The 72089-nt window shown below is 36.4% G+C and overlaps 1 long non-coding RNA gene and 1 pseudogene across 1 annotated transcript; both read left to right on the forward strand.

Moving 5' to 3' along the window:
• Nucleotides 1–18302: 18302 nt before the first annotated feature.
• Nucleotides 18303–20723, forward strand: LOC111876946 (uncharacterized). The gene is made up of 3 exons (XR_008229467.1): nt 18303–18571; nt 18653–20136; nt 20325–20723. It is a non-coding gene; the product is annotated as an uncharacterized LOC111876946 (long non-coding RNA).
• Nucleotides 20724–64889: 44166 nt separating this feature from the next.
• The window catches only part of LOC111876947 (putative disease resistance protein At4g19050), a 19547-nt pseudogene continuing 12347 nt past the window's right edge, over nt 64890–72089 (forward strand).

Raw genomic sequence — 72089 nt, forward strand, 5'->3', positions numbered from 1 at the left:
AGAAAGATTCAGTGATGAAGTTCTTCCCCTGCAGAGCCCGACTCCTAGCTAAAACCCCTTTGTAAGTAAGTTATGCTTACCTTATTTTAATATAGCTTATATTTAAAATTAGTATTGTTATTATGAACTTATAATAAATATTTGAGCTATTATTATAACGTTTATAAGTGTCGTTATAATTTTTTTTTAACTACTCGCGGTACGGGGAATCTGGTTTAAAGGACCGCATAGGGTTGTTGGATTTCAGAAGTGCTATATGCCAAAATGGTCCTGCCCTCCGGTGTTTTATGTCTGGCCCCTTTCTGTACATAGTGGTTGGAAAATATTGTTTAACGCTTATATAATAATCATAATACTAAGACTAATAGTTGGTCACGGTAAATATTAGACTAAAATTTAGCGATAATAATGCTAGGTTTCGTCGAAGGAAAATAGAATCGTTAGAAGCAAGCGCTGCCCGATTTCGGAATCATCACTTTAACAAGTGAGTGCATAGTTACTTTCAGCTTACACATAGATATGAAGTATTTTATATAAATTACGTGCTATGTGTGCATATTATATGAATACTTGCTATCTATGTCGGATGAACATTGTTATACATGTTTTCAATGATTTAAACTGTATATGTATTTTATATCTACGAAAATGATGGGGTAAAACATGGGTAGATGTAATAGGTGATGTGTGATAAAATGATGAGAGGCCTCGATGTTGGTGTTGTTGATTCTGTCATCTAGCGGAGTATGGATGACGACCACGGACTCTTCTAGACAGTCCATTGGAACACTAGCAGACTCGTAACCTGTAGGTGTTTGTGAACGATGTGTTCACCGGTGTACTCCATCCTCCACATGGTTGCCTTTAGGACATTTATTGCTGAGGAATCCCCTTAGCAGTAGTGTCTGTCTTGATAATGATCCTTAGGCTAGGTCCCTTATGATAGGTGTTTAGGGACGTAAAGTGAGGATAACGAGAACGGGTAATCGGGTTATTGTTGATTGATGAAATTAATAAACTTATTTATTGTAGGTTGAAAACCCTATGTGCTCACCAGGCTCCCAAGCCTGACCCACTCAGTTTTATGTATTACAGGCAGTGGCGCTTGAGCATAGATATGATGTTTGGACGAGGGATTACGGATATAGGCCTGTAGATATGAAATAATGTAGTAAGGCTTATATTGTACTGTTTATGCTTTTGATCTGTACGAACATGACATCCCAAGTCTTTTAATGAAATACATTTCTATGGAAATGCTTTTGATAAGTCTTTATCATATTTTGTTTTGGGACAAATTCCACAACACTTTTATTTAAAATGTTACTCTGATTTTTAAACAAAGCATAAACAAAATCGGTCTTTTCTGGCCGTGATTTTGGGGATGTCACAAGAACCCATCAAGCTTGTGGATAATTGTTCAACAACCCTTTTTAAGAATAAAGTTTATATTGCTCAAAGGACAATCTTACAAGAGAGGGAGATAATTTTCAAAAGGACTAGTGTAAGCCACATTGATATTGATAAGACTCGAGAGTCGACAAACGAAGAGCCTAAAGTTGGGCCGAGAATTCAATTTTAGGTTCTTCCTTATCGATCTGATAGAGGATGTCATATACATTGTTATATAAGAGTCTATATTACTAAGGTATATGAGTCATTGGTAGATAGCAATCATAGTGTACCAACTATCGGAAGCTATAATAGACCCTAAAAGATTCAACATGGAAGGAGGAAATGGAGACGAGATTCAGTCTATGTATGTGAAAACTTGGTAGATCAAGCACTTGAACTTAACCATTAGGTCTAAGTGGATCTTCTAGAAGTGACAAGCATGGATAGTCACAAACGCATTAATCAAACCAAGATAGGTTGTGAAGGATGTGTCAGCTTGAGAAGTTAGTTATGGACCAAAACAAGCATCTCGCAATTGGAACCTTTGTTTCAATGATAAAAGTTCAAGGAGTTTGAATTTCGAGAAATAAAGATGAGCCATATATATGTCAAAGCTAGTGGGGGTAATTAGAATCTTTGTTTCAATGAGATTGTTCAAGGAGTTTGAAATTCAAGAAATATAGATGAGCCGTATATATATATATATATATATATATATATATATATATATATATATATATGTCAGTGCTAGTGGGAGCATTGTAGTCACCTTTTACTGTACATAGATAATGTACGATTCATAGGAAACTATATAACTTAGCAAGTGTAAAAACTTGGCTTGGTATAGGAATTGTTTCGCTATGATATACATGGGAGATACAATACACGTACATAATAAGGATCTATGGAGATATATTAAAGTAATCGTTTGATTAATAAAATGTACATGGAATCTTGAGGAAACTCAACATAAAAAACTCAAAAAGGAGTTCATACTTATTAAAATATGGCATAACATTATGCAGTGCTAATGTCCTAGTTTTACTATTGAACTAGATGTTATGAGTCATGTCCTACATGCTTTTACTATAGGATCGATCATATATGCCATGATATGTACCACATCTGATGACTCGTATGCCTTGAGAATGACAAGTTGGATTAGATCAATTTGGCAAGAATCAATGAATCAAGATCATGAACATTCTTAAGTGTCCTAGGAGGACAGAGTAAATGATCTTGTTAGTATGCAAGAGATCATTATAAGAGTTACATTGATGCTAAGTTCCATGCTAATAAAAATGATTTTTTTCACAATCGGAATTTGTGCTTTTACTGAATGGTGATGTATTAGCTTGGAAGATTACCAAGTAATACACCATAGTGGATTTAACTAACATAGAGCATATTGCAATTGGTTAAACTGCAAAGAAAACAATGTGACTAAAAGATATTCATTGGTGACATCTTTGTTGAAATTCATTCATTGATGGTCCTTTTGAAGTTTCTTGTGACTATAAGGGTGAACTTACCTCGAGTATGGATCCCAAGTCACACAATCCCACAAGACACATACTTAGTAAGTACCAACACATTTAATAGTGAGTCAAATGTAAAGACATTATAGTCAATAAGTCATATCGAAAGATAATATTTTCGATCCATTCCATAAGCCAATGTAACTGACAAGTCTGACAGTCAGACAAATCAAGAGGCATTAGATTTGATAAAGAATTGTCTTAAGAACTCTTAGTTTGGTTTGATTTAAACCTGAGAACTTAAACTAGTATAAGTGTTAATTTGATTTGGCGATTATTAAGTGGAGATCTTAATATATGATGGAGATCAATCATTTCAATTAACTTATCACAATGTTCTACTTTTGCATGTTTGGAACCCACTTCCCGAGTATTAATTTACTCAAACGTCCACATTCTGTCATACTCATGGAAGTAAGTAGTGGTTCAAGACTATCATGAGCATTAGTGGATTTTCCATAGTGAATGGACATAGCATAGAGATTGCGTTAACACTCATGAGTACTTAATAGAGATTTATGTATTAGACCAACCCACACCTAGAGATTACTTCATGGATCCAGTCACGAGTAATTCTAAGATGATAATATCTTCTATTCTTCAAACCTAGATACATGTGAGGTTTTCACTATGATTTTGTTATGCATTGGTTTACTCCAACATTATCCATAACTGGTAGCTATAAAGGGTATGTCCACGTGTGATAGGATGAAGTAGACAAAAACTATGTATTCGAACTTTATTTGTTCCTTATTCCTTAATAAGATAAACGATATCTATAGGCCCCTTGATGATTTGGTGCTGGCATCTAAAGTTCTTGGCCGAGCCCTGACTAGAATTGATGTGTTCAATTTAGTAGTCAAATGCAATTTTCACAAATCTATATCGGGAAACATAATCTTGAATTTTGAGATTGACCATTTTCTATGCCTCGAGTTCATACATATATCATAGAACGAATGGATAGTTAATCACTTATCTAAGGGTTGAATCATGATTAGATGAAGAGTTCAGTAGTTGCATTGGATGGCTAACTCTCTGTTGATTATTGGATAAATATTAATCCTCGTATAGTTTATGACTTGTCTAAGTGGGAGACTATTTGAAATTGTGCCCAAGGTCATTAACTATTGGTAATATTTCAGATAATAGCAGGGTCCTTTTGGGTTTCCCTCAAGACCCAAATTGAGTAGAATAAATAAAGGAGAAATTGGTTTATTAATTATTATGGCTAATATTTAATTAGAAACTAATTTGAAATATATTTTGGGAATTAATTAACAGTTTAATTAATTAAAGGGATAAATATTCATCAATCGATAGTTGGTTAATCAGGAATGTTCCAGAACCCTTATGGGATTAGAGTTGGATGAAAATCACTTCACCCCACATGGGAAAATGAGTGAATTTCGTTGTTGGTCTCCTATCCCACATGGGAAGAAGTACAAAACATAGGAATGGATCCAAGGCTATAAATAGGGCCTTAGTGATTTCATTCATCCTTGCACCTTGGCTTGAAGTTTCGCCAACCCTTCTGTGACAACCCAAAATTTATTCCATCGTTATAACTCGTTTCCGTTAATAGAATATTTTATTTTATAAAAGTTCCGTTAATTTGGGGTCGACAAATCAATAAATGTTTTATTTTATTTTCATTTTATGTTATTATCGTCGTAATGAAATAAATAAAAACACGTAAATTACCTTTCCATTTAGTTGGAAAAATTTTATTTTTAATTACGACCATTTAACCGGGTAAAACTTTAAACCTCGTTTAACATAAGTATCGGGTAGTTGTATACCGGGTACAACACTCAAGCCCTATATAAGGGTGAGTGGACACTCTTTGGACCTTTTTTACCACACTAGACACTCTTTCTCTCTCTACTCTCTCTCCTCAAGGTCGTTTTTCTCCAAAAACCGCAAGTTTCCTCCTCCAAAAAGTAAGTTCCCTTACCCTAACTTGTTCTAAACATCATTGCTTGTTGTTAGGGCTTGAAAATCATTCAAGAAGGCCTAAGATAAGGAGTTTACGGCCTAAGAGTATCCTTAGGCCGTAAACCCCTAAAAAGGTGTCAAAATGCCCAAATTCTCCCTTTTAGGCTTAGAAACTAGTTTTAGATTTAACCTAGAAGTGTTTGAGTCATGAATCAACAAGTTTGAGGGCTTGAAAGAGGGTTTACGGCCCAAGAACATTCGTAGGCCGTAAACTCCCTCTAATCATGCAAATCAAGCCCAAAACTCTTCCAAATCACATTTGGAGTTTAGATATGACTTAGGGACTTACAATTTCGGACTTGGAACACCTAAACATTATCATTTGAAAGGTAAAAAAGAGTTTACGGCCCAAGCATATGCTTAGACCGTAAACTCCCTTAAAACATGCCAAATGAACCTTTAAACCCCTAAAAAGCCTTATACCCTCACTAGAACTTGTTAGGAATGAGCCAAGGACCTCAAAATCGAAGATTGGAGGGTGCCCAAGAGTTCACGGCCTAAGACATGGGGCTTACAACCGTAAACCCCCAAGGAGTGGTCCTAGGACCATAAACTCCAAGGGAGTACTCTTTTGGACACTTAAACACCCTTATAGCCTTGTATATTGCCTTGGAATCCCTTCTAGAACCACAAGAGTATTGAAATCACTCAATTACACTCCTCCCATGAGTTTACGGCCGTAAACTCATGGGGGAGGTGGTCTCCCAGCCGTAAACTCACCAAGGGTGGGTTTGTGAGGAGTAAACTCCATAGTGAGGCCTAAAACTCCTTCCTAGCAACCCATTAGCCTCTAGCACTCAACCATAGAGCTTTTATCCACATTAGGATGTCTATATGTGTTTAATTAGAGTTTAAATCACTAATTACTTGTAAACATATGTCTTCATATGTTACTAGGGTCATAAAGGGTGTATAAGTCTTTACTTGACACCAAACGCTCATCCGACACTTCCACCTGATCTACTCATTGCAGGTGAGTTCATACCCCTTAATGAAACTTTTCAAATGTTTTTACATGTTTTAGGGGGGGGGGATACTAGTATAATGCAACAAGTTTTATTATCAAATCATATGTGATTCATAACTTACCATCAAAAAGAGATTTTTCTATACTTTTAGCTACTTACCAATAAAACTGTTTTAAATAATTATCAAATGCGTTTTTAAGATTAAATTGTTGTTAAACTATTTTCAAACTGTGTTTAAACTACTTTTATTTTAAAATATATCTACACTAATATATTTATATAAGTAAGACTTGAAGGACTTAGGACCGATAGCCCGCCTTATTTCCTGTTCTTGTTTGATGTGGTCTTAGGGTATCTATTATCCGTCCGACTGTCGTTGATTTCTTAGTTATATATCATATATATTTGTGTTAGATATGAAAGTCTTCATCTTATTCAATACCTTTGTTAATCAAAGGCAAGAATTCACACACTCTAGTTAACTATAATAGGTATAGTTAAGTCTACTGCTCGTTACCTCTACTACTACTATACTCACTATAACTGCTATTATTACAAGTTAATGCACGTATAAGAGAACACTCTATGTACTATACTAAAAGTCTACTATACTATAACACGAGAGAATACACTAATCCAGAGTATAACACACTATCCCTCTATATGGCACTCTACCGCGCTTACACCATGTGACCAGGGCTTCCCGGAAGGAAAGCAACGCTACATGTATAGATCTATACATGACAGACGCTATTACATCCTGACTGTTAACTACAGTCCGAGCCGACCAGGCCCAGGGGTGGCACTACATCACTACACTACGTATGACCGGGAAGGTCATCGGGCTCTCTATTACCATACTGTTGGTTACATAAAGAGTTACACCCATATCCAAATTAACACACCAAGACGTCAAGTCTAAGATAATATCCCGAAGTAAATAATTATCTATTACTAATTGAAGTTTGCAACACTACTACAGTCAGCATGCATAACTTTTCTCATCTATGTTACTTAAATGAGATTTATTTCTTCATTTTTATAACTGAAGGTTTCAATAATAATACTTATACACACTCAAAGGATTTAACTTACAAATGTACATTTCTGGAAAATATAGGATTTTCTAGGGATTTCTACTACTCGTAAACGTAAGATTTCAGTTTTTATATTACATGTTTGTAAACACTTTTACACAAACAACGACACTAAATTCTTATGAACTCACCAGCTTTATGCTGATACTCGTTTTCAAAATAACTTGTATCCTCAGGTCAAAGATAGACAGGTACTGGTGTAGCTTTTGGAGAAGATGGAGCATATACAAGACCCATCTTTTATTTTTGTTATACTTTTGGTGTCTATTAAACTATACAGAACACGCTTGTAATTAAACTTACTATATAAATGCAATGGTTGTTGTTGCTTGTTTTTACTATAATGCAATTGTTATGATATTGTACATGACGTCCTCCACCCCAGAACGTATTCCGCTGTTCTCGGTTTTGGGGTGTGACACCTTCTTCCTCCCCCTCTTAGGGACGATTTCTAAGCCTCTTAGGGTTTGTGAAATCGACCCTTATCCTAGTTATTTTTATTCCACTCTTTGGTGTCATTGGGTGTGATACCATTAGAGAGGATTCTGGTTTGGGTCCTCTTATCCAAGCAACTTCATGGAGGATCAATTTCTCAAGCATGGAGATCAAGGGCCACGTCAGAGGTATGTTTTTCTTTTTTTTTGTTTTTGTTTTCTAGGGTACATGTAATTAACATGAAACCATATATCCATAGGTTGCATGTACACTTAGGTATTGTTGGATAAGGTGTCTAAGTCCATAACTTATTTGGTATATACTTGACCCGACCGGCATGGTCCATTTGGGTTGCATCTCATCCAAACTATTATGGATAATTTTATGAGAGTTATACACATATGTTTATTAATATATTATGAGTTATAATATATTAATATGAAGTTACGTTATTTAATTAGTTTTAGTCTTAAATTAATTATGGATTAATTTAGAGATTAAAAGGAATACTAATTAAATTATGGGCTATTTGTTTTATATAGTGTGGGCTAATACTCATTTGTTAATGGGCTAGGCTTATGTGGAAGTCCATGGATGATCCATGGAGCTTTTAACCCATGGATCCTTTGAATAGGAAAAGACATGGGTTATTAGGGTTTCACCCTAACCATGCATACTATATAAGCATGCTTATAGAGCATGAAAAGGTAGCCTAAGATAGCCTAAGAGAAAGCTAGTGTTCTAGTGTGTGTGTGCATGTGTGTGGCCGAAAATACAAGAGTGTGTATACTCTCTCAAAGTTTTCCAAGAGTTTGTGGTGTTTGTGATTCCATTTGAGGCATTCACACTATTGGTGCTTGGCCCTCAAACTCCTAAGAACCCAACACAACAAAAGGTATGTAATCTCTTCTAACTCTTTTATGTTGAAATGTTCCCCATGCCATGTTAGATAGGTTATAAACCTTGGAAAATTATTATTTTGCATGTATTTAGACAAACATAGATCCAAGGTTTATTAGGGTTGCATGCACACTTAGGAAGTGTTAGATTGCTCAAAACCCAACAGTGGTATCAGAGCCTAGGCTTGCTTGTTTGATACTTGATGCAAAATAGTGAAAAAAGTCGAAATCGTTGCTGTCTGCATGCTAGACTCGCCGAGTCCATTGGGGGGACTCGCCGAGTCCAAGGCAAACTTCAACCTACTCGACGAGTCCGTTCGTGCACTCGGCGAGTAGGATCGAAAGAATGCAGAATCTCGACTTTTGCTGCTGGAAATGGACTGGAAACATTACCCTAAATTGTTTTGGTGTTGTAAAACTTATTTTAGTTGGTGTAATGGTTGTTCTAATCCATTTACAATAGCATATATCAAAAATCCATGATTTTATGTGTTCATATAATTCTTGAATTTTTGATGATCATGTTCATGTTCTTATGAATTTAGAAAATGATAGGAATTATTTGCTGAATTGTTTAGAATTAATTCTTAATCATTTATGTGTTTTAATGGAGTCCATAATTTGTCCTCAAGTTATGGATTACCAAAGGTCACTTTCATTTAACACACACTAAAAACACATAAGTTACATGAAAATGAAGAGTCTTCATTTTTATGAACCTTTAATTCATAAGTTATGAAATGAAGAGTTTTGCAAAGTTACAAAACTTGTCCTCAAGTTTTGGAATTTGTAAAGTTTCACACACTTTAATAAACTTTAATTCCAAACCTTAGAGTTTTAATAGTTAAAATTCAACCCTTATACTATTTATAACATTAATGGTTAATTATTATATATATGTATAAGAATAAGTCGTTTTACCGTTAGTAGGCCTCATTCACGAAGCCGGTCTATAAGGTGGGTATAAGGTTGTTGCCTATAAAATGGCGACTTAATGGGTGTATACTCTCACCCACCGCTTGCTTGATCGGTGGAGGGTCGTTAGCCGAACGGGTAGAACAACGACTTTAAATCCTCATTAAAAGTATAATGAATATTATAAAATAACTAAACTCTTTTAATTCCCAATCTTAGTTATTTTAGGAAAATGTGAACATGGTGCTAATCCATGGAATTCACACTTTGTACCTTACCAAGTCGTTAGTGGAGCGTGTGTGGTTAACCGGCACACTAATTAGACTAGTAAGGATCACGAAGGGTAACTTAATGTTGTCATAGATCAATGGAGCGTGTGTGGTTAACCGGCACATTGATTAGGTGATAATATTAGGAGTACCAAGTGAGTTAGCATGGTTATTCACACCTTGTTTTGTGATCCTCGGCATCCCAGTCACAAAACTTGAAGGGCACAATCGAGATTGAAACATGCCATTGAAAAGTTCAATGAATCTCAAAAGAATCTAGGAATTTCAAATCCAATTAAACCTAATTAATCATTTCGTTTTCATGGTGGAAATTGGTGAATCGTCATTCGCCTACCTTTCAAATATATTATTACTTAGATTACGGCATCCCTCTTCTAAGTGTAATATATTGTGATTGGATCCTAGCCTTAATATTACATTTGGGTGTCTTATTAAGGATCCTAAATATCTAATCTAAACTTACTTTCTTCTTTCAGATGTCTTCCAACACTAATGCTTCAGGCTCTAACCCAACTGGTTCTTTCTCTCTCATGAATCTTTGTGGGAGGGTCATCTTTGATGGTTCCAACTTCATGGATTGGATTAGGAACATCAGGATGGTTACTCGTTACGAGGACAAGGAATATGTCCTCGATAAGGAGTTAAAAGAACTTGATGAGTCTACTACTACTCCTGAGGAGATCGCTGAATTCAGGACTCATGAGAGAGATGCTACTAAGGTGGCATGTATCATGATGGCCACGATGACAGCCGAGCTCCAAAAGTCATATGAAGATTTCTACCCTTTTGAGATGCACCAAGACTTGATGGAAAGGTACCATCAGAGTGCTCGTCAGGAGCGGTATGAAATAATCTCCTCCATAATAACTACCCGCATGAAGGACGGTGAATCCGTCACGGGCCACATGCAAAAGATGCAAAGGTATGTGGACCGTTTGCTGAAGCTGAATGAGGAGTTAGCAATTGACATCATTTTGCACTCCTTGCCTTCTTGTTATGATCATTTTCGAATGACATATCATATGAACAAGGAGGAAGTTACCCTCAGCAAGCTTCAAGGACTCTTGAAGACCGCTGAAACCGGTCTTAAGGGTAAAGCGGTTGTTACCTCTACTACTCCTACTCCAACTTCTACCCCTGTTTTAGCTATTGGGCAAGGCAAAGGGAAAAAGAGGAAGCACCCTTCGAAGGGTACCAAGGGAAAGTCTCTTGAAGGCTCCTCATCCAAGACTAAGAACGGTTCTGTCACTCCTTCTGCCATTCCAAAGGATGCTGAATGCTTTTATTGCCATGAAAAGGCACACTGGAAGCGAAACTGCCCTAAGTACTTGCAGGATCTAAAGGATGGGAAAGTGAAACCCACCTATGCAGGTATTTACACTATATTGTCTAATTACTCAACATATTCTAACTCTTGGGTGCTTGATACAGGATGTGGTATTCACATATGTTCTGATTTGCAGGGCCTAAGAAGAAGTGAGGATGTGGAGCACGGGAAGATAAACTTAATCATGGGGAATAGGAAGGCTTCACCTGTTTCCAAGATTGGAGTTTATACTTTGTTGCTTAATAATGGGTTAAAATTAGATTTGAATAAATGTGTATACTCGTCTGAAATGGCGAGGAATATTATTTCTTTTCATGCTTTGTACAAACAAGGTTTTACCTTTTCGTTTGATAATGAATGTGGTGGTATTAATGCTTTCTTTAATAATGTGTTTTATTTTAAAGCATTACCTTGTGATGGCGTGTATGAAACTGTGTCGATTGTAGACAACTTAGGAAATAATGTGTTGTATATTGATTCTTCTACTAGCCTAGATAAAGCATCATTGTGGCATTGTCGTCTTGGACATGTAAACAAGAAACGCATAGACCTACTCCAAAAGAGTGGAGTCTTGGAATCATTTGACCTCAAATCAGATGATAGTTGTGAATCTTGTCTACTTGGAAAAATGACAAAATCACCCTTCACTGGAACTTGTGAGAGGGGTGAAGGTTTGTTGGACCTAATACATACTGATGTATGTGGGCCATTCAAAACCGCCACAAGGGACGCTAATCGGTATTATGTGACTTTTATTGATGATTATAGTAGATATGGGTATGTCTACTTGATCAAACACAAGTCCGAAACCTTTGAAAGGTTTAAGGAATTCAAACAGGAAGTAGAAAATCAATTGGGCAGGAACATTAAGATGCTTCGATCCGATCGAGGTGGTGAGTATCTTAGTACCGAGTTCCTTGACTATCTTAAGGAGTGTGGGATTGTCTCACAATTGACTCCTCCCAGGACACCACAGCTGAATGGTGTAGCTGAGAGGCGTAATCGTACCTTGTTGGACATGGTTCGCTCTATGATGAGTCGAGTTTCGTTACCAATCTCTTTTTGGGGGTATGCCTTAGAGACTGCCGCCCATATCCTTAATCTAGTCCCTACAAAGAAGGTTACCAAAACACCTCATGATATGTGGACTGGGAAGGTTCCCAATTTGGACCACATCAAAATTTGGGGTTGCGAAGCCTTCGTGAGGCGTGAAACTCATGATAAGCTTGAACCCCGAAGTGAAAGGTGTATTTTCATCGGCTACCCACAGAAATCCTTCGGTTACCTTTTCTACAGACCCAGTGAGAATGTGGTTTTTGTAGCACAAAGAGGGATCTTTCGCGAGAAAGAATTTATAAGCCAAGGAGACAGTGGGAGGCACATTGATCTTGAAGAAATTCAAGAGTCAATTGGTGAAGGAACCTCAGACACTAGCAATCAACCTGAGGAAGAAACTCCTGTTGATCCAGCTGACGAGTCTGTACCTCCGAGACGTTCCACACGGGTTAGGAACACACCTTCGTTTTATTATGGTTTTCATATTACTACGGAAGGTGATACGTTTATTAGTGATAGTACACTAGTAAATTTGGATGAACCTAGCAGTGTTAAGGAAGCCATGGCAGGCCCGGAGTCTGCTAAATGGAAGGAGGCTATGGACAGCGAGATACAGTCCATGTATGACAATCAAGTTTGGAACTTGGTCGACAATGTACCAGGCCGTAAAACAGTCGGGTGCAAATGGATCTTCAAAAAGAAGACCGACATGGAAGGAAAAGTGCATACTTATAAGGCTCGACTGGTTGCGAAGGGTTTTACTCAAACTCAAGGTATTGATTATGATGAAACCTTCCCGCCGGTGGCCAAGATTAAGTCTATTAGGGTTATGTTAGCCATTGCAGCATTTCATGATTATGAAATATGGCAAATGGATGTCAAAACCGCTTTCCTTAATGGAAAGTTGGCTGAGGATGTGTACATGAATCAGCCAGAGGGTTTTGTCAATGCAGAGTACCCTAATAGAGTATGCAAGCTTAAGAAATCCATTTATGGATTAAAACAAGCATCTCGTAACTGGAATCTTTGTTTTGATGAGAAGGTAAAAGAGTTTGGCTTCTTGAGAAGCGAAGATGAGTCTTGCGTGTATGTCAGAGCTAGTGGGAGTATAGTTAGCTTCTTGGTACTGTATGTGGATGACATACTACTCATAGGAAATGACATCCCAACCTTGCAGGAGGTTAAGTCCTGGCTTGGGAAGTGCTTTGCTATGAAGGACCTAGGGGAGGCTACCTATATCCTAGGGATAAGGATATTAAGAGAAAGGAGTAGAAGACTAATTGGACTTAGTCAGAGTATCTACTTGGATAAGGTGTTGAAAAGGTTCAACATGGAGAATTCCAAGAAAGGAGATTTACCGATCCAAAGCAATACCAAACTGAGTAAGACTCAGAGTCCGAGTACAGAGGCTGAGATAGCTGAGATGAGCCAATTACCATATGCTTCCGCAGTTGGCTCGATCATGTATGCTATGACTTGTACCCGTCCTGATGTGGCATTTGCTTTGAGCATGATCAGCAGGTATCAGGGGAACCCTGGCAAGGCTCATTGGACCGCGGTAAAGAACATTCTCAAGTACCTGCGGAGGACTAAGGATTGGGTCCTTACCCTTGGTGGCAGTGATGACTTGAGAATATTAGGGTATAGTGATGCTGGTTTTCAGACTGATAGGGATAATTTCCGCTCTCAGTCGGGCTGGATCTTTACCTTAAATGGAGGGGCAATTTCTTGGAAGAGTTCCAAGCAGGAGACGGTGGCTGATTCGACTTGTGAATCAGAGTATATAGCAGCGAGTGAAGCAGCGAAGGAGGCGATATGGCTAAAGAACTTCATCGGAGACCTTGGAGTTGTACCAGCTATTAAGGAACCTATAGAGATTTTCTGTGACAACAATGCTGCGGTTATCTTAGCCAAGGAACCAAGAGATCATGGCAGATCCCGACACATTGACAGAAAATATCACTTCATAAGGCACAAGATTGAAGAAGGACTCCTTGTGACAAGGAGGATATCGTCAGATGAGAATCCTGCAGATCCCCTTACGAAGGGACTGACGAGGGTTAAGCATTTTCAGCATGCGAGACGCATCGGGCTGAGGGACGATATTAGTTTTACAGATTAGATAGTTTTCCTGAAACTTGTAAAATGTAATCGACGTTTGATGATGAATAAAATTTGTGATTTATTTATGAGTAAAGTGTTACTATCATTGTCAATTATTTACTATTGTTTCAGTTTTGCATGTTTTGACTTCCAGAATAATTAATTTGTTCAAACCTCCACAATCGATCATACGTCGGAAGTAGGTATGAATCAAGATTGTCATGAATTGGGTTTGTAGATGCCTTAAAGGTGCTTAGGCATGGCAATGGTTGCTGCAACATTCATGAGTACTCATAAGTTATGAGTATTGGTATAAACCCACGCTCACTTGTATCACTTCATGGAATTTATCTCGAGTGATCGTGAGACGATAACATCATATAAATCTTTAAACCTAGAGATATGAGTTGTTACCTATGAGTTGGTTGTGCATTGATTGCACGTAAACGCATCAGTAACTTGATGTTATAAAACGTGCCTTTGTGTACAATTCAATAAGTAGTAGAACAAGCATATCAGTCGAAGTTTATCTGTTCCTTCTAGAAATAGAAGCGATATCCGGGCCCCTCGATGATTTTGTGTTGACCCATATACCAGGCCTGGTCAGAACTAAACCGATGTGTTCAGTGAAGTTCTTCGTCAAACAAATCGGATAATCGAGAAACAACTGCTAGACAATAAGCAAGACATAGTTCCATGTGTTTGTCCGGCTGATATCATGAGAACAGAGGATTATGTGATCACTTATCTAAAATGGCGCTTCATAGTTCGACAGAGTCTTCATTGTTCGAGGGAGTTTTCGAGAGCTACGATTGTTGGTTGGTTCCTGAAGTTATAGGCAAATATAGTTATTAGACTTATCCAAGTGGGAGTCTGTTGGATAAGGTGTCTAAGTCCATAACTTATTTGGTATATACTTGACCCGACCGGCATGGTCCATTTGGGTTGCATCTCATCCAAACTATTATGGATAATTTTATGAGAGTTATACACATATGTTTATTAATATATTATGAGTTATAATATATTAATATGAAGTTACGTTATTTAATTAGTTTTAGTCTTAAATTAATTATGGATTAATTTAGAGATTAAAAGGAATACTAATTAAATTATGGGCTATTTGTTTTATATAGTGTGGGCTAATACTCATTTGTTAATGGGCTAGGCTTATGTGGAAGTCCATGGATGATCCATGGAGCTTTTAACCCATGGATCCTTTGAATAGGAAAAGACATGGGTTATTAGGGTTTCACCCTAACCATGCATACTATATAAGCATGCTTATAGAGCATGAAAAGGTAGCCTAAGATAGCCTAAGAGAAAGCTAGTGTTCTAGTGTGTGTGTGCATGTGTGTGGCCGAAAATACAAGAGTGTGTATACTCTCTCAAAGTTTTCCAAGAGTTTGTGGTGTTTGTGATTCCATTTGAGGCATTCACACTATTGGTGCTTGGCCCTCAAACTCCTAAGAACCCAACACAACAAAAGGTATGTAATCTCTTCTAACTCTTTTATGTTGAAATGTTCCCCATGCCATGTTAGATAGGTTATAAACCTTGGAAAATTATTATTTTGCATGTATTTAGACAAACATAGATCCAAGGTTTATTAGGGTTGCATGCACACTTAGGAAGTGTTAGATTGCTCAAAACCCAACAGGTATATCATAGTTTTGATTTTTCCGCTACCTATTTTAGAGTGTATTTGATGTATAGAAAACCCAACAGTACGTTAGGCGTACCTTTTGAGTACATTGTGCATACTCGTGTGGAGTCCTGTTTCTGGATGGTGAGTACGTCATGCATACGAGCTGAGTACGCTGGGCATACCCAGCCAGGAGTTTGACTTCTTGACTTGTTGACTTTAACTTCCATTGACCGTTGACTTTTTGAACAAGTTTGACCTTTGGTCAAAGTTGAGGATTTTGGGCTATTAATTAAGATTTCATCTGGTTCTGGTGTTAGTGGATTCACGGGTGCAAGCAGTGTATAAAAGAGATCGTATCGTAGTGTTTCAGAGTTCTTCGATTAAGGTAAGTCTTCTCACTTTGCTCATGGGTCAAAGGCATGAATGTCTACCCACAAAATTATATATATATATATATATATATATATATATATATATATATATATATATATATATATATATATATATATATATATGATGCTTGTTGTCCTTGTGACTCTTGTATGCTTGCATGTGTGGTAGTATATACGCCCTGACCAGATAGGTCTTAATGTTGTTACTGTGATATATGATATTGTGTGTGTTGAGACTTCGAGTAGTCTCTAGGGTTGTTGATAACTCACAAGGCGTGTTGTTTGCCCATTGAGACTTCGAGTAGTCTCCAGGGTTGTGGATAATCCATAATTGTTTATTTGTGTTGTACTGTTTGTGGTATTTTGGGGAACTCACTAAGTTTTATGCTTACGATTTGTGGTTTAAATGTTTCAAGTTTTCTTATATTAAAGGAGGGCCCCGCTCAATTGCATCGCATCAATGGGAGATTTGTGTACATGATAACATTTGACGATACTTTGATAAATGTTTTAAGATTAAATGGTCTTATCTAATATTTTTGTAGTTGTGATTTGAATAAACACGTAAATTTTTAATTGGAAATTTGGAGCGTTACACCTCCCTTATGCCGGTGGACTTATGCATAGTTCGACTAATAATGTTTTAATTAAACATGCGAGGGCACAGGTTTTAATTTGTGTTATACGTACAGTAGTCATATATATATATATATATATATATATATATATATATATATATATATATATATATATATATATATAAAATAGTTTTATAACTATTAAATTTATGTCTTATTAATTATTCAAATTTAATTCTCTATTAAATAATATTAAACATTTAGATTTAATTTTAATTTAAATAATAGTTAAAAATCTTGAATATTTAAATTTTAAATCCAATTATACTATATATTAAATTTCTCCGTCGTTAGCTACAATAAATTTGCTAAGGATAGGGCAAAAATGGTCCTTCCTTTATTTATACACGTCTACTTTTGTCTTTCTTTTTCCGTCTTTGTTTTTTGGACAGTTTCTGCCATTTGATCGATTTTTGTTGCTACGTGTTTGCTGCATGTTGTCTTCACCGTTTTCTCACCCAATCACTTTTGGATTGCTGGCGTTTTTGCCGATATGATGGTTCCACCGGTAATTCTTCATTACCGACTGCTTTTATCTATCTTCCACCCGAACTTCTATCTTTCACTCGAATCCATCTTCTACACCTCGCATGTTTCCCACCGCCACCACAATTCTCGATTTTACGTCTCCTTTAGATTTGAGAAGGACCTACATCAATAGCTTTTCATCTTCTTCCGTACTCTCTGCTCATCGTCATCTGCTCCTTCCATTGTCGTCTACTCTTTTCGATTCCTTTCGTTAAAATCTTTTACCCTCATAGCGTCAACTATTTTTAAGTTTCTACTCACCCTCGCTGAGAAGAAGGCGTCGAACCACCATGAAAATTCAAGTTGGAAATTAGGGCTTTTTTTGTTTTTTTTTGTTTTCCATTCTTCAGTATACGGATGCTCACCCATCCTCCATCTAAGTCTTTTGTTGACAGAGGAAGACATACAAGTAATCACCTGCTTCCAAGCTTTACAAGCCAGAAAGTTACACCACTTTCCCACAACGCTATGTTATCAAATCTAAATGGTGGGGCGTTGCACATAACAATGAACCGGTTTTTGCTTATATTGGAGCCGAAGGACCCATAGATGGTGACATCAACATCCCCGGATTTCTTCCTGAAAACGCCCCACGTTTCAGGGATCTTATTGTGTGTATAAAGGTATGTATTTAGGATTTATTACCTAAAAGCGAGAAATTACAACGTATCATACTTTTTGTTTCTTTTCTTTCTATTACAGCATCAGTTTAATGGAAAATCGATTCCAGTGTGGTCAATGGCAGAATCGGTAAAAAAACAAGAATTTGTATTGGTATTTCAATTCAGCTCAAGCATTGGCAGATTATGCAGAAGTACATGAACATGTCAACAAAAACTTACATTCACATAATTCTCCTGTCATCGTTATTGGAGGCCCTTATGGTGGAAGTAAGTCATCTAACCTAGAACAAAATCAATTCTTTTTACGTTTATTAGACCCTTAAACTCAATTATTTATCTAATTAACGATTTATTAAACTGAAATTTTAGTGCTTGGAAAAGATTCAATCCGGCTTCTTATTTTCACATGTGGTGATATTCTTTACTTTCAGCTTCTTTCTTCTCACTGGTGTTGGCATTTTCTCAACTCTAACTTTCATTCCTTAAATGCAAGTCTAAAGGTTTTTGGAAATTGATTTGGGTTTTTATTATTATTGGAATCTTAGAATTAATAGTTTTATACTTCCACCGACGTATTGAATGTTGTATTTATGTTACAAGTGTGTGTTGGTTATAACAAAATTGAATGATTTGATTTGAGTAGGTTAAAGAGAAAGTAGGAAGAATATCCCCACAGATGTGTGAATATTTTTTGAAGCCTTTCTAAATAAACATGGAAGAGGTATGAAAATTATCCATACATACATACATATTTGATTTGGTTTTATAATAAATCCGTAACAATTTGTTTTTATTATTCCAGGAGGACTGCTGCTTCACAATGAGCGGTTGAGTACCAGATGTTTAACCAACACCTCTCCACAGATGTTTAACCAACACCTCTCCAGATGTTCAACATCATACGACTTTTGTATCTTACTACCAAGATGTCACTGTTATTTTGGATAACATATATCTTTAGGTATTTCCTGTGATCTTCTATTGATTTTCCTTTTGTTTTTACTGTCTACTTGATTATGAAGTTATAAGCACATATTTGTGCATTATTCCTTCAACAAAAAATTTAGAAAACAATCAATTAACTTTTCTTTATCCACTTTGATGTGTTCAGTTCAGCCCTAACACATTGCAGTCAAGGTTCCACAAATTAGAGAGTGTCAGATTATGGTTTCAGACCATGTGAAGGATTTCAAAGCGTTGTCGCTTTCAAACTTCCGATTTCATCTATTTCTTTTCTAGCTTTCAAAAAATCTGAAGTGGTTTCAAACTTCTTATTGAAATACTTCTTGGACATGTATTTGTTGTCCACTCATTCAAAAAAATCTATGTGTTATGTTTTAACTTCACAGTTGCTGCTACTTTTATATGCTACAATATGATAAATAAATAAATAAAACCACAAATATCTAAAACTATGTCTTTTTGTAACATGTTGGTGATTTTTTTAGGAACATCTTAACCAAAACAATCAATTATTTGATTATTCAGAAGGATTTTTTTGTCATTTTTTTATAAAGTATGTACAATTGATATAAGTGGATTAAGTTTTAACCTTAAAAAATGCACATACATCCATATTACTTTTATGTATAACATTTTGTTTTTTTTCTGAACCTCATAATCATCAATCTGTCAGGATTGAATCTTATTTTCGGTAATGCCCACATATATCATGAGAAGAAAAAGAATGACACTAAAGGGGTAACATCCATTTTTTTTTTGACTTATATACCCTTTTGTTCAATAGCTATAACAGAGCCAAACAAGAGTATATTTTGTAATCTTATTTATACATTATTAAATGAGTTCTAATATAGACGCTGATACATGACATTTTCTTCGAACTTTTGTTTATTTTATACATACATGTTTGAAAAAACATTCCTCTACTCTTATGCAATGTTGTGCTATTTTCTTTTCCGGGTAAAAGTGGCTATAGTATCAAATTGAGTTTCGGAATCATGGTCAGACAGCAAATACAAGTTCAGACCAAAATAACCCTATAAATAGATGATGTGGTATCACTAATAACTCAATTTCTATTTCAATATTTCTAAAAGTCTTACCATTTACAGTAGCGAAAATCGCTTGGATAACATTGCTACAATTAGATAAGAGTTTTGAAAGTACACTGCTATAATGCCGAGTGTCTCATAACAACTCCTTATGTAGTCCCTTATAGGTACGTTTTTACTTTTTACAATATTAATGATAATGTAACTTATTGTTATTTTATTTTCAGTTGTTTATGTGTTTTTTTTTTCAGATTATCCTCAACCAACAAAGGTAAAATATGAAATCCTCCATATTTTCTATTAATGTTGATAAAAAAAACTTGTAAGATATGTATAAGGCATATACTATCCTAACATTTTAAAACAAGAATTAAATTCTTTGGCTTTCTCATTTGAAATTTATGCTCTTTTTTATTTATCGTTGACTATGATCAACCATTTGTCTCTTCATGTATTTAGGATCCAACACAAGTCGACCTGTTTGGCACAATACACCATTCCCTACTTTTGGCACAAAGACCTATCTCTCCTTTATTGTTGTAAGATTAAACAATTATCACAGGTTAAGATTAATCATATTTTTATATTATTCTAACTTTCACCACTTTTTTTAATTACATCTATCTATTTTTTATCATGATACTTTACTTTTTGCAGCATGAGGTTTATGACAAAACCCCATTTGCTACTTCAAGTTATGGGAAATCGTAGAGATGACAAATTAGGTAAACTGGTCATTTCAGGATCACTGATTGTATTATTGCTTTTGTAACTTAGGATTAGACTTTTAATTCTTATACAATTTATCCAAATTCAATTTTTTGTAACTATATTTGTTACCCATAATAACAATATATACTTACATTTCAATACCAATATCAGCAATGGTCATCAAATCGCCAACGATATATTGAGGATCCTGTCAGTGTTCTTTGACATTAGTGGCAAATTTAACCCTCGCGAAGCGGGGTTTCCTATCTAGTTACAATAATATTTAAAACTAAGAGACTTATCAATTTAAATTTATTTTAAATATTCAAATTTAACCAATATTAAATAATATTTGAAATTTCAAACTTAATTTAAATATTTACATTTAACTTATTTTTAAATTAATTTTTTAAATTCGGTATTAAATTAGCAAAATTAAGATGGGGCGCATCGCGTCTTACAAATATTTTTTTTTTTGTTTTTTTATTCAACAATGCATGTTACTTAAAAACTAATGCATCTAATACCATTATTAGGAATTAAGGTATTTTATACACACTAGCTTACCCAAGGGAAAACAATTAAAACCCTATGTTTACATGCAACATAAGGAGATAGGATTTTACTATAATAGCAATCCACTTTAAATAAGAAAATACTAACCTATGTAACTTCTTGGGCTTGTGGATTGAGATCTTGTGCACCTACAATTACAAAAGATGAAAATGATCCAAAGCAGGAATACCTCTAATGGAATCACATGCAAAACGCGAACTAGCATGAGGACCTTTAGGAGAGAGGTTCAAAAATCTCAATAACCCAATGAGGGTTATTTCATAGATGGGGGGGGGGGGGGGGGGGGGGGGGGGGGGGATGAACGGATTTGGAGAGGTGAAAAGGATGACTAGGGTCTGACCTATAGCTGTCTATTTATAGTCTCCATATTAATTCAAATTTTCAAAGATAATCCATATCTTTATCTGAATTAGTCCATATATTTTTATCAATCATTGAAATCGATTCACTATTTGTTCTATGAGGTTTTGGAATACTCTAATTAATTATCAATGAGTTAATTAATATTCAAACTATTTAATTAATTCCAAAATAATTTCTATTTAATTTATTAATTTATATTAAATTAACAATTTATTTCCTTTTAATTACTTTTTACTTAATTGGATTATGATGGCAACCAAAATGACCCTATAATTTTCAAAAATATACTACCGGTTATTTAATGATTATGGACCCTTAATCCAACAATCATCTAATCATCCGATTAGTATTTACATCTAATTAAAAAGTTTTTCAATGGTAAACTTTTTTTATGACTTTTTTATTAATTCAACTAATTTGTCCTTGTTTATTTCAAATGTTCTATAAAATCCCTTTGTTTTACTAATATTTTTTAAAACGTCGTATTTTAATGTAAAATAGTTTAATAAATAATATTTTTTAAAACGTCGTATTTTAATGTAAAATAGTTTAATAAATATTCTCGCTAGACATTTAATATTTACTAAATATTATCTTTTAACATTAATATTTAAATAATTCAATACAATACAATACATTGTTTTAATAAATACTCACAGTAAATATAAAAGGGTTAAGTTCAAAACTTCAACCTATTAAATTATATTGATCATTTAACATAGCGAATGGTTAATCATAATTAGCAAAAACATCATGTCCTCAAATAATGTCTTAACGTGGTGGATCCAGAAAGAAAAATTAGGGGTTGCATAAATTCTTTTGGGGTTGCACAACTAGAAAAAAAATTTGTTTCCGACGGAAGTTTCCGTCACAAAATTGTCACTAAACCGGTGAATTTACATTAAACTTATAATTATCGGACTTTGTGATAGATTGCTAACGGATTTCCAATGGATTTTTGACGGATTTTCGAAAAAAAAAGAAATTTACATTTGACGGGAAAATTGGAGGGATGGCCTGGGCTACATAGTAGTTGTAACAACGTAAATTTTCAAACCAAAATTTTCAATTTAAAAACACATTTATCTCAATAATTAAATCACAACATGTCACAATGTCAAAATCATCAAATCTCATATCAAAAAACTGTATATATCAAAACTCCAGGATTCTCTCAATCATAACTCAATCTCTGATGTGTGTACAATCAAGTCGGTGCCTTCCCGTGATCCTGAGAAGTACCTGAAACACATAACACTTAACACAGTAAGCATGAAGCTTAGTGAGTTCCCCAAAATACCACACACATTTCATTAGCCACTATAGGCTATAATTTAATTAGAGCATCCGGTCAATGTGTCTCAGTGGGACCCTCCGGCCCCAACTCAATAAGCTCGTAATAATAATACGCAGCATAAATCACAAAAACAAAATGCAAAATATTAAGATACATAGGGAAGCACAATAAACATCTCAGTCACACAAAGATACTACTCACGGTAAGTATAGTGAGAAGACTCGCCTCGTAAGCTAGCAAGTAAAAGTCTCGTACTCGGAAATCTCGAACTAGCCTCTGCCTAACACAAAGGATAATTATCCCTAATTAATACTCTACTCATACACAAATACATCGAATGTTGTTCTCTCTTTCTCTCTAACTCTTGGAATGGGTAAAAGACCATTTTCCCCCTCCAAGGTGTCCATTACTCATGTTGACCAAACCCTAAAGTCAACCTAAGTCAAACTCGAGTCAACAGTCTAGGTTTGACCTAACTCACCGAGTACACTCATCTGACTCATCGAGTCTAGTCGTTCCTCAGAAGTCTCGTGAAGGTCCAGCTCTTCGAGTAAACCCCTAACTCATCAAGCTATAGCATGGCCAGCTTATCGGGACAAACCCTAACTAACTCATCGACTCGGCTCATCGAATCGGCTCATCGACTCGGCGAGTCCATTCAGACCCATGTCGAAATCACATGATTTCAAGGCAGAAAACCCTCTCATACTCTAGATCTAAGCTCTCAAGGCTCGTTTATCACGTAAAGCCATGAGCTTTACGTTCATGCATGGCACTTAGGGCTTGAAATGCCGTTAACATGCTCTATTAAGGGTTTTTCACTCTATTATGGATGAATAAAGCAGGTACTTTGGACTCTACGGACCTCACAAGGTCCTGATCTGATGTCCAATTCTCTATATGTGCTTAATACACTCAAAGTCCCAATATTAGATGGAAAAGAAACCCTAAACTCCAATAATATGAGATCTAACCAAACTAATGAGAAATGTATAAACTTTATACCTTTTACAGAAGCTCTTGAATGAATAACAACAGATCTAACAGCCTCCTCTTGCTCCTTGCTTGAAATATGTGACATCCCTATTTCTACGGCCAGAAAAGACCAATTTTGTTTATGCTTTGTTTAAAAATCAGAGTAACATTTTAAAAAAAAGTGTTGCGGAATTTGTTCCCAAAATAAAATATGATAAAGATTTATCAAAGCATTTCCATAGAAATGTATTTCATTAAAAAACCTCGGGATGTCATGTTTGATATAGATCAAAAGCATAAACAGTACAATATAAGCCTTACTACATTTATTCATATCTACAGGCCTATATCCATAATCCCTCATCCAAAACATCACATCTATGCTCGAACGCCACTACCTGTAATACATGAAAATGAGTGGGTCAGGTTTGGGAGCCTGGTGAGCACATAGGGTTTTCAACCCACAATAAATAAGTTATTTAATTTCATCAACCAACAATAACCCGATAACCTGTTCCTGTTATCCTCACTTTACGTCCCTAAACACCTATCATAAGGGACCTGGCCTAAGGATCATCATCGGGATGGACGTCAATGCTAAGGGGAGTCCTCAGTAATAAATGTCCTTAAGGCAACCATGAGGGGATGGAGTACACCGATGAACACATCGTTCACAAACACCTATAGGTTGCGACTCTGCTAGTGTTCCACTGGACTGTCAAGAAGAGTTTGTGGTCGTCATCCATACTCCGCTAGATGACAGAATCAACAACAACAACATTGAGGCCTCTCATCATTTTATCACACATCGTCTATTACATCTACCCATGTTTTACGCCAATATTTTTATAGATATAAAACACATATACAGTTTAAATCATTTAAAACATGTATAAAAATCGTTCATCCAACATAAATAGCAAGTATAAAGATAATATGCACGGATAGCACATAATTTATATAAAATACTGATGGGTTTTAGCCATAAGAACTTTCCTATGTGCGCATGCAAAACCCTAATGCTCGGATCTAGGCTTTCTAATAAACATGCTTTGAATCCAAGACTTCTAATTGCTAATTAGGTTAAACAAGAACATTGAAACAGATCTAGAACCATACCTTTGAGTTCCTTGTTGATCTTGAGGTCTTGGAGCTTCTAGAGTCACAAATGTCACTCCTCTAATGGCTTACAAACACCAAAGCAAGAAGGATGATTTGGGAGAGAGGAGAGGGGAGGAATTTCGACCAGAGGTTCCTTACTTTTAGGTCAAGTGTCGAATTCCATCAGCCATGGGGTCTATTTATACTTGTAGACTCCTTAAGGATTACAGATAAGTCCCTATCAGATAATCTTCTCTTAAGGCTATCCAAATCCATTCCATAGATAAGTATATGGACGATTTTAGCTTTCCTAAAGCTCTTAGAATCCGTCCAAAGTATATCCAAATGGATTTATAGTTTAAAGCTTAACTATCAAACAATTGACAGTTTATACCCCTTTATTTAATTAATCTCTTTAAGTCACCAAATTAATTCTAATTAATTCTATGACTTATATTAATCAAATAACAAATATATTATTCATTATATTATTCCCATAATATATTAATAATATTTATTCTCTCTTAATAAATCATCCTATCAAGTTGCTATAGTGAAGGCAACCCAAAAGGACCATGCACAACCGGATATAGTTACAGCCTTAGACACTATTCCAACAGTCTCCCACTTGGATAAGTCTAGTAACTATACAAGTACAATTCGGTATGCAATCGTAGCTCTCAAAGACGCTGTCAACTCTGATCTAATCAATCTTGTCCTTTAGATAAGGGAACGTACAGTCCTCTGTTAGATATCATGCTGACAATCCTATGGAATGGTTAGTCAAGCATTTAGGTTTCTCGATCTCTGATTTATTTGACATAGAACTTAATCGAACACATCAATTCAGTTCTGACCGGGCCCGGCACATAAGTCAAATCAAATCATCGAGCGGCCGAGATATCGCTTTTACCTTCTTAGATAAAAGTTACAGATAAACTTCGACTTATATGCATTTACTTATTCATTTACCAACTATACACAACAATACGTTTTATAACATCAAGTTACTGATGCGTTTTTCGTATTATCAATGTACAATCAATTAACAAATAATAAACCATATATCTAGGTTTTAAGACTATATGATATTATCGTCTTGCGATCACCTTTTATATCTTATTCCATAAGGTGATTCCAGCAAGCGCGGGTTTATTCCAATGCTCAAAACTAGTTCATAAGCACTCATGGACGTTGCAGCAATCCTTTGCTATGTCTAACATCATTTAGACATTCTACACACCAATTCACGACAATCTTCTTTCATATCTACTTCCAACATATGAACGATTGTGGACCATTTGAATAATTCGATTATTCCTAATAACCTCAATTATTCTGGAAGTCAAAACATGCAAAGTGAAACAATAGCTAAACAATTAACATAAGATAGTAACATTACTCATAAATAAAACTCCTTTATTTAATCATCAAATGTCAATTACATTTATCTATTACACGTTTCTAATACTATCTAATCTATGCTAATATCATCCTTCAGCCCAATACTCCTAGCATGCTGCAAGTGCTTAACCCTACTCAGTCCCTTCGTAAGCGGATCTGCTGGGTTATCTTCTGATGATATCCTCTTAACTATGAGTTGTCCTTCTTCTACACGATGTCTAATGAAGTGATACTTTCTGTCGATATGTCTTGATCTACCATGATCCCTCGGTTCCTTGGTTAAGGCAACCGCACCTTCGTTATCACAGAAAATCTCCATTGGCTCCTTTATGGCAGGTACGACTCCAAGATCACCGATGAAGTTCTTTAGCCATATTGCCTCCTTCGACGCTTCGCTCGCTGCAATGTACTCTGATTCGCACGTTGAATCAGCTACTGTTTCCTGCTTGGAACTTTTCCATGTCACTGCTCCTCCATTTAGGGTAAAGACCCAGCCCGACTGCGAACGGTAGTTGTCCCTGTCGGTTTGAAAACTGGCGTCACTATACCCTCGCACCTTCAAGTCATCACTTCCTCCGAGGACTAAGAACCATTCCTTCGTCCTCCGAAGGTACTTAAGGATATTCTTCACCGCTATCCAATGGGCTTTGCCAGGATTCCCTTGATATCTGCTAACCATGCTCAAAGCAAAGGCTACATCAGGGCGAGTACAAGTCATAGCGTACATGATTGAGCCAACTGCGGAAGCGTATGGTACTCGGCTCATTTCTGCTATCTCAGCTTCGGTACTCGGACTTTGAGTCTTACTCAATTTGGCATTACTTTGTATCGGTAGTTCTCCCTTCTTTGAGTTTTCCATACTAAAACGTTTTAGTACCTTCTCTAAGTAAGTATTCTGACTAAGTCCAATTAGTCTCTTACTTCTTTCTCTTATTATCCTTATTCCCAAAATGTAAGAAGCCTCTCCGAGGTCCTTCATAGCGAAACACTTCCCGAGCCAGGACTTTACCTCCTGCAGAGTCGGGATGTCGTTTCCTATGAGTAATATGTCATCGACATATAGAACGAGGAAGCTTACTATACTCCCACTGGCTTTGACATATACACAAGATTCGTCTTCGCTTCGTACAAATCCAAACTCTTTGACTTTCTCATCGAAACAAAGATTCCATCTGCGAGATGCTTGCTTAAGTCCATAAATGGACTTCTCAAGCTTACACACTCTATCCGGATGCTTCGGATCCACAAACCCCTCTGGTTGAGCCATGTAAACATCCTCAGCCAACTTTCCGTTAAGGAAAGCAGTCTTGACATCCATTTGCCAAATCTCATAATCATGAAATGCGGCAATTGCTAACATCACTCTAATAGATTTAATCTTCGCAACTGGTGAGAAGGTCTCATCATAGTCAACTCCGGGAGTTTGAGTAAAGCCCTTCGCGACCAATCGCGCTTTATATGTGTGTACGTTCCCATCCACGTCGGTCTTCTTCTTGAAGATCCATTTGCACCCAACGGTCTTACGTCCGGGCACGTAATCAACCAAATTCCAAACTTGGTTATCATACATGGATTGGATCTCGCTATCCATTGCCTCTTTCCACTTTATAGACTCCGGGCCTGCCATGGCTTCCTTGTAGCTATTAGGTTCATCAAGATTTACTAGTGTACCATCACTAATATACGTGTCCCCTTCGGTAGTAATATGAAAGCCATAGAACTGGGGATGAACTCTAACTCTATCGGAACGTCTAAGAGGTAAGGATTCGTCAATTGGTTCAACCGGAGTTTCCTCCTCGGGTTGAGTGCCAGCGGTAGAGGTTCCTTCATCCATCGACTCTTGAATCTCTTCAAGTTCGATTTGCCTCCCACTGTCTCCTTGGCTTATGAGTTCTCGCTCTCGGAAAACTCCTCTCCTCGCAACGAAGACTACATTGTCCTTCGGTCTATAGAAGAGATATCCAAAGGATGTCTGTGGGTAGCCGATGAAAATACATCGCTCACTTCGAGGTTCAAGCTTGTCGTGAGTATCTCGTCTTACGAAAGCCTCGCAACCCCAAACCTTGATATGTGCCAACGAGGGAGCTTTCCCTGTCCACATCTCGTGAGGTGTTTTGGCAACCTTCTTAGTAGGGACTCGGTTAAGGATATGGGCAGCAGTCTCTAAGGCATACCCCCAAAAAGAGATTGGTAGTGAAGCACGACTCATCATAGAGCGAACCATATCCAATAAGGTTCGATTACGCCTTTCTGCCACACCATTCAACTGCGGTGTCCTAGGAGGCGTCAATTGCGAAACTATTCCACACTCCTTGAGATAATCGTGGAATTCAAGACTTAGGTACTCTCCTCCTCGATCGGATCGAAGCATCTTGATTTTCCTGCCCAATTGATTCTCCACTTCATTCTTGAACTCTTTGAACTTTTCAAAGGTGTCTGACTTTTGCTTTATTAAGTAGATATACCCATATCTACTATAGTCATCGGTAAAAGTCACATAGAAGCGGTTCCCTTCCTTCGTGGTTGATCTAAACGGTCCACATACATCGGTATGTATTAGGTCCAATAGACCCTCGCCCCTTTCACAAGTACTTGTGAAGGGCGACTTAGTCATCTTTCCAAGCAAACAAGACTCGCATGTGTCATCTTCCCTAAGGTCGAATGACTCCAACACTCCATCCTTTTGGAGTTGGGCTATGCGTTTCTTGTTGACATGTCCAAGACGACAATGCCACAAGGATGCTTTATCCATACTAGTGGAAGAATCAATATTCAAAACATCATTTCCAAAGTCATCAACAATCATAACAGTTTCATATATTCCATTACATGGTATAGCTTCAAAGTAAAAGACACCATTTAGATAAGCCAAAATAGAACCATTCTCATTATTAAAAGAAAATCTAAATCCTTGTCTAAATAAACCATGAAATGAAATGATGTTTCTTGCCATTTCTGGCGAATAGCAACAATTGTTCAAATCTAAAACTAAACTATTCCTAAGCACTAAGGAATACACTCCAATCTTGGTTACAGGCGACGATCTTCTGTTCCCCATGATTAGATTTATCCTTCCTTGCTCCACATCCCTACTTTTTCTTAGTCCCTGCACATTAGAACAAATGTGATAACCACAACCGGTATCAAGAACCCAAGAAATAGCATGATTAGAATCGTTAGATTTGATTGTATATATACCTGCGAAAGATGGCTTGATCTTTCCTTCTTTGATTGCTTGTAGGTAATCCGGGCAGCTTCTCTTCCAATGTCCTATCTTGTGGCAGTGGTGACACTCTGCCTCCTTCGGGTTAGAGCAGGGCTTGGCGGGATCAACTTTGGTCCCACTAGAAGAGGCACCATCTCGGGCTTTCACCTTGCGATAGTTCTTCGATGAAGCTTTCCTCTTCTTTCCCTTCCCTTGTCCAATAGCCAAGACAGGAGCAGCGGGTGGATTGGGAGTAGGTGCAACAGACTTGTCTTTAAAGTTGCTCTCAGCAACCCTCAAGAGACCTTGGAGCTTGCTTAGGGTGACCTCTTCTTTGTTCATGTGGTAGGTCATCCTAAATTGATTGTACATCGGAGGCAAAGAGTGAAGCACCATGTCGATCGCCAAATCCTCACCGAAGTCAACATTTAACTTGCGAAGGCGGTCGACATACCTTTGCATCTTTTGCAAGTGCACGGTAAGAGATTCTCCATGACCCATCTTCGCGGAAATCATGTTAGTGAAAATCTCGTACCTCTCTTGTCTCGTGTTTTGGTGGTACCTCTCCAATAAGTCTTGATGCATCTCGTACGGGTACATGTCCTCGTAGGACTTTTGGAATTCGGAGTTCATGGTGGCGATCATGATGCAATGTACCTTCGTTGCATCTCGCTCATGAGTTTCAAAGGCGGTGATTTCGGCTGGAGTAGCGATTTCGGTGTTGATTTTCTCGAGCTTCTCATCAAGGACATACTCTTTGTCCTCATAGTGAGCAATGGTGCGAATGTATCTTATCCATTCGCTAAAGTTCGTTCCATCAAAGGTGACCTTTTGGCAAAGGCTCATCAATGTGAAAGAACTAGCAGCAGCGTTGTTTGCGTTCGACATCTATAATTAGAAAAGGACAAAGATAGATTAGAATAAGAATCCCTAATTATCACCCAATAAGAAAATTAGGGCTAGGATCCAACAATAACATTTACATACTAGAAAAGGGATGCCGTAATCTAACATGCAAATAAATTGAAGGTAAGTGAATGACGATTCACTAATTCTCCATCACGAAACTTAAACTATTAGTCCTAAGTGTTTTTGAGAGAATTCCTAGGTTCGGATGAGATTCATTGAAACTATTCAATGGCATGTTTAAATCTCGATATGCCCCTCTTGTTTGTGACTGGGATGCCGAGGATCACAAAGCGGGTGTGAATTACCATGCAAATTCACATGGTGCCTTCATTGTAACAATCACCTATTCGACGTGCCGGTAAACCACACACGCTCCATCGAACTATGATAAACAACGAATCACCCTTTGCCACCTTCGCTTAGAACCAATTAGTGTGCCGGTAAACCACACACGCTCCACTAACATCTTAGCAAGGTGCAAAGTGTAATTTCATGGGATTGCATCAATTCACTTTTCCTAAAGTAACTAGGATTGGGAAATTTTTAAAATATGTGTAGTTACTTTATATTTCTTATTATACTTTTAATGAGAGGATGAGGTTGCCCTATCCTACCCGTTCGGCTAACGACCCTCCACCAATCAAGCGAGCGGTAGGTGTGAGTGTACACCCATTAAGCGCCATTTTATAGGCCGCAACCTTATACCCACCTTATAGATCGGCTTCGTGAATGAGGCCTACTAACGGTAAGACTAGCATTTAGTTATACATATATATATTATTCTAGTAATATCATATTAGTATAGGGTTATATTTTAAAACTTTTAAAATCTAGGGTTTGAAATTTAAGTTGTCTAAATTAAAACTTTTAATCACAAAAGTAAATTTCAAAACATGAGGGTAGGTTTTAAACATTTAAAACATGGAGGATCAAATAACAAATAATTCCAATTAACAATTAATATCGTAATTATCTATATTTGATTTATTCAAGATTTCTTTTTAAGATAATTACCAAAATAATCAAAATAATTAATTAATTATCATATAAGGAAATTAAATATTTAATTAGTTGATAATTACCTTTAATTAGATCAAGATAATAGTTATATTTATCAGAAAAACGAATTAATGTTGATCTAATTAGTTTATGGTAAGTTAAGATAAGATAAACACAAAGAAATCCCGAATCTGGCCATTCCTGACGCCTGGACTCGCCGAGTGCACAAATGGACTCGCCGAGTCAGGCCTACTCGCCGAGTCCACTTTGAGACTCGCCGAGTCCATGACACAGAAACCAAAAATTCGAATTTTGCAGGTTTGTTTCAGTTAATCAAGCAACAATTTACAGAAAACCAAGCTAGGCTCTGATACCACTGATGGGTTTTAGCCATAAGAACTTTCCTATGTGCGCATGCAAAACCCTAATGCTCGGATCTAGGCTTTCTAATAAACATGCTTTGAATCCAAGACTTCTAATTGCTAATTAGGTTAAACAAGAACATTGAAACAGATCTAGAACCATACCTTTGAGTTCCTTGTTGATCTTGAGGTCTTGGAGCTTCTAGAGTCACAAATGTCACTCCTCTAATGGCTTACAAACACCAAAGCAAGAAGGATGATTTGGGAGAGAGGAGAGGGGAGGAATTTCGACCAGAGGTTCCTTACTTTTAGGTCAAGTGTCGAATTCCATCAACCATGGGGTCTATTTATACTTGTAGACTCCTTAAGGATTACAGATAAGTCCCTATCAGATAATCTTCTCTTAAGGCTATCCAAATCCATTCCATAGATAAGTATATGGACGATTTTAGCTTTCCTAAAGCTCTTAGAATCCGTCCAAAGTATATCCAAATGGATTTATAGTTTAAAGCTTAACTATCAAACAATTGACAGTTTATACCCCTTTATTTAATTAATCTCTTTAAGTCACCAAATTAATTCTAATTAATTCTATGACTTATATTAATCAAATAACAAATATATTATTCATTATATTATTCCCATAATATATTAATAATATTTATTCTCTCTTAATAAATCATCCTATCAAGTTGCTATAGTGAAGGCAACCCAAAAGGACCATGCACAACCGGATATAGTTACAGCCTTAGACACTATTCCAACAAATACATCATATCTTTGTGTAAGATGAAAGTGACTATGCAGTCGACTAAAAAGGTGGTGATTCCGAACTCAGACAGCGCTTCGCTTCTTAAAAATAATTTCCTTCAACGAAACCTAGTATTATTACCACTAGATTTTAGTCTAATATTTTATGTGACTAATTATTAGTCTTATTATTATTATTATTATTATTATTATTATTATTATTATTATTATTATTATTATATAAACGTTTAAACAATATTTTCCAACCACTATGTACAGACAGAGGCCAAACATAAAACACCGGAGGGCATGAACATTTTGGAATATAGCACTTCTGAAATTCAACAACCCTATGCGGCCCTTTAAACCAGATTCCTCATACCGCGAGTAGTTAAAAAGATATTATAACGACACTTATATAACTCATAATAATAACTAAAATAATTATTATAAGGTCGTAACAACGTTACTATAATTAATTAAAAGCTATATTAAAAATAACATAAGCGTAGATCACTTACAGCGGTTTATCTTGAAAATCGGGCTTCGCTTGTAGCAGCATTCCCGAGCCGAAAAGCTCTTCTTCTCGGAGCCGTCGAGCACTCTGGGGCTTTCTTCTAGCACTAGGGGAGTTCCCTAGGGCTTAGGGGGGTTTTGGGAGGTTTAGAGAGAGAGTAGAGAGAAGATAGAATGGGAAAGGTGTGAAGAAAATGAGGGCGGGAGGGGTTCTATTTATAAGGTGAAATATGATTGAACTTGGTGCCACATGCCACAATCTGGTGGCAAGACTTGGGGAGAAAGCAATGGCCAAGATTGTGCCACGTCACCCATTTTCGCACAACACACTTCCGAATTCTAAAATTCGTAACTTTCACATACGAGCTTCGTTTTTGACGTTATTTATATCCATGCTTAGGTAAAAATAAGATCTACAACTTTCATTTTGACTCCGTCGGCTAATTCTCGACCGATCTTAAATTTAACAGTATGAGGAGATTATACTATTAAAATATCCGCGTAAAATTCATAACTTCTACATACGGACTCCGTTTCTGTCTGTCTTTTTACTGTTGAGTTCCTGTTAATGAGATCTTCAATTCTTATTTAGTTCGCATAGGCTAAAAACCACTCGACCTAAAATCGAGTTTCGGGTTGTGCACTGTTAAGCCAAATCTTAGAAAATTCATAACTTCCTCATACGATGTCAGATTTGGGCGTTTTTTTTATGCACGCTCTCGGTTTAATGTATACTATTTGGTTTAGATTACTAAGGCCAAAAAGTCTTCTATCGTAAATTCACTATTTACGTCACACAGTGTCATGTCGGTTTTGTCGTGAAACTTCGATAGGTCATAACTTCTTCGTTATAACTCGGATTTCGGCGTTCTTTATATGTTCGGAATCCTTGTCACGACCAATACAACTTTCTTCATCAATATTGGGTTTATCTAACACTTTATTTTAACGCTAATTTTTATCCTTTATTTATTATATCATTATAAACAAGTAATAAGCACATAAATTCAGATAATTCACGTATTACGCAAATAATTCATCTTTATTACTTCTAAATAGCTTACAATGGTTGACCTGACTATTACATCACTATACTAATGATTAGCCCAGAAACACGGGGGTTACAATTCTCTCCCTCTTTGGATGATTTCGTCCCGGAATCATGCATCAGCAAACATATGTGGATAGCGACTCATCATGTCACTCTTTGTTTCCAAGGTGAGATTCGGCCCATTCGAATGTTTCCAACGGGCTAGTAGTAAATCGACCATCTAGCGTCGTAACTTCTTAGTCTTACGACAACAATTGCCTCGGGCTCTTCGATTAGCCTCTTATTCTCATCCAAGGTTGTAAAAATCATTCGAAGTCAGCTAATCGGTGGACTGTGGTCAAGGGATTAATCGGTTAGGCGGAGATTAATCAGGGGATTAATCGGGGACCATTAATTGCTAATTTGTTAGATTTTAAAACATTAAATATGACTAATATCATATAAAAGTTCATAAATACAACTAATATCATAACAAGATAGGTTAATATGATAAGTACAACACTAATCATACCTCAAATAGTTTCTATTGAGATATAACTTCTTCAAAGTGTTAAAATTTCATCGGGTTATACTGTTTCAGTCATTTTGTATGCAAATATTAATCGTTAGGCACTCTCTAATCGGTCAAGTAGCACCTGGGGATTAATCAGAGATTAATTGGGACCTAATCGGGATTTTTACAACACTGTTCTTATCCATCCTTAACTCTGAGATTGGAATTATGTCGTGAACTTCTCCAATTAACTTTTTCAGATAACACACATGGAAGGTGTTATGAATACCATATAGTTCTTCGGGTAATTCGAGCTTTTAAGCTTGGTTCCCAATTCTTTGAAGAAATTTGAACGGTGCAATAAACCTTGGACTCAACTTTCCTTGTTTCCTAAATCTTATAAGTCTCTTCCACGGTGAGACTTTAAGCAAAACTGAATCCCCAACTTCGAATGTTGTCACACCCCCAAACCAGAACGGCGGAAACGTTCGGGGACGGAGGACATCATATTCAGTATCATAACAGTTCATAGAAAGGAAAGTACACACCACCATATATATATTAAAGTTTCCAAAATGTTTACATAATTGTATCTGTTACATGTTCAAAAGTTAAATACATAAACATCTTTCAAAAGAAGTAATTAACGTCAGCACGTTAATCTCCAAAAGTTGATTTCCAAATCTGCTTAGCGGTTCCCTGAGAATACAAGTTATTTCAAAGAAAAAGTGTCAACATTTAAGTTGGTGAGTTCATGAGTAGTGTTTTGAGAAAATGTATGCCATTCGAAAGTTCGTGTATGTTTTCCAGAAAACGCAGTGTTTCAAATGTAAAGAGTTATGATTTGTTGTGTTGAAAATGAATGTATTAGATCCAGAAAAATCCCATATTTTCCCTAATGGTTGAGATATGAATTGTTGTGTTTTCCAAGAAAAACCCTTATTTTCTTATAAAAGTATGAAATGCATATGAATGTTCGTGTTATAAGTTGCAAGTAATTGTACCGAGAAAATCCCTTATTTTCCTATTAGTTGTTTGGTTTGTATACAGGAAAAACCCTTATTTTCCTGACATAACTGGCAGTCTCTAAGACCGAAAATCTCAAGCAACCGACGTGCTCGAAAGGTGTGGCATAGTTTTATATAATAAAGCTATACGAAGATCGCATTTGTTAGATGAAGAATAGTTTTGATAGCTACTCTTTCATAAAAGCATAATACCATAATAATTGTATATCCGATGAGTTTTATAACCATACTAAACATAATATGCATGTAGCGACGTTCTTCAGGCGTCGTAGCGTTATGACAATTGTCACCCCAAAAGACGGACTGTAGCTAACAGTCAGGGCGCAGGATCATGACTTCCCGTATAGATCTATACACATTTGACACGTTCTCCGAACGGGAGACTCTGGTTATAGACAGGACTTGTAGCGATACCTTTTATCAAAAAGGCAGTGCTTGAAGATGTATACGTCTCACGGATTCTCAACTAAGTCTGTATTAAAGTAGTAGTTTTGTATGCAAAGTTTATCCTTTTTCATAATGTTTGACAAAGCATAAATCATAAGTTCTTTGAATGCATAAAATGATTTAGTAAAGAATGTTACCCTTGATATGATGTATTTGTATGTAAACGTATAAATAAAACATATTTCTATTTATAAACATATTGTATCCCAAGAGGGTAAAGCTGTGTTGTGAGGTGTTTTGCATGATAATAACTTCATAAGATAGTTAAAACAACAGTATGAAAAGTATATCAAAAGATCGATGTTTCACACGATTTTAGTCGTGTGTTTACTTGTATTCCCCCCCCCCCCCCCTAAAAGAGTATAAAAAGCATTTAAAAACGTATTTAAAGGGTGTTTGCAGGGGTATGAACTCACTTGAAGGTTTGAAGAAAGCGAGCAGAAAACCGGGCAGAGTTTCGTCTCGGGAAACGGATTTTTCTCGGGATTCTCGGGAATCTCGGGAGTGTAAAACTTTCTCCCCACCTTGGATATGAAAACTGGGCCTTTAGGATGACTCTGAGGGTTGAAACGCAGAGCTTCGGCGCGAGAAAGGAAAGAAATTAGCAATTTTGGCCGGCACCCTCGCACCCCTTTTATAGGGCCTGGAAGCCTCGCGTACGCGGGGCGTACGCTCGTACGCAGGGCATACGAGACGTCACGGCTTACCGCATCCTCGAAAGAAACATCGGAGCGACGTGGACAGTTCGGAGCCCTTGATTTGAGTACGCGGGGCGTACGAGGGTACGCAGGGCGTACGAAGGATCGGACCGTTGACTCGTTCTTCAGATAATACCGGGGTTTATATTTAAATTTATATTTATTTTAAATAAACTTCTAAAATTCATATCTCCTTCCTACGAACTCCGTTTTCGACGTTCTTTATATCCACGCGAAGGTGAGACTACGATCTACAACTTTCGTTTAGACTCCGTTGGCAAATTATGAAATTATTTTTATTATTTATTTATTAAAATGACGTGATTAAGGAATTTCTTTAAAAATTCATAACTTCTTTATCTGACGTCGGTTTTTGCCAGACTTTTTACCGCTGAAATACCATTGACGAGACCTTCGATTCTCGTTTAGGTCATTCCGGCCAAAAGTCGCTCAATCTCCGATTCGAGTTTTTACGTAACTTCGTATTGCCGGTTTTTGTCGGAAAAACTTAGAATGGTCATAACTTCTTCGTTATAACTCGGATTTTAGTGTTCTTTATATGCTCGGAAACCTTAAGACGATATCTATTACATAGCGTACTCCAAACAGAGCCTTTGAATACTTCATTTTTCGATGATATTCTAATTACCTTTTCAAAGAGGTTACAAGACTCGAATTTCAAGGACCTGAAATGATGGGTTGTTACAAATGTCATCGGTCGTCTCTTCTTATTAGCATAGCTCTTCTGACGATCCTGAGTTGCTAACATCCTCTCCCTGATTACTTTCAACTTTTCAGTAGTCTCATGAACTATCTCGGGGCCCATAAACTGCTTTTCCCCAACCTCAAGCCAACAAGACGGTGTACGACACTTTTGTCCACACAAAGCTTGATAAGGTGCCATTTTGATGCTCGAGTGGAAGCTATTGTTGTAGTAGAATTCTACCAAAGGTAACTGCTCATCCTAGTTACCTTGGAACTCTAAGGTACATGCTCTCAGCATATCTGATGGGTTTTAGCCATAAGAACTTTCCTATGTGCGCATGCAAAACCCTAATGCTTGGATCTAGGCTTTCTAATTAAACATGCTTTGAATCCAAGACTTCTAACAACTAATTAGGTATAAGAACAATACAAAACCAGATCTAGAAGTTTACTTTTGAATCTCTTGTTTGATCTTGTTGTCTTGGAGCTCTAGAGTCAAATTTGTCACTCCTCTAATGGCTTACAAACACCAACTAGCAAGGAGGATGATTTGAGAGAGAGGTTAGGAGGAAATCGGCTAGGGGTACTCTACTTTAGATGAGATGCTGATTTCCCTTGCTCAAGGGATCTATTTATACTTGTAGACTCCTTAGGGTTTCACCTTTAAACCCTAGTTGGATAATCCTTCCTTAAAGCAATCCAAATCCTTACCTTAGATAAGCCTTGGACGATTTTGAGCTATCCCAAGCTCTAGAATCCGTCCAATCCTTATCCCTTAAGGATTTACAGTCTAAAGTGTAACTAACAAAGAATTGACAGTTTATACCTTCTTATTTAATTAATCTCTTTAAGTCACCAAATTAATAGTAATTAATTTATGACTTATATTAATCAAATAACAATATTATTATTCCTTATATTATTCTCATAATATATTAATAATATTTATTATCTCATAATAAATCATCTTATCAAGTTGCTATGGTGAAGGCAACCCAAAAGGACCATGCACAATCGGGTCAAATACTTGCCTAATATAGTTGCAGCCTTAGACACTATTCCAACAGTATCCCACTTGGATAAGTCTAGTAACTATATTCACAAGTACAATTCGATTTGCAATCGTAGCTCTCAAAGACGCTGTCAAACTCTGATCTAATCAATCTTGTCCTTTAGATAAGGGATCGTACAGTCCTCTGTTAGATATCATGCTGACAATTCTATGGAATGATTAGTCAAACATTTAGGTTTCTCGATCTCCGACTTATTTGACATAGAACTTAATCGAACACATCAATTCAGTTCTGACCGGGCCCGGCACATAAGTCAAATCAAATCATCGAGCGACCGAGATATCGCTTTTACCTCTTGGGATAAAAGTTACAGATAAACTTCGACTTATATGCATTTACTTATTTATTAATCAACTATACACAACAATGCATTTTATAACACCGAGTTACTGATGCGTTTTCGCATTATCAATGTACAATCAATTAACAAATAACAAACCATATATCTAGGTTTTAAGACTATATGATATTATCGTCTTGCGATCACCCTTTTTATATCATATTCCATAAGGTGATTCCAGCAAGCGCGGGTTTGTTCCAATGCTCAAAACCCGTTCATAAGCACTCATGAACGTCGCAACAATCTTTTGCTATGTCTAATACCATTTAGACAATCTACACACCGATTCATGACAATCTTCATTCATATCTACTTCCAACATATGAGTGATTGTGGACAATTTGAATAATTCGATTATTCTTAATAAACTCAATTATTCTGGAAGTCAAAACATGCAAAGTGAAACAATAGTTAAACAATTAACATAAGACAGTAACATTACTCATAAATAAAACTCCTTTATTTAATCATCAAATCGTAATTACATTTATCTATTACACATTTCTAATACTATCTAATCTATGCTAATATCATTCTTCAGCCCAATACTCCTAGCATGCTGCAAGTGCTTAACCCTGCTCAGTCCCTTCGTAAGCGGATCTGCTGGGTTATCTTCTGATGATATCCTCTTCACTACGAGTTGTCCTTCTTCTACACGATGTCGAATAAAGTGATATTTTCTGTCGATATGTCTAGATCTACCATGATCCCTCGGTTCCTTGGTAAAGGCAACCGCTCCTTCATTATCACAGAAAATCTCCATGGGCCCCTTTATGGCAGGTACAACTCCAAGATCACCGATGAAGTTCTTCAGCCATATTGCCTCCTTCGACGCTTCGCTTGCTGCGATGTACTCTGATTCGCACGTTGAATCAGCTACGGTTTCCTGCTTGAAACTTTTCCAAGTCACTGCTCCTCCATTCAGGGTAAAGACCCAGCCCGACTGCGAACGGTAGTTGTCCCTGTCGGTCTGAAAGCTGGCATCACTATACCCTCGCACCTTCAAGTCATCACTCCCTCCAAGGACTAAGAACCATTCCTTCGTCCTCCGAAGGTACTTAAGGATATTCTTCACCGCAATCCAATGGGCTCTGCCAGGATTCCCTTGATATCTGCTAACCATGCTCAAAGCAAAGGCTACATTAGGACGAGTACAAGTCATAGCGTACATGATTGAGCCAATTGCGGAAGCGTATGGTACTCGGCCCATTTCTGCTATTTCAGCTTCGGTACTCGGACTTTGAGTCTTACTCAATTTGGCATTACTTTGTATCAGTAATTCTCCCTTCTTTGAGTTTTCCATACTAAAACGTTTTAGTACCTTCTCTAAGTAAGTGTTCTGACTAATTCCTATTAGTCTCTTACTTCTCTTTCTTACTATCCTTATTCCCAAAATATAGGAAGCCTCTCAGAGGTCCTTCATAGCGAAGCACCTCCCGAGCTAGGACTTAACCTCCTGCAGAGTCGGGATGTCGTTTCCTATGAGTAATATGTCATCGACATATAGAACGAGGAAGCTTACTATACTCCCACTGGCTTTGACATACACACGATTCATCTTCGCTTCGTACAAATCCAAACTCTTTGACTTTCTCATCGAAGCAAAAATTCCATCTGCGAGATGCTTGCTTAAGTCCATAAATGGACTTCTCAAGCTTACACACTCTATTCGGATGCTTCGGATCCACAAACCCCTCTTGCTGAGCCATGTAAACATCCTCAACCAACTTCCCATTAAGGAAAGCGGTCTTGACATCCATTTGCCAAATCTCATAATCATGAAATGCGGAAATCGCTAGCATCACTCTAATAGATTTTATCTTCGCAACTGGTGAGAAGGTCTCATCATAGTCAACTCCGGGAGTTTGAGTAAAGCCCTTCGCGACCAATCGCGCTTTATATGTGTGTACGTTTCCATCCACGTCGGTCTTCTTCTTGAAGATCCATTTGCACCCAACGGTCTTACGTCCTGGCACATAATCAACCAAATTCCAAACTTGGTTATCATACATGGATTGGATCTCGCTATCCATTGCCTCTTTCCATTTTGCAGACTCCGGGCCTGCCATGGCTTCTTTATAGCTATTAGGTTCATCAAGATTTATTAGTGTACAATCACTAATATACGTGTCCCCCTCGGTAGTAATATGAAAACCATAAAACTGGGGTTGATCTCTAACTCTTTCGGAACGTCTAAGAGGTAAGGATTCGTCAATCGGTTCAACCGGAGTTTCCTCCTCGGATTGAGTGCCAGCGGTAGAGGTTCCTTCATCTATCGACTCTTGAATCTCTTCAAGCTCGATTTGCCTCCCACTGTCTCCTTGGCTTATGAGTTCTCGCTCTCGGAAAACCCCTCTCCTCGCAACAAAGACAACATTATCCTTCGGTCTATAGAAGAGATATCCAAAGGATTTCTGCGGGTAGCCGATGAAAATACATTGCTAACTATGAGGTTCGAGCTTGTTGTGAGTATCTCGTCTTACGAAAACCTCGCAACCCCAAACCTTGATATGTGCTAACGAGGGAGCTTTCCCTGTCCACATCTCGTGAGGTGTTTTGGCAACCTTCTTAGTAGGGACTCAGTTAAGGATATGGGCGGCGGTTTCTAAGGCATACCCCCAAAAAAGAGATAGGCAGTGAAGCACGACTCATCATAGAGCGAACCATATCCAATAAAGTTCGATTACGCCTTTCTGCCACACCATTCAATTGTGGTGTCCTAGGTGGCGTCAATTGTGAAACTATTCCACACTCCTTGAGAGAATCATGGAATTCAAGACTTAGGTACTCTCCTCCTCGATCGGATCGAAGCATCTTGATTTTCCTGCCCAATTGATTCTCCACTTCATTCTTGAACTCTTTGAACTTTTCAAAGGTTTCTAACTTTTTCTTGATTAAATAGATATACCCATATCTACTATAGTCATCGGTAAAAGTCACGTAGATGCGGTTCCCATCCTTCGTGGTTGATCTAAACAGTCCACATACATCGGTATGTATTAGGTCCAATAGACCCTCACCCCTTTCACACGTACTCGTGAAGGGTGACTTAGTCATCTTTCCAAGTAAACAAGCACGTGTCATCTTCCCTAAGGTCGAATGACTCCAACACTCCATCCTTTTGGAGTTGGGCTATGCGTTTCTTGTTAACATGTCCAAGATGACAATGCCACAAGGATGCTTTATCCACACTATTGGAAGAATCTATGTTTAAAACATCATTTCCTAAGTTATCAACAATCATAACAGTTTCATATATTCCATTACATGGTATAGCTTCAAAATAAAAGACACCATTTAGATAAGCTAATATAAAACCATTCTCATTATTAAAAGAAAATCTAAAACCTTGTCTAAACAAACCATGAAATGAAATGATGTTTCTAGCCATTTATGGCGAATAGCAACAATTGTTCAAATCTAAACTTAAACCATTCCTAAGTACTAAAGAATACACTCCAATCTTGGTCATAGGAGACGATCTTCTGTTCCCCATGATTAGATTTATTCTTCCAGCCTCCACATCCCTATTTCTTCTTAGTCCCTGCACATTAGAACAAATGTGGTAACCACAACCGGTATCAAGAACCCAAGAAATAGCATGAGATGATTCGTTAGATTTAATTGTGTATATGCCTGCGAAAGATGGCTTGATCTTTCCTTCCTTGATGGCTTGCAGGTACTCTGGGCAGCTTCTCTTCGAATGTCCTATCTTGTGGCAGTGGTGGCACTCTGCCTCCTTTGGGTTAGGGCAGGGCTTAGCAGGATCAAATTTGGTCCCACTAGAAGAGGCACCATCTCAGGCTTTAACCTTGCGATAGTTCTTAGACGAAGCCTTCCTCTTCTTTCCCTTTCCTTGTCCAATAGCCAAGACAGGAGCAGCGGGTGGATTGGGAGTTGGTGCAACAGACTTGTCCTTGAAGTTGCTCTCAGCGACCCTCAAGAGACCTTGGAGTTTTCTTAGGGTGACCTCCTCTTTGTTCATGTGGTAGGTCATCCTAAATTGATTATAGCTCGGAGGCAAAGAGTGAAGCACCATGTCGATCGCCAAGTCTTCCCCAAGGTCAACATTTAACTTGCGAAGGCGGTCGACATACCTTTGCATCTTTTGCAGGTGCACGGTAAGAGACTCTCCATGACCCATTTTAGCGGAAATCATGTTAGTGAAAATCTCATAACGCTCTTGTCTCGCGTTTTGGTGGTATCTCTCCAATAAGTCTTGATGCATCTCGTACGGGTACATGTCCTCATAGGACTTTTGGAATTCGGAGTTCATAGTGGCTATCAATATGCAATGTACCTTCGTTGCATCGCGCTCATGAGTTTCAAAAGCGGTCATTTCAGCTGGAGTAGCAATTTCAGGGTTAATTTTCTCGAGCTTCTCATCGAGGACATACTCCTTATCCTCATAGCGAGCAATGGTGCGAATGTATCTTATCCATTCGCTAAAGTTCGTCCCATCGAAAGTGACCTTTTGACAAAGGCTCATTAATGTGGAAGAACTAGCAGCAGCGTTGTTTGCGTTCGACATCTACAAATAGAAAGGACAAAGATAGATTAGAATATGAATCCCTAATTATCACCCAATAAGAAAAATTAGGGCTAGGATCCAACAACAATATTTACATATTAGAAAAGGGATGCCATAATCTAACATGCAAATAATATGAAGGTAAGTGAATGACGATTCACTAATTCTCCACCATAAAACATAACTTTAAGTCCTAAATGTATTGAGAATTCCTAGGTTCAGATGAGATTCATTGAAACTATTCAATGGCATGTTTAAATCTCGATATGCCCCTCTTGTTTGTGATTGGGATACCGAGGATCACAAAGCGGGTGTGAATTACCATGCAAATTCACATGGTGCCTTCTTTGTAACGATCACTTATTCGATGTGCCGGTAAACCACACACGCTCCATCGAACTATGATAAACAATGAATCACCCTTTGCCACCTTTGCTTAGAACCAATTAGTGTGCCGGTAAACCACACACGCTCCACTAACTTCTCAGCAAGGGTGCAAAGTGTAATTTCATGGGATTGCATCAATTCACTTTTCCTAAATTAACTAAGATTGGGAAATTTTAAAAAAAATGTGTAGTTACTTGTATTTCATATTATACTTTTAATGAGAGGATGAGGTTGCCCTATCCTATCTGTTCGGCTAACGACCCTCCACCGATCAAGTAAGCGGTGGGTGTGAGTGTACACCCATTAAGCGCCATTTTATAGGCCGCAACCTTATACCCACCTTATAGATCGGCTTCGTGAATGAGGCCTACTAACGGTAAGACTAGCATTTTAGTTATATATATATATATATATATATATATATATATATATATATATATATATATATATATATATATATATTAATCTTGTAATATTATATTAGTATAGGGTTGTATTTTAAACTTTTAAAATTTAGGGTTTGAAATTCAAATTGTCTAAATTAAAACTTTTAATCACAAAACATAAATTTCAAAACTTCAAGACAAGTTTTAAACATTTAAAACATGGAGGATCAAATAACAAATAATTTTAATTAACAATTAATTCCATAATTATCCATATTTGATTTATTCAAGATTTCTTGTAAGATAATTACCAATTTAATCAAAATAATTAATTAATTATCATATAAGGAAATTAAATATTTTATTAGTTGATAAATATCTTTAATTAGATCAATATTGTAGTCATATATATCAAAAAAAAACGGATTAGGGTTGATCTAATATGATTAAGGTAAGTTTCCATAAGATAATCATCAAAAAATCCCGAATCTGGCCTTTCCTGACGCTTGGACTCGCCGAGTGCACCAAGGGACTCGCCGAGTCAGGCCAACTCGCCGAGTCCATGACTCAGAAACACAAAAATCGAATTTTGCAAATAAGATTCAAACAAACAAGCAACAATTTAATAGAAACCAATCTAGTCTCTGATACCATTGATGGGTTTTAGCCATAAGAACTTTCCTATGTGCGCATGCAAAACCCTAATGCTTGGATCTAGGCTTTCTAATTAAACATGCTTTGAATCCAAGACTTCTAACAACTAATTAGGTATAAGAACAATACAAACCCTGATCTAGAAGTTTACCTTTGAATATCTTGTTTGATCTTGTTGTCTTGGAGCTCTAGAGTCACAATTGTTACTCCTCTAATGGCTTACAAACACCAACTAGCAAGGAGGATGATTTGAGAGAGAAGTTAGGAGGAAATCGGCCAGGGGTACTCTACTTTAGATGAGATGCTAATTTCCCTTGCTCAAGGGATCTATTTATACTTGTAGACTCCTTAGGGTTTCACCTTTAAACCCTAGTTGGATAATCCTTCCTTAAAGCAATCCAAATCCTTACCTTAGATAAGCCTTGGACGATTTTGAGCTATCCCAAGCTCTAGAATCCGTCCAATCCTTATCCCTTAAGGATTTACAGTCTAAAGTGTAACTAACAAAGAATTGACAGTTTATACCTTCTTATTTAATTAATCTCTTTAAGTCACCAAATTAATAGTAATTAATTTATGACTTATATTAATCAAATAACAATATTATTATTCCTTATATTATTCTCATAATATATTAATAATATTTATTATCTCATAATAAATCATCCTATCAAGTTGCTATGGTGAAGGCAACCCAAAAGGACCATGCACAATCGGGTCAAATACTTGCCTAATATAGTTGCAGCCTTAGACACTATTCCAACAATATATTCCAGTGTCTGTATCGTTCTTTCGCTCTGACCAACAGTCTGCGGATGGTAAGCTGTACTCAAACACAACTTCATACCCAATTCTTCTTGTAGACTTCTCCAAAACCGGGATGTGAAACGACTATCACGATCCGATACAATCGTTAGAGGAACACCGTGATGTCTTACCACTTCCTTCATGTAAGCATTTGCGAGCTTATCCATAGACCACCTTGCGTTGGCTGCTATGAAGTATGCACTTTTGGTGAAACGATCCACGACTACCCAAATCATGTCGTGACTGTTCTTCGTCCTGGGTAGTTTAGTCACAAAATCCATGGTGATGTCTTCCCATTTACCTATGGGTACATGTAAAGGTTCTAAACTCCCATACGGTTTTTGATGTTGTGTCTTAACTCTTGCATATGTTACACACTCGACCACATACTTTGCAACATTGAGCTTCTTCGTCGGCCACCAACAGTAGGGTTTTAGGTCCCTATACATTTTTGTGCTGCCGGGATGAATTGAGTACATGGTCTTGTGCGTTTCTTCCATCAGAAGATCTCTTATTCCTCCCGTCTTAGGTACCCAAATACGATATTGGAATACCTTCAGTCCTTGACTGTTTGTACCGAACACTAACGTTTTGCCCAAATGTTCTTCCTTTCGGTCATCCTTCCCTAAAGCTTATTCTTGAGCTTTCCTAATACTTTCCACAATCGTCGAGACAACTTCTATTCTCAACGCTCTTGGCCTTTTCCTTTCAAGGTTGACTTTCCGACTGAGAGCATCAGCAACAACATTTGCTTTACCGGGGTGGTAAAGTATCTCACAATCGTAGTCCTTGAGTAACTCTAGCCAACTTCGTTGTCTCATGTTTAATTCCTTCTGATTAAAGAGATACTGGAGACTCTTATGATCAGTGAAAAGCTTACACTTCGTGCCATAGAGGCAATTCCTCCATATCTTTAAGGCAAAAACTATCGTTGCCAGCTCCAGATCATGAGTGGGTAGTTCTTTTCATGCTCCTTCAATTGTCGAGATGCATATGCTATCACCTTCTCTCTTTGGGTCAGGATACAACCCAACCCAACTCCAGATGCGTCACTATAGACCGCAAAGTCTTCAACTCCATTGGGTACAGAAAGAATCAGTGCTTCACACAATTTCTTCTTTAGCTTCTTGAATTCTTCTTTGTGATTCTCAATCCATGTATAAGTAGCTCCTTTGTGGGTCAAAGCTGTCAATGAAGAAGCTATCGAAGAAAAGCCTTGGATAAACCTTCAGTAATATATACAGCTAATCCCAAAAAGCTTCGAATCTCCGTGGGACTTTTCGGTCGTTCCCACTTCATCACAGCTTCGATCTTTGCTGGGTCAACCATTATCCCTTCTTGGTTAACCACATGACCCAAGAATCGGACTTCTCGGATCCAAAAATCAAATTTGGAGAACTTATCATACAACTTTTCCTTCTTCAATACTTCTAACACTTCCCGTAAGTGTCTGCCATGCTCCTCTTGACTTTTCGAGTAAATTAGAATGTCATCTATGAACACTATCACAGATTTATCGAGGAATGGTTTACAAGACCAATTCATCAAATCCATGAATGCTGCTGGAGCATTGGTTAGTCCAAACGACATAACCAAGAACTCGTAGTGTCCATATCTTGTTCTGAATGCAGTTTTCTCAATATCCTGCTCTCTCACCTTTAGTTGATGATATCCCGACCTACGATCGATCTTTGAGAAATAGCTCGAACCTTGCAGCTGATCGAATAGGTCATTAATTCTTGGCAATGGGTACTTGTTCTTCACCGTTGCCTTGTTCAGGTCTCTGTAATCTATACACATTCGCATGCTTCCATCTTTCTTCTTCACGAATAGCACCAGAGCTCCCTAGGGTGATGAACTAGGTTGAATAAAACCGTTGTCCAACAACTCCTGAAGTTGCATCATAAGCTCCTTCATCTCCATCGATGTAATCGATACGGTGCTTTTGTTATTGGTGTCATCCCTGGTAACAAGTCTATTCGGAACGCTACTTTTCTATCACTAATCCGGGAAGATCTTCGGGAAAGACTTCCGGATAATCACACACCATTGGTATATTTTGCATCTCCTTCTTTTCCTTCTTAGCATTGATCACAAATGCCAAATACGATGTGCATCCCTTGGACAAGCATTTCCTGGCTTTCATCAGGGAGATGATTCCAGAATTCACTCTGCGTTTGTCCCCGTACACCATAAATGACTCTTTTCTCGGTGGGTTCACCCTTACTATCTTCTTCCTGCAAAGAATCTCAGCATCATTGGCGCTAAGCCAATCCATTCCCAGAACAACGTCAAAATTTTTCAACTCTATGGGCAACAACTCTTTGTGGAATTCGTTTCCGTTTAGGTCGATGACGATGTTCCTAATATGATCACTAACAGGTACGAATTTGCCACTGGCAACTTCCACAATTAGGGAATTATCAAGTCTTTCTACAGACAATGCTAGTTTCCCACCAAACTTATGTGACACAAAGGAGTAGTTTGCTCCAGAAGCAGACAATATATTGGCAAGAAAACCATGTACAAGAAAGGTACCTGAAGCGACATCTGCTACCTTCTTTGCAACCTTGAGCGTCATCTGGAAGGCTCTTGCCTTCGGCTTTGGTTGAATGTTGGGTCTTCCTTCCTCCTTCTTCTTCGGGCAGTCCCTCGAAATCTGCCCTTCCTCGTTGCACTCATAACAGACCTTCTTAGTGAACGTGCACTCGTTGGTATAGTTCTTGGGCTTTCCACACTTGAAACAGGTGACCCCTCCGTCACATTTTCCTTGGTGCTTGTTCTTGCATTTGTCACACCATTTTCCTTCGACTCCTCCTCCTCTCGAACCAAACTTCGAGAATTTACTCTTCTTGCTGGACCTCGAGGATCCATCAAATTTCCTTTTCTCACCAACCTCCGCTCTCTCCAGACCCTTCTCTCGAATCTGGGTCTCCACATTCTTAGCAGCCCAGATGGCGGCTTTCAGAGTAGTTACTTGCTTGACCATCGGACCAAAGTCCGCTGGTAATCCGTGGGCAAACTTGTTAACCTTGGAGAGTTCGGTTGGAACTAGGTACGGAACATGCTTCATTTTTCCTGTAAAACTTGCAACGTATTCAGCGTCGCTCATTCTTCCCTTCTTCAGATTCTGGAACTCATTGTTGATTTCCAAAAGATCCTGCTCCGAGAAGCATTGCATCTTCAGTTGCACCAGAAAATCCTCCCAGGACATCTTGCTTGCTTCACCCTTTGGGCATTGAATCAGCTAGTAGCTTCCACCAGCTTAGTACTCCAAATTTTAATAGATGAACCGTGAGAGCGGTCTTCTATCTGCTGCTACACTCGCAACTCTCAAACATTGTCTCCATCTCGGAGATCCGGTTCATGACTTCCACCGGTGTCGGGTTTCCAGATAGACACGGTGGTTTGGATACCATGAAATCCTTGTACTTGCATCCACATACGTCATTTCCTCCATCCTGGTTGTTTCGTCTAACTATCGGTGGGTTGGATTGACCAACAGTCCCACTGTAGTTCCCTCCTTCTGACTGCCCATCATTCAGCTCGGGCTGTTCGACCAGTATTGTAGCTTCTTATCGATTCTGTTGAAGCAAACGTCTGGTTTCCTCCATTTGACGATCCAACATCATTTGGATCATCGCTTGTACTTCGGCCATTGTGATTGGCTTAGGAGCATCTGCTACAACAGGTATTTGCTGAATCATTGAGGGTTGATTCCTATTCCCATTTGCATTTCCAACTCCACTGCGGGTTCTTGCCATTTTCATCTATACACCGAATAAGGTGAATTTAGATCTTTATTTAGGATAGACATTTAAATCATCCTTATCGCTCTGAAACGTTTACATGCTAGTTCTAATATCGTAGTTGTACGTTTAGAATCCTAAACACATAAGGTTTCCAGATCCGGTCGGCAACAGACCATAGATCCGAACAAATAATATCATATATGGCATAAATCATTTAGCACATAAAGCATATTAGGCATACTTTCCTAAATAAGCTAGTGCTCACATCTCACAATCATCGCATAGCATTCTAAGTTTAAGTCTAGAAATCCTACAAATTCCTAGTTCGCTTAAACTAATGCATTGATACCAACTGTGACATCCCTATTTCCACGGCCAGAAAAGAACAATTTTGTTTATGCTTTGTTTAAAAATCAAAGTCACATTTTAAATAAAAGTGCCGTGGAATCTGTTCCCAAAATAAAATATGATAAATATTTATCAAAGCATTTCCATAGAAATGTATTTCATTAAAAACCTCGGGATGTCATGTTCAATACAGATCAAAAGCATAAACAATACAATATAAGCCTTACTAAATTTATTCATATCTACATGCCTATATCCGTAATCCCTCATCCAAAACATCACATCTATGCTCGAACGCCACTACTTGTAATACATGAAACTGAGTGGGTCAGGCTTGGGAGCCTGGTGAGCACATAGGGTTTTCAACCCACAATAAATAAGTTATTTAATTTCATCAACCAACAATAACCCAATCACCTGTTCCCGTTAACCTCACTTTACGTCCCTAAACACTTATCATAAGGGACCTAGCCTAAGGATCATCATCGGGATGGACACTACTGCTAAGGGGATTCCTCGGCAATAAATGTCCTTAAGGAAACCATGAGGGGTTGGAGTACACCGGTGAACACATCGTTCACAAACACCTACAAGTTGCGAGCCTGCTAGTGTTCCACTGGACTGCCTAGAAGAGTCTGTGGTCATCATCCATACTCCGCTAGATGATAGAATTAACAACAACAACATCGATCCCTTTCATCTGTTTATCACACATCGTCTATTACATCTACCCATGTTTTACCCCAACATTTTTGTAGATATAAAATACATATATGCAGTTTAAATCATTTAAAACATATATAAAAATTGTTCATCCAGCATAGGTAGAAAGTATAAAGATAATATGCACGCATAACATGTAATTTATATAAAATACTTCATATCTATGTGTAAGATGAAAGTGACTATGTGTGACAATCTGAAATTTCCTTTCTGAACAAACCATATCAAGCCAATAAAGCTTAGAACGGTTTCAGCAAAATTCCAGACTTCGGGTATAAGTTTGGCAGTTTTTCAGGATTTACACTTAAGGAGATATCAGGAGAGTGGTTGCACTAGGCTTTTGTGCAACACTGTTATTCCAACACTCTGTTATATTAGAAATCATTTCAGGAATAAAAATATTTTCTGCCAAAAATATCTCAGGACTATAAATAGAATATTGAACCAAATGCATTCATTATTCACATTTCCAACTAGAGAAAAGCCATTTTCTCTCTCACGTATCTTCGGGTTTTTATCCCAAATTGTGAGTACACTTATCTAGTTGTCTTATAATGCGTATTATGTGCTTAATAACTTAGATTACATATCAAATCTGTGAGATTCGGGAGTTTACCGCCCAAGAACATTCTTGGAGAGTAAACTCCTATATGTGGCTTAAATGCTACCTAGTCTTTTCCCCATGTTAGGTAACGAACTTAGGCTTGTATATAAGTGTGTTTGGGACTAGAAAACAAACAAAACCCTAAGATTCGGGAGTTTACCGCCCAAGAACACTTGGGGAGTAAACTCCATTTTAAGGGCTAAAGGTGTCCCAAAGTCCCTCAAAGCCATGGAACTCGAACTAGAACCCACCATTGCATGTTTAGGACACCAAAACAATTAAGATTCAAGGGGTGAAATAGAGTTCACGGCCAAGGAGGTTCTTGGGCCGTGAACTCCATGTTTAAGTGCCATAATGCTTTAAAAATCCTCCTTAAGCCAAGATACTAATTTAGGCATGTACCTAAATGAGTTATTGACTAGCTAACACACTTAGAACACCAAGAGTTAGGTGTTCACGGCCCAAAAGGTTCTAGGGCCGTGAACACCATAAAATGGTGCCAAATGGTGCCATAAACTCTTCTTAAGCCTTGTACAATAGCCTAGTTTAGTTCCTACTTAATTTAGGGACTTGAAAACACCATAAACATCCTCCCAAGGGAGATTACGGCCGTAATCTCCAAGGGAATATGGTCCCAGGGCCGTAAACTCCTAAAGGGAGTTATATTATGCCCTAAACTCTTCCATAGACCAAACCATTAAGTAGAAATGCTTATTAGGGCCTTATAGAGCATCAAACTTCAAATAGACACATAGGTATGAGTTCACGGCCGTAAACTCATGAGTTTACGACCGTAAACTCATTTGGTAGTGTTATTAGGTCCGTGAACTTCATGATGGAGTTTTCCTTGAGCCCTACACACAATAGCTTCCCCTACAAACACTTAGACGCAATCCTAGAAACTAATAACACTTGATAAAGGTGTTTAGCATGTCCTAGGGTGTCTTGACTTGTTTATTAGTTATTTATAGACTAATTTGTTACATATATGTGAAATTATATGTTAACTAGGATCATAAGTGTGTTCAAGACTTCACTTGACACCTAGCAGTCCTACCTCTTCAGTTCATCTGTATCACCCACAACAGGTGAGTTCATACCCCTAATCAATGTTTTAAATGATTTTAAATGCTTTAATGGGGGGAATACAAGTAGAAAACAACATGTTATTAAATCATCTATATGTATTTTATAACTGTGTTTTCATTCAACAGATTTCACATACTATAAAATGTGATGCACGAAATGGTTTTCTATCTTTAAAATACTTTGTTATCAAATGTATTACTTTTGAAATGATTATCAAAATGACATCAAGTTACTTTTATATTTGTTCAAAACCCTTAAATGTCTTACACAACCATTTTACATTCTTGAACTAAACTATGCATATACACTTATAATCTTATATATGTATTATTGTTATAGTTTACATCTTTCATTTAGTTTCCCACACCCTTGAGTAGTAAGAGTGTATAAACCTACTTGAACAACCAATTACCTTTTAGTAAATTATCATAGGGATAATTTGAACATATCAAACATTATTCCTATTACAAGGAATCACACAAGAGTCAGTTCATTCATGAGTCCACACCAGTACATTACCTGATATTAGTACTAGTCAATAGAAAGGAAAAACTATCATTTTACTTACAAAACGTTTTGGTCTTGGTAGAAGACTATCATATCATTTTCCTATTTTACTTTATTTTGTGATATATTCACATAAACGATGAGTTAGACTAAGTACTTTTAGTACTAGTCAATAGAGAGGAAAAACTATCATTTTACTTACAAAACGTTTAGGTCTTGGTAGAAGCCTATCATATCATTTTCCTATTTTACTTTATTTTGTGATATATTCACATAAACGATGAGTTAGACTAAGTACTTTTAGTACTAGTCAATAGAAAGGAAAAACTATCATTTTACTTACAAAACGTTTAGGTCTTGGTAGAAGACTATCATATCATTTTCCTATTTTACTTTATTTTGTGATATATTCACATAATCGATGAGTTAGACTAAGTACTCTTAGTACTAGACGATAGAAAGGAAAAACCTATCATTTTACTTTGTCATAACAAAAACATTCGGGTCTTGGTAGAAGACCACATTTCATACTTATATCAACTATTCTCTTTAGAGATTTATATGACATTCTTAACAGCATTCCAAAACAGGACAATAACACCTAAATACTTATGAATTCACCAGCTTTAAAGCTGATACTCGCTTTCAAAATAACTTGTATTCTCAGGTCATCAGTTAGACAGGTGCGATGGCCTTGTTTTTGAGAAGATGGAGCACAGACAAGACTTGCCTTATTTTGATTATTCATTTTATTGTCATACATTATGAAAGAACACACATGTATTAAAACTTTACTTATAATGAAATGGATGATGTTGTTGCTTGTTTACTATTTTACACTGTTGTGAACTGTACATGACGTCCTCCACCCCGGAACGTTTCCATCGTTCTTGGTTTTGGGGTTTGACAAATTGGTATCAGAGCATTGTTTATAGTAAATTAAGTATATCAACCCATAAACGATATACTAACTATAAACACATTGGGATTAAAACACTCTGTCTAAGAGTTTATACTTTTAAATAATAAAACATTTAACAAAGTATACGTGCCTGCATTCATACTAAAATCCATGTCACAATGACAAGAACAAAACTATTGAGATTGTTGAATATCACAGGTAAGCTCGGGGATGTATGGTTAGTCTTGGGAGTGGCATAGCCTGATCAACTATGTTGTTCCAAGGAGTGATTAGCACATGCCCAAGACTAGTTGTGATATGGCAACAAGTCTAAAAACTTACCAACATTACCACAATGAGAACATTATAACAGAACCTAAGTCTAAAATACCATAAGGGTGTTTTGGTGTTACTATAAGTACTTTATACTTGAGAACTAAAATGGAATCTTCATTCCTAAGTTGATAATTTCTAAGTGGATACGCTAAAGTTATATGTAACTAGGATGTTATAGTCTTAGAATCGGTGAAATTTTTGCTTTACCCCTATTCCTTGTGAATTTGGAGTTGAGGTCACTTATTCGAAGGCCTATCCTGTGTTGATTACATATAACTGATATGCACTTTACAAATAGCGATAAAAATAATGAAGATTTCCTAAATAATTATCTAGATAGTTCGTCTAAATATTTATTTTCTTACCCCAAATTCTCGCGTAGATAACATGGTTGGATTCCATCCCCACGACAACCTGTTCCTTCCGAACGCGGTTATTGCTGGATGGTTTGGAGAAGAACCAGATAATGATCATCCAATCCATCTGAATGATCACCATGCTGAAGACCTTTCAGACGATGTCATCTCCAAACCCGAGGTTGAGAACCTACCCCAGGCAGCTCCCTTTCCAATTCCCAACCCTCGTCCGGCTTTTCATGGCCCGATGCCTGAGTGGGTGGAATGTTTGGAAACATGGAGCCAAGGACAAGATCAGCCCATGCCATTTAATGGTGACCGAAGCTTCTATGAGCCGAGAAATGGGGGCTCAGCAAACAAAATCATGCCAATTCTGATCCGAAGAGTTGCCCAAAACAAAATTTAGGGCAGGACAAATCTACAACGTATCGCAGAAGTTGATACAAATGGAGGAATGCATATGCTTCGCACCAGTCGCCTTGAACATGCTCGTGAGAGGTCTGAGAGAGACCATGAAACCCTGCTGCAAGCACTGGCTGAATCACGAGCCAAAGTCATGGAACTTCGAGTACGCCAGAGAGTGTACGAAAGACACCTACTTGATGTGGAACGCCAACTGGCTGAACTGAGAGTTTACTAGAGGGATGACCGTCGCTAGTAGTAGATACTTTACTTTATATTCCTTGATTGAAAGGAATCGTGTTCCTGTCTATGCCCGATGTGGCATTTTCTATGAAACTATCTTGTACTATAAGTACTTTAGTTAGGTCTTTATGCTATCGAGAACTATCATTTGTGGATATGATGTAAGACCTTTTTACAAGGTCATTTTCCCGAACCTGTACGTCATGAATATCAAAGATACTGACAGCCGGCTAATTTCTGTGTCATTCTTTATTCAAATACTCTTATCATACTTTTATTAGAGTATATTTGAAACATGCTCTAGTCAAGTCATTGGACTATAGCAATTTAACTCCGGAGACATCTCCGAGTCTCTTTTAATGGTTGGATTGCGTTGTTCGCCAACCAACGATACCTCGGCTAGAACGACAAACATCTTGAGACCATTGTATGAACTTACTTCCGATCTTTGCTAGGACTGCATCATAGGGATGTAGGTCAAACCTTAGTGAACATACTTCCATTCCGTAATAGGACTGCATCATAGGGATGTAGGTCGAACCTTAGAGAACATACTTCTATTCTTTACATAAGCGATCGAACTACGTCTAGGTTCAACCATTTTTGCTCAAAAATTCGTTTTCCTTCCGTGTAACAGAATCATGTCATCCAAGAAAGACGATCAGCCCATCAACCAAACACTAACTCTTCAGATTGATACATCTACCTTTCAAACTACAGTCTCGGCTGCCGTGTCAGCTTTTCTGATCCACATGAACGCTAACAACGCAAGTGTTAGCGGGTTTGTTAACGAAAATTCCAACCCAAGTAACAATCCAGTACCCCAGCAAGCAACAAACTACCATGATACCCTGAGTCCTAAGACCAAGAGTATCAAACGAAAGTATTGGACTAACTCTAAGGACAAGTCGCTTCGAAGGGCGAACAGGAAACAACCACCAGTAACAACCTTCACAGCTACGACATCAGTACCTCCTACCACCATCCCTTCGGGCGTCCCAATTGTCCCTAAACCAGCCAAACTTTATGCTGGAAGTCTCCCAAAATGCATTAAATGCAGTTTTCACCACCATGGACCTTGTAGGGAGAAGCAGTGCTCACATTGCAACAGGAAGGGACATACAGCCCGTTTCTGCAGGACGCCAACAGCTCAGGACGCTCAAGTGCCAAACACCAGTGGGAACCAGGTGTGCTACGGTTGTGGCAAAGTAGGTCACTACAAAAGGAACTACCTAGAGGCAGCAATTGCTGGCACATACGAAAGTCTACTTCCAACCGCCGCCGCAGGAGAGTCTACTCCGGACCCACGTTAATGTAATTTAGGTGTTTCTTTGTAACAGACTTATGAACCGTCCCCAAGACTAGTGCAACCAAAGTCTTATCTTTTGCGGGATCCCGTCCATTTAGGGATGCTCGTGCTGCGTATACTTGTCTTTTGTAGTACACCTTGTTCGCAGCATTAGTCTTGTAGTAAATCCTAAGTACAGTAACTCTATTAATGGTTGCACTGTTGTGTTTTGTATGTAACGCCTTATGTTCAAAATCTAATGTCTTTAGTTTCCATACGATTCTGACTTTATCATGTGACTCGAGTAAATTCGATCCTCGCAATACCAGCTTCATAAGTACATCTCTTTATCAGAAATCGTCTTTTAGCGAAGCCGTCATATCAGAACACCGAAGTACTCATACCAGGAGTACCTTATAGTTCTTTTCCTTTCCGAAGGAATCCCCATAGTATTACTCGTGCAGTACGTCAAGTTCAATTCCAGGATTCATACGATTGATCTATCACTGAAGAATGTATACATGAGAGTGATATATAATCAATGTTCTACCTGTTTAGAATTGATGATTCCACTTTAACTTCTTTTCCCTTGATGGGATGTGAGATTAAGGAAGAATCAATTATTCGACTACCTTTTCAATCTTAATTATATACGACTCGTATACACGAAATTGTGATCATTGAATCGCGTATGAATTCTAATGTGAACTTCAGGATGGAGACTATCCAGGAGTACGAGTAATTGCATTGGCATAGGAACAAACTTAGAACCTAGTATGACTCTTGTAACCAGATCGCCTTCAGTCTAAACACCTACGGAAGATACAAGAACAGTCCGGATAACACAACGAACTACTCAACAATAGAATTAGAAGACCAAGCTTCTCACCCTTGAGAGCTCCGGTCTTATTCTTACTAGAAGTCGACGGAGTGCATCATATTTACCTCGACGACCGGAGACTTCATTTAGATTTCCTTTAGAAATCATTATCTCTGCCTCGTTTAGAAGAGTTGATTGAGCAAACGCAGGGAAAGAGTTACTTTCAGAAATGGACCTGAGATCCGAATATCACCAGTTCGAGTGTTAGGGAAGGATGTCCTAAAGACTACCCTCCGAACTCGATACAGACACTTCGAGTCTGTAGTGATACCCCTCGGATAGGACCAATACGCCCATAGTATTCATGAGCTAAATGAGTGGAGTACGCCTTTCTTACTGGGATCAGTTCGTCATTTCTCCATGTAATGACTTACTTATCTACCCTCGTAGTAAGAAAGAACCCATAGAAACATTACCCTCGGAGATACTTTTCGCAAAGTTCTCTAATCAAGAGTTTTGGAATTTAGAGTCAAATTTCCTGAGACACACTAATAGTGTTGTGGAAATTCTTGAGTACTCTGTCAAATTATCCAAAACCGTTGGGAATTTGTCGGCACCGTAGTCACCGACGGAAAATTCGCCAAATTATAGGTCTTACAGACCTACTATCATAGTCCATTCGGAACTCCCCACAAATTTCAGAAACCCTTTCGACTTTGACCCAGCAAGGGATGGCCCTTGACTGGGAAGTAAGCGAGAGAAAGAACCTTTGGAATTCCAAGTGAGAGACCAAATTCTTTAGTAAACCTCACTCTGGGAACGGCTTAATACGCTTCGTAAAGCGTGAAAAGCTAAAATCCAATATAGTTGGGACCTCCGAGATTCTTACCAGAATCGGTCCTGCATTTCACAAACTAGACCTACTCCGCGAACTCAGTAACGTACATTTTCCCCTTCGCGTCTCGAACTTGAAACAATATCTTTCCGTTAGGACTTTCGTAATCCCTCTCGACGAGATCAAGATTTACGAGATCCTTGCCTTCGTACTAGAACCGTAGTGACCCTCGACCGAGTGGCCAAGCGGACGAAGCAACGTCGTCGCCCATTAGTGAAGGTTCGTTGAAATACCAACTGAGAACCCGATTTCACTTGGGAGCGTGAGAGCAAATCGATTAGGAAGTTTTCACCTAACGACTCGATCATTTATACCTACTTCCTTATCTAAATTCTAATTTCGGGATGAAATTCCCTTTAACAGGGGGATGATGTGACAACCCGAAATTTCCTTTCTGAACAAACCATATCAAGCCAATAGAGCTTAGAACGGTTTCAGTGAAATTCCAGACTTCGGGTATAAGTTTGGCAGTTTTTCAGGATTTACACTTAAGGAGATATCAGGAGAGTGGTTGCACTAGGGTTTTGTGCAACACTGTTATTCCAACACTCTGTTATATTAGAAATCATTTCAGGAATAAAAATATTTTCTGCCAAAAATATCTCAGGACTATAAATAGAATTCTGAACCAAATTCATTCATTATTCGCATTTCCAACTAGAGAAAAGCCATTTTCTCTCTCACGGATCTTCGGGTTTTTATCCCAAATTGTGAGTACACTTCTCTAGTTGTCTTATAATACTTATTATGTGCTTAATAAATTAGATTACATATCAAATCTGTGAGATTCGGGAGTTTACCGCCCAAAAACTGTTGGATTAGTGTCTAAGTCCATAACTATTTTGGTATGTACTTGACCCGATGGTGCATGGTCCTTTTGGGTTGCCTTCACCAAAGCAACTTGATAGGATGAATTATGGAGAGAAAGGATTAAATATGATTTATTAATATATTATGAGAATAATATATTAAAGGAGAAATCATATTGTTTAATTAATATTAGTCAAGAATTAATAAGAATTAAGTTTGTGGCTAAAAGACATTAATTAAACTTAAGGGACTAGAACTGTCAATTGTGTGATAGTTGAATATTGGGCTAATGGACACCATATTAAAGGGGTGGATGAATTCTATGGGGAAACCCATTAGAAATCGTCCAAAGGCCTTTAAGAAAGGGGTTCATGGGTTGCTTAGGGCCTAAGCATCCAAATTAGGGTTTCGTTGTTAGATAACCCTAATAGCCTCACTATTTAAGGAACCCTTAAGCCCCAAAAACGTGGTGAACTAATTGATTAGGGTTTCCACACGTTTTTGGGCAGCCTCCTTCTCTTCTCTTCTTCATCCTCTTGCTCTTGGTGTTTGTGAACCATTAGAGGAGTGACATTTGTGACTCTAAGCTTTCTAAAGTCATTACAAGGAGGATTTGAGATTGTTATTGCTACATAACAATCAAGGTATGATCTAAACCCTAATTCATATGTTATGTTGATTATCATGTACTAGATCTAGGGTTTATAGTCTTGGATGAATTGCATGTACAATAGAGAAAACTAGATCCAAGCATTAGGGTTTGTATGAGCACATAGGATGTTCTTATGGCTAAAACCCATCAAGAACGTTCTTGGAGAGTAAACTCCTATATGTGGCTTAAATGCTACCTAGTCTTTTCCCCATGTTAGGTAACGAACTTAGGCTTGTATATAAGTGTGTTTGAGACTAGAAAACAAACAAAACCCTAAGATTCGGGAGTTTACCGCCCAAGAACACTTGGGGAGTAAACTCCATTTTAAGGGCTAAAGGTGTCCCAAAGTCCCTCAAAGCCATGGAACTCGAACTAGAACCCACCATTGCATGTTTAGGACACCAAAACAATTAAGATTCAAGGGGTGAAAGAGAGTTCACGGCCAAGGAAGTTCTTGGGCCGTGAACTCCATGTTTAAGTGCCATAATGCTTTAAAAATCCTCCTTAAGCCAAGATACTAATTTGGGCATGTACCTAAATGAGTTATTGACTAGCTAACACACTTAGAACACCAAGAGTTAGGTGTTCACGGCCCAAAAGGTTCTAGGGCCGTGAACACCATAAAATGGTGCCATAAACTCTTCTTAAGCCTTGTACAATAACCTAGTTTAGTTCCTACTTAATGTAGGGACTTGAAAACACCATAAACATCCTCCCAAGGGAGATTACGGCCACAATCTCCAAGGGAATATGGTCCCAGGGCCGTAAACTCCTAAAGGGAGTTATATTATGCCCTAAACTCTTCCATAGACCAAGCCATTAAGTAGAAATGCTTATTAGGGCCTTATAGAGCATCAAACTTCAAATAGACACATAGGTATGAGTTCACGGCCGTAAACTCATGAGTTTACGACCGTAAACTCATGAGTTTACGACCGTAAACTCATTTGGTAGTGTTATTAGGGCCGTGAACTTCATGGTGGAGTTTTCTTTGAGCCCTACACACAATAGCTTCCCCTACAAACACTTAGATGCAATCCTAGAAACTAATAACACTTGATAAAGGTGTTTAGCATGTCCTAGGGTGTCTTGACTTGTTTATTAGTTGTTTATAGACTAATTTGTTACATATATGTGAAATTATATGTTAACTAGGATCGTAAGTGTGTTCAAGACTTCACTTGACACCTAGCAGTCCTACCTCTTCAGTTCATCCGTATCACCCACAACAGATGAGTTCATACCCCTAATCAATGTTTTAAATGATTTTAAATGCTTTAATGGGGGGAATACAAGTAGAAAACAGCATGTTATTAAATCATTTATATGTATTTTATAACTGTGTTTTCATTCAACAAATTTCACATACTACAAAATGTGATGCATGAAATGGTTTTCTATCTTTAAAATACTTTGTTATCAAATGTATTACTTTTGAAATGATTATCAAAATGACATCAAGTCACTTTTATATTTGTTCAAAGCCCTTAAATGTCTTACAAAACCATTTTACATTCTTGAACTAAACTATGCATATACACTTATAATCTTATATATGTATTGTTGTTATAGTTTACATCTTTCATTTAGTTTCCCACACCCTTGAGTAGTAAGAGTGTATAAACCTACTTGAACAACCAATTACCTTTTAGTAAATTATCATAGGGATAATTTGAAGATATCAAACATTATTCCTATTACAAGGAATCACACAAGAGTCAGTTCATTCATGAGTCCACACCAGTATATTACCTGATACATGAACACCCTTACATGAATACCATACATAAACATTGTTACATAGATATATTATCCTGTATTCACTTACCTGGATACTTGTATCTCAACTTGTGAGGATGATTTATTAGTATTTTCTGTATAAATTATCTCTCTTATCCCGGTTCAATGGGATATCTCGGCGGGACTAACCATTCTGAATCCCATCTGATTAACACCAGTGGTAGATGACCATCTACGGAGGTCTAAGGTTATCACTTATACTAGGAAGATTTATTCGTACCTTCTGTGTAAATTTTCCTGCCTATCCCTGTTCGACGGGATGTCTAGACGGGACTAACCATTCCGGAACTCAGCTGTTAGCAACACTGGGTGATGAACATCTACGGATGTCTAAGGTTGTTACTGATATTAGGATTCAGTTACAGAACTAACCATTCCTCCATCCTACTGTTGCAACAGGGGATGAGATGAAAGTCTTCGGATGATTACTAGGTTAGCGCTGATATGGGACTAACCCTCCCTCCACCGTGCTGCCGCTACAGAGGGTGAGGGGACAATCTTCGGATGTTCATAGGGTATACCTTTCGATTCGGCGATGTCGTGATAATCCTGGTCACCCAGGGATAACACTTACATGATTATGCTTTTTCATGTTTACTTTATTTTGTGATATATTCACATAAACGATGAGTTAGACTAAGTACTTTTAGTACTAGTCAATAGAAAGGAAAAACTATCATTTTACTTACAAAACGTTTAGGTCTTGGTAGAAGACTATCATATCATTTTCCTATTTTACTTTATTTTGTGATATATTCACATAAACGATGAGTTAGACTAAGTACTTTTAGTACTAGTCAATAGAAAGGAAAAACTATCATTTTACTTACAAAACGTTTAGGTCTTGGTAGAAGACTATCATATCATTTTCCTATTTTACTTTATTTTGTGATATATTCACATAAACGATGAGTTAGACTAAGTACTTTTAGTACTATTCAATAGAAAGGAAAAACTATCATTTTACTTACAAAACGTTTAGGTCTTGGTAGAAGACTATCATATCATTTTCCTATTTTACTTTATTTTGTGATATATATTCACATAATCGATGAGTTAGACTAAGTACTCTTAGTACTAGTCGATAGAAAGGAAAAACCTATCATTTTACTTTGTCATAACAAAAACATTCGGGTCTTAGTAGAAGACCACATTTCATACTTATATCAACTATTCTATTTAGAGATTTATATGACATTCTTAACAGCATTCCAAAATAGGACAATAACACCTAAATACTTATGAATTCACCAGCTTTAAAGCTGATACTCGCTTTCAAAATAACTTGTATTCTCAGGTCATCAGCTAGACAGGTGCGATGGCCATGTTTTTGAGAAGATGGAGCACAGACAAGACTCGCCTTATTTTGATTATTCATTTTATTGTCGTACATTATGAAAGAACACACATGTATTAAAACTTTACTTATAATGAAATGGATGATGTTGTTGCTTGTTTACTATTTTACACTATTGTGATACTGTACATGACGTCCTCCACCCCGGAACGTTTCCGCCGTTCTTGGTTTTGGGGTGTGACACTATGCACTCACCTGAAAAGTGGTGATTCTGAACTTAGACAACGATTTGCTTCTTAAAAATAATCTCCTTCGACGAAACCTAATATTATTACCACTAGATTCTAGTCTAATATTTACTGTGACTAAATATTATTATTATTATTATTATTATTATTATTATATAAGCGTTTGAACAATATTTTCCAACCACTATGTACAGACAGGGACCAGACATAAAAATCGGAGGACATGACCATTTTGGCATATAGCACTTCTGAAATCCAAGAACCCTGTGCCGCCCTTTAAACCAGATTCTTAGTACCGCGAGTAGTTAAAAAGATATTATAACAACACTTATATAACTCATAATAATAACTCAAATAATTATTATAAGGTTGTAACAACGTTACTATAATTAATTAAAAGCTATAATAAAAATAGCGTAAGCGTAGCTCACTTACAACGGGTTATCTCGAAAACCAGGCTTCGCTTGGAGCAGCGTTCCCGAGCCGGAAAGCTCTTCTTCTCGGAGTCGTCGAGCACTCCGAGGCTTTCTTCTAGCGCTAGGGGAGTTCCCTAGGGCTTGGGGGGGGGGGGGGGGGGGGGTTAGAGAGAGTAGAGAGAAGATATAATGGGAAAGGTGTGAAGAAAATGAGGGTCGGAGAGGTTCTATTTATAGGGTGAAATATGGTTGAACTTGGTGCCACATGTCATCATCTGGTGGCAAGACTTGGGGAGAAAGCAATGGCCAAGATTGTGCCACGTCACCCATTTTCGCACAGCACACTTCCGACTTCTAAAATCTGTAACTTTCACATACGAGCTCCGTTTTTGACATTCGTTATATCCATGCGTAGGTAAAAATAAGATCTACAACTTTCATTTTGACTCCGTCGGCTAATTCTCTGCTAATCTTAAATTTAACAGTACGAGAAGATTATATTGTTAAATGTACGTGTGAAATTCATAACTTCTACATACAGACTCCGTTTTCGTCTGTCTTTTTACCGTTGATTTCCTTTTAATGAGATCTTCAATTCTCATTTAGGTCGCGTAGGCTAAAAACCACTCGATCTAAAATTCGAGTTTCGGGTTGTGCACTGCTAAGCCAAATCTTAGAAAATCCATAACTTCCTCATACGAAGTCAGATTTAGGCGTTCTTTTTATGCACGCTCTCGGTTTAACGTATACTACAACTTTGGTTTAGATTACTACGGCCAAAAATTCCTCTATCGTAAATTCACTATTTACACCACACAGTGTCGTGCCGGTTTTGTCGTGAAACTTCGATACGTCATAACTTCTTCATTATAATTCGGATTTCGGCGTTCTTTATATTCCAGAATCCTTGTCACGACCAATACAACTTTCTTCATCGATATTGGGTTTATCTAACACTTTATTTTTTACGCTTATTTTTATCATTTATTTATTATAGTATTATAAACAAGTAATAAGCACATAAATTCACATAATTCATGTATTACTAAAATAATTTATCTTTATTACTTCAAAATAAGTTACAATGGTTAGCTTGACTATTACATCACTATATTAATGCTTAGCCCAGAAAGATGGGCGTTACAAAATCCTTTTTTTTCCAAAGATGCACCAAGATACTCAATATTATCTCAACACTCTCTCTATTAGCTCAAAGGGCGATTAGGGTTTCTCTCAGTGAATGTAAACAGTCGATGAGCCGCAAATGAGACTATAAGTGCCCTTAAATAGGCCCCAAACCCGGGGATTTAGGTTTTCACTTCATAGTGTCTACTTGGCGAGTCGACTCTCCGACTCGTCGAGTAGATCATTGATCCCATGTGGCACAACATGATTCTACTCGACGAGTTGTAGCACCAACTCGTACAGTTGCTCAATAGTCCTCAAAATTAAATAAATAAGCAGGATACCTGAAAGTCCGGATGTTACAGTAGCTCCGCCCATAATATCTTACAAATCAACCATATACAGTAAAAAGCTCACGATAAAACTTACATAGAAATATGTTCTTAATTTACCTATATTTGAAGTTATGCTTAAAAAATTCTTTGTGTTTTCCATATTTCATAAACTAAGTGTATATGGTACAAATGTTTGAAGCATATAGCACAACTAGTGTCTATCTTATTTACCTATATTTGAAGTTATCCTCACAAAATTCTTTGTTTTTTCCATATTTCATAAAATAAGTGTATTTGGTACAAATGTTTGAAGCATAGAGTACAACTAGTGTCTTTATTCCATTCACTTCTCCTTTTTAACCGGGAAGCAAAGAAGTTATTCCCCAACACTTGATATATACTCGTCACTAAAATTTTCTTGTTGACGCCTTGCTTGAGCACTATAAATACCCCCCCACAACAAATATCCAAATCACCAAAAATAAAAACCATCGAATTCACAGGTTATTCCCTCTCAAAAATCAAACTGTGTTTCTAATATTTCATATATTTTCTCATAAATCTATTGAACATTTCTTATAATCCATCAGTGGTAATCCCCAAACATTTATTTAGAGGATTTTGCCGCAAATTTGACATGAATTTGTAGCCCTTGTTTTATTTTTTGAGGTTTATCTAACAAATCCTTTAATTTATAGATTTGTACGTTGGATATTCACGTCAAAATGGAAGACCTAAATTCTCAGGTTTTTCTTACACTTTGGCTACTTTAACTATGTTTCGTCTATTTTATATGGTACTTTATTGTGCATAGTTACTTGCAATATATTATTTAAACATTTTTCATCAACAAAAAGAAAAAATAAAAAATAAAACAGAAAAGAATCCACTTAGATGCCTTATTTTTAATATCTCAACTTAATTAACTAAAAATCTATAATCAAGTCTACCTAATAAATAAGAATGATTTTATCACATGTAATCTTCTCCTTCATTTTGACATTTGTCATTTTCTAGATTGTTTTGAATTATTTAATATTCACTTGTCATTTTTATAGTTTTTTTTATTAAAATCTCACCTATTAAATGACACCTCATATTAATTAATTTTATAAATATATTAATTAATGTACCTAATAACTTTCTATTTTTTAATTTATCTTTCTATTAATATATTAATATTAATTAATGTATATGTATACTAATGTAGTTTAATGTAGATATTACATTCCAGTTGTAAATTCATATTAATTAATTTTATTAGTATAGATTAATTAGAACCAAATTACATAAATAGTCAATGTGGTTTACCAAAATGTTACAAAGTCAATCGTTATTTAGGTTTTTATTTTTTATGAACATCCTCTTTATGGTTATCAAAACTTCTTTTAATAAACTCGTGTAATACACGGGTTTCACACCTAGTATTCTATTGATTTATACGCAAAGTTAACATTAGATTTTGGGTTTCAAATATCCATGAAAATACTTTGATAATTAAAGATCATATACATAATACACTTTCCAAAATACTATGTAATTTTGGATATTGTGTGGGAGTATCATGAAATCCGATTTGGGATACGAAAGAAAAAACAAATCCAAATTTTACACAAAATTTAAGATCCTAACTCAAAATACATTGCTTTGTTTGTGTTATGTTAAGACAAATCTTGTAGATTGAATAAAAACTTATTTTCCAATGTTCACTATCTTTCTCTACGCCAACACCTTGATTTAATATAAAGACGATGATAGTTTTTAAAGGTGAAATGACGCCAATTTAGATAAGATGTATTCCTTAGGTTTTTTGGTAGGAAAATTCCAAATGTGCAATGCGCCTTGCAACCCAAGTAGGGGCTCTGCCCTTGAACCCCCACGTTCTCAAGTCCTAATTAGTTGTCTGAAAATGCATATATATCTCTTATCTCCAAATATAATCGAACCGAACTCAACTTGAGTTGAATAACATTCCAATTACAATAAATATATCGATGACACTAAAATCATCAACATTTAATACTTTCAAAATTATCTCAATAATACATATTATTGGTACCTAATTTTAATATAACTTTATTGAGGAAAAATAAGCAAACATGTATTCTTAAATTTTTTAAAATGATTATTGAAAAGTTTAATAATAAGTAGGTTTGTTTAAGTTTCTTATAAAAATGAAATATCAATTATAGGCCGTTATTTTTTCTTATGGTAATATTAGTTATATACGTTAATTATAATTAATTTTATATAAAATGTTTGTAAACAGATTGGAAAACAAATAATGTCGATTTAGGGCATATACAAATTTATAAGTTATGATAATATTTAATATTGTGTAAGTTACGATCATATTCCAAAATCCAACTTCTTGTTTTGTTGAACATAAGACAGAAGACTTTTATTTTCGTAATTTAGTAATTTATTTTTTGTTTTTGACTTCTTAGATATTATATTATTTTTTTTGTTAAGAGAAATTAGATAAAACTATTTTTCTTTATCTTAGATTGTTTTTAATTGCATAATCTAATTAAAAATATTTATTATTGTATTTATCCGATCGTATATTTTTATGATAAACCCAAACATGACAAATTATAATCAGTTTTTGATTTTTCAGTTAAGAAAAAATGTATGTCTATCCAACGTGATGTTTACTGTTCATTGAAATAGAAAGATAAAACTTTACAAGGAAAACATATTTTTTAAAAGAGAAAGTAACTATGGAAATGAGACTAAGGCTAATGTCATAAAAACCGTTAAGTTTTCAGGGTTTTGTCGGTTTTGCCTAAAGTTGAATTTTATATCCGTTTTTACCCTATCATTTTCCAAAAAATGTTCGATTTTACCCTTTTACTGGTGATAACAGGTTACCATTATATTAACTTCGTAAAAAAACCCTTAACTTTATAGTTTTTTTTTACGTTTTTACCCTTCAGTTTATAATTTTTTTTACACTTTTACCCTATATATTTTTTTTTCATATTATACGTATTCCAGCAGAAAAATCATATGAATATGTATATTATGAAAAAAAATATACTTAGGGTAAAAGTGTAAAAAAAATTATAAACTTAAGGGTAAAAACACAAAAAAACGGTAAACTTAAGGATTTTTTTTACGAATTTAATATAATGATAACCTGGAAAACCTGTTATCACCGGTAAAAGGGTAAATCGAAAATGTTAAGGTAAAAAGGGACATAAAATTCAACTTTAGGCAAGACCGATAAAACCTTGAAAACTTGATGGTTTTTATAACATTACCCTGAGACTAATCAAGAAATGATTTTGATAATAAATTTATTAAAAAAAAGTGTTTATATATATATATATATATATATATATATATATATATATATATATATATATATATTAAATAAAAATCAAAATTATATTAAAAAATAAGTTAAGTTATAGAAAAATATTTATTTTAGGTTTTGGTAATAGACAGTGCTGTAAAAATCCCGACTAGGTCCTAATTAATCTTCGATTAATCCCTAGGCGATACTCGACCGATTAGAGGGCGCCTAACGATTAATTCATTCATACACAATGAGTGAAGCAGTAGAACTTGATGAAATTTTAACACTTTGAAGAAGTTATATCTCAATAGAAACTATTTAAAGTATGATTACTCTTTTATTAATCATAATAACCTATTTTGTTATGATATTAGGGGTATTTATGAACTTTTATATAATATTAGTCATATTTAATTTTTTTTAATTTCAACAAATTAGCAATTAATGGTCCCCGATTAATCCTCCGATTAATCTCCGCCTAGCCGGTTAATCCCTTAACTATAGTCCACCGACTAGCTAGCGTCAAATGATTTTTACAACCTTGATAATAGGTAATAGGTTGTAATTTATTTTGTTTTAGATTGTTGTATTAATTATTTAATATTAAATTTACATTTCTTTCTTGTTATAAAAAAATGAAATATTATATATTTTAGACAAATTTGCAGGAATAGTCTATGTAGGATGTCAAAACTAAAATGTTTGGGCCAAAAATGTTTGGACTAGTATTAGTGATCCAAAAGTTTCATTTTCTTACGAGCTTGGTTTAATTTGGTTTCAATTTTTTTGTAAGACGTGTTTTTCTTTAATATTTAATTTTCCATTTTTTTTGTTACTACATTAGAAAAACAATTAAAAATAAAACAAAAATAAAATACCCTCCCCCTTTCCTCCCCCCCCCCCCCCCCCGCTTCTCTCTCTCTCTCTCTCTCTCTCTCTCTCTCTCTCTCTCTCTCTCTCCATTACAACCCTAACAAGATATTGAAGTCATTGTTATCAAAGTTTGAAATCGAGGAACCCTTGAAGAACATTCGTACAAAAAATTCATCAAGAAAGCGTCATCACTGCAATATTTTAAACATTTTTTCGTAATCTCTTCCACATCGAGTTCCTCCTCATATGCACAACAACTTCGAAACTCATCTCCATCTTCTTTGAGATTCAACTCCATTACAACAGTTATTACATTTGCTTCACCAAATTAAAACGAAAGATAAATCAAAAAACAATCAATATTTAAATCTAAACCTTATATTCCAAATCATGATCGACGAATAAAAAATTCCAACAAAACCCAAATCAGAAAAACTTCAAAGCTATAAGACTAAAAATATTTCATTTACTGAATCTGAAGTGATTAGTGGTTTTGATTTTCATATATAGTCAATGATTATAGAAACGAGAAGGGTGTACGAATCTTACTCGAGAGAGCTTCAAATCACTGTTTAACTACCGTCGATCTCTCAAGAACCAACCTGCAATAGCAAAAAAATCCTCTGAAAATCCCACTTGAAGTTCTTCAATGGCGACATCGATTCATTCTCTGTGGGTTCAGAGTAAGAGGAGAAGTGGATATGAAGGATGATAAGTGGGTGTTGGCTTCGATTTCAGTTTCAGAGAGGCAAGTAGAGCTTTTTGATTTAGATCTTCTGGGATATCCGACGAACTTTAGGGATGAACATACATAAATCGATTTCAAGAAGGAAACCTACACATACACACATACATAAATCGATTATAGATTGGATTTATGGGTTTTCTTTTGAGAAAGAGATTTTTGTGCTTGTGTGTGTTCATCAGATATGGGGTTCATGAATGTGAGTGTGTACGTTCTTCAGCTCTTGATTTCGACTTTAGAACAAGAAACCCTTCATCAGATTTGATTTCGACTTTAGAATAAGAAACCCCAAAAGTATTGATAACAAACCCATTGGCAATCATTAGAGCTCTGATTGAAGCTGTCAGTTGAAGCTGTCGATTAAAGCTAGAAAGAGAACATCGATTTTTCATATGTATAATTTTTTTCACATGCCATTGAAGCTTCGGTGAGAGAGAGAAAGAGGGATATTTTATTTTTGTTTCATTTTTTATTGTTTTTTAATAGCTGGTAATAAAATAAAATTTTGAAAATTAAATAATGAAAGCAAAATCCTTTTTACGAAAAAGTTCAAACCACATTGGGCAAAACTCCCAAGAAAATAAAACTTTTGTACCATCTGTGTTACCCCAAACTTTTTTGGTCAAAACATGCAAGTTTTGATATATATATATATATATATATATATATATATATATATATATATATATATATATATATATATATATATATATATATATATATATGGCTTATGTTATTCTATTCTAACTAATTATTGTACGGATATCATATGCTATGAGAATGATAAAGAAAATATGTTGTTTGATAATATAAATACGTTCAATCTTACATAAATATTGTTATTAACACACATTCTCACTAATTAAATCCTCTATAAGGTTATTATACACTTATTATTATTGTTCTCATTTCTGTCAGAATGTTTGTCACAATGTTTATTGAGTCGTATTATATCAGAATGAAAATGAGTGAAAAACGATATGTGAGAACAAAAATAAATAATAATTAGCGAGAATGTATGAAAATAACGATATTTTTGTAAGGCTGAATGTATTCACATTATTAAACAACTTATTCTCTTAGTAATTCTCATAGCATATGATATCCAAACAATAATTAAGCTATGTTTGGCGTACTAGCTGAAAAGCTGGCTGGTAGTTGAAAAGCTAGCTGATAGCCGAAAAGCTAGCTGTTAAATAAAAAGCTAGCTGATAGCTGAAAAGCTAGCTAATAAAAAATAATGTTTGGTAAAACTAGCTGAAAAGCTAGCTGAAATATATAAAATTACATAAAAGGACATGTAAAAATATGTGTTTCTATAATTAATTAAGGGGTGTATTTGGAAAATTTTAAAAAAGCTCCTAAAAAGCTAGTCTAAGTAACTTTTCAAAAAACTAGCTTATAAACTATTTTTTGGCTTACCAAACACCATAACATAAAAAAGCTCAAAAAATAAGTTAGCTTATCAGCTAGCTGTGGCGCGCCAAAGATAGCCTTAGTTAGAATACTTGACCCTAGATTATATATATATATATATATATATATATATATATATATATGTGTGTGTGTGTGTGTGTGTGTGTGTGGAAGAGACGAAAAGATTGTTATGAAATCGACAAAAACTATTAGGTAGGTCTACTTTTCCAAAGTGAAAATAAAAGAGAGCACTGCAGGATTTAATGGTATAAGGGAAAATGGAGTGGTTTGAAGTAAGATATAGATTTTACATGGAGGAGAGGGTGAGAAGAGACTCCATAAACTCATGTGAGAAAGGTCATCGATGACCGAATCCCATGACTATAAGGTGCTGTTTGTTTTTTCTGAGGCAAAATGTCTGCAGTCTGCGGACAACATCTGTAGACCTCTTCAGTAGAAGAGGTGGACCAAACGTCTGCAGTCTGAAAAAAGAAGACTGTTTGTTTTTTTAACATCTGCGGGCTATTAAAATAAACTGAAATCTAAATAAACTGATTTTTTTAAACTTCAAAGTGATTTTTTAATATTTTTATGACTTTGTTATAAATAATCAACGAATCTATATCAACTTTTATGTATTATTGTATAAAAAATAAAAATAAAAATGATATAAATTAACGTATATATTTTATAAAAACCAACAACTTTGGTTGCAAAGTTATAAGTAAACATTATAATTAGTGATCAAAAAATTTGATACATAAATGGATGCAAATAAACTTTGATTTTTTCAATTAAATCCATTAAAAAAGTACCATAAATATTTTCTCGAAAAATTGACGATATTGTATTAAATAATGTTTTACAAAATTTGGCAAAAAAATATAAGAATATATTATGATTTTTTTGTCATATTTATATAAACAACTTCAACCACTATTATTATAATAAATTTTTATTTATAAATTTGTCAAAAATATAATGTTTGTATCGTCGAACGTTTTTTTAAGTTTTGTAATTTTTTTTTTTTCAAATTGTTCATCATTAATAAAGTTGGAAAAAATATAAATTTAAAAAATAAAAAAAAAAACTTGAAAAAAATAAAGATATATATATGTTTTTTTTAGGCTAGAAGATGTCTGAAAATGTTAGAAGACTCTGGTCCATGTCT

Source organism: Lactuca sativa, chromosome 1, assembly GCF_002870075.4.
Source record: "Lactuca sativa cultivar Salinas chromosome 1, Lsat_Salinas_v11, whole genome shotgun sequence".
Taxonomy (NCBI): domain Eukaryota; kingdom Viridiplantae; phylum Streptophyta; class Magnoliopsida; order Asterales; family Asteraceae; genus Lactuca; species Lactuca sativa.